Source organism: Setaria italica, chromosome VII (genome assembly GCF_000263155.2).
Source record: "Setaria italica strain Yugu1 chromosome VII, Setaria_italica_v2.0, whole genome shotgun sequence".
NCBI classification, from domain to species: domain Eukaryota; kingdom Viridiplantae; phylum Streptophyta; class Magnoliopsida; order Poales; family Poaceae; genus Setaria; species Setaria italica.
In genome coordinates, this window is record NC_028456.1 from 5,833,331 (window position 1) to 5,899,972 (window position 66,642).

At 44.2% G+C, this 66,642-nt stretch overlaps 7 protein-coding genes across 7 annotated transcripts; 3 read left to right on the top strand and 4 right to left on the bottom strand.

Annotated features, from left to right (window-relative positions):
• Nucleotides 1-2,194: 2,194 nt before the first annotated feature.
• On the top strand, nt 2,195-3,266 carry LOC101756816. The gene is given in 2 exon segments (XM_004975036.3): nt 2,195-2,451; nt 2,453-3,266. Coding segments are annotated over 2 exon segments (702 nt in total). The 3' UTR covers nt 2,898-3,266.
• Nucleotides 3,267-22,019: 18,753 nt separating this feature from the next.
• On the bottom strand, nt 22,020-22,847 carry LOC111257934 (putative nuclease HARBI1). Its single transcript, XM_022828473.1, has 2 exons — nt 22,559-22,847; nt 22,020-22,468 (listed from the first exon to the last, which is right to left on the bottom strand). The coding sequence occupies exons 1-2, from the start codon at nt 22,845-22,847 to the stop codon at nt 22,020-22,022; spliced, it is 738 nt and encodes a 245-aa protein (XP_022684208.1).
• Nucleotides 22,848-23,702: 855 nt separating this feature from the next.
• LOC101757233 lies at nt 23,703-26,883 on the bottom strand. Its single transcript, XM_004975037.3, has 6 exons — nt 26,641-26,883; nt 25,902-25,967; nt 24,997-25,107; nt 24,722-24,829; nt 24,521-24,616; nt 23,703-24,417 (listed from the first exon to the last, which is right to left on the bottom strand). Exons 2-6 carry the CDS (start codon nt 25,950-25,952, stop codon nt 23,866-23,868), a joined length of 918 nt encoding a protein of 305 aa, XP_004975094.2. The 5' UTR covers nt 25,953-25,967; nt 26,641-26,883; the 3' UTR covers nt 23,703-23,865.
• Nucleotides 26,884-29,325: 2,442 nt separating this feature from the next.
• Nucleotides 29,326-29,985, top strand: LOC101757623 (E3 ubiquitin-protein ligase RHA2A). The gene has a single exon (XM_004975038.4). The coding sequence runs from the start codon at nt 29,424-29,426 to the stop codon at nt 29,769-29,771; it is 348 nt and encodes a 115-aa protein (XP_004975095.1). The 5' UTR covers nt 29,326-29,423; the 3' UTR covers nt 29,772-29,985.
• Nucleotides 29,986-46,170: 16,185 nt separating this feature from the next.
• Nucleotides 46,171-47,383, bottom strand: LOC101758026. Its single transcript, XM_004975039.2, has 2 exons — nt 46,633-47,383; nt 46,171-46,481 (listed from the first exon to the last, which is right to left on the bottom strand). The coding sequence occupies exons 1-2, from the start codon at nt 47,270-47,272 to the stop codon at nt 46,402-46,404; spliced, it is 720 nt and encodes a 239-aa protein (XP_004975096.1). The 5' UTR covers nt 47,273-47,383; the 3' UTR covers nt 46,171-46,401.
• A 1,038-nt stretch (nt 47,384-48,421) lies between these two features.
• Nucleotides 48,422-50,556, top strand: LOC111257935. Its single transcript, XM_022828474.1, has 4 exons — nt 48,422-48,530; nt 48,628-48,696; nt 49,026-50,128; nt 50,209-50,556. Exons 1-4 carry the CDS (start codon nt 48,422-48,424, stop codon nt 50,422-50,424), a joined length of 1,497 nt encoding a protein of 498 aa, XP_022684209.1. The 3' UTR covers nt 50,425-50,556.
• An 11,108-nt stretch (nt 50,557-61,664) lies between these two features.
• On the bottom strand, nt 61,665-62,444 carry LOC111258024. The gene is made up of 3 exons (XM_022828733.1): nt 62,423-62,444; nt 61,883-62,221; nt 61,665-61,807 (listed from the first exon to the last, which is right to left on the bottom strand). Exons 1-3 carry the CDS (start codon nt 62,423-62,425, stop codon nt 61,679-61,681), a joined length of 471 nt encoding a protein of 156 aa, XP_022684468.1. The 5' UTR covers nt 62,426-62,444; the 3' UTR covers nt 61,665-61,678.
• Between the last annotated feature and the right edge of the window lie 4,198 nt (nt 62,445-66,642).

The following is a 66,642-nucleotide window of genomic DNA, read 5'->3' on the forward strand; positions in this document are numbered from 1 at the left end:
CAGCCGGATCTGGCGCGGGGCGGTGACGGGGGCGGGTCGAGGCGGCAGCGGGTCATGGCGGCCGGTGGGGGCGTGGCGTGGCGGCCGGATCTGGTGCCCCTCCCTCTCCTTCTTCCTCGGCCGGATCTGGCGCCCTTCTTCTTCCTCGGATCTGGCGCCCTTCTTCCCCGGATCCGGCGGGGAGGCGGGGGGGCGTGGTGGTGGCGAGGGCGGGTCGAGGCGGCCGGCGCGGGCGGGTCGTGCGGCAGCGGGGCGTGGCGGCGGCGGTGTGTGTAGTGTGTGGTGGCGGCGGTGGTGGCAACGGTCGGTGGTGCAGTATGTGGTGGTGGTGGTGATGGCGGCGACCGGTGGTGGTGGTGGCGGCCGGATGTTTTTTTTAATTTTTTTGAAAAATTGGTTGCCGAGTATTTTTTGGCCACTCAGCGAAGGGTTTTCCCGAGTGCCCGACACAAGACACTTGGGGAATCAGCGTTTGCTGACAGATTTTTTTGTCGTGTGTCATATGCCGAGTGTTACCCTCAGCAAACGCTTTGGCGAGTGTTTTTCGGGCTTCGCCGAGTGCCCCTGGCACTCAGCAAAGTCCCTGTGTCCGGTAGTGTTGGATGAAGAAGTTGGCAGGCAGGACATCATGTGTCGCTCGGATTAGCGAGGGAGTAAATGAGTGGCGGTTCTAGCGGGTGGCATGGGGGCCGGAAGAGCCTAGCATGGCGGTGATGCGGCGATGAAGCTCGAGCAAGAGGATGCAGTGGCGGGGCACATGGAAAATATAGGTTGCGTGGAGGCAGGTGGCTGCACCGGCTCCAGGAAAGGTGGTAGCGTGCATGCAGACTGTATTGAATTTTTATGTAATGAAATTTCTTACCAGGAATTCTACTATACGTACGTTTATAGTATTCCTATCAATCTATATTCTACTCTACTCTTGTATATGAAAGGTCGGTCCTCGTTAGAGGTTACTTTTCAGGTCACTCGTTTATTAGTAAGCGATGTTATGCCCATATCTATAATTAAATAGGGAACTGTATGAGTTTGTGGTTGTCTTGACCAAGGGACTTAGGGTGTTTGAATCCTTGGCTAAAGTTTAGCTCTGGTCACATCGAATGTTTGGATACTAATTAGGATTATTGAACATAGGCAAATGACAAAAATAATTGCATAAATGAATCCATTAAGCCTAATTAGTCTATAAACATGTCATGGTACAGTAAACATGTGCTAATCATGGATTAATTAGGCTTAATAGATTCATCTCGCTAATTAGCCCTGATTTATACAATTATTTTTGTCATTAGTTTAATACTCCTAATTAGCATCAAACATCCGATGTGATCCGAGCTAAACTTTTGCTAAGCATCCAAACATCCTCTAACTTGATGGAGAAAAAAATATCATGTACCTAATAGATGGGGAAATGAGGATGGAAAGAAAGAGAATTAGTTGATTTATATGAAATTCAAATGTAGATCCATGTTGCGCCACTTCCAGCTAGTGCAGTCCCCATCGTTAAAAGTTAGGTCTCTCGTAGCCACGTTTATTCATGTTATTAATTGTATGTCCTTTCGGCCCAATTTTAGACGGCAAGTATTTAGGAGGTGTATAAAAATTAAGATCTAGATTAATTCATGATATCTTCTCACAGTTTCGTCACAAAGCAAAATTGTAAAAATAAAACTTGGCTCATTCTGCTTTTGTTGAGTATACAGTGCTTTTCTGTTTCCTCGGACTTGAAGTAGGAGCGAGCATCTGGGAACGAATTATTTAGCATTTTTTCTCTTTTACCCTAAGGCCCCGCTTGGATCATTGGAATTGAATTCCATCCTAATAATCATAATTTAGACACAAATTAATTAAGCTAATATAATTGTATGTGGAATATAGTTGTATATTATAGTTGGTGATATGGGAGAGATACTTGTATGCTGCACTTCTACTATAGAGAAGCGAGTCTAAGAGCGTGCTATAAGAATTGAATTCCATTCTAATAACCATAATCTATAGAATCAATTTCCATCTCCCACCCCATGAATTTAAGATAGGCTTATATCTAAACTTTGGAAAGTTGTGGAATGCCACATTCCAACATAAATTAGCCTACTCCATTAAATAAATTCCAATTCCTTGGACCCAAACGGGGTCTAAGAAGAAAGCAAGAAGATTAGTCAGACAGGTTCGGATCACACAACGAACGGCAGAGATGAGATCATCCCGTGCTTTAAGGAGAGGCACAAGGAATCTTTTGATCGCTGCTGTTGTTCCTGGATCGTACGGCGCAGAGGTAGCCTTCGGTCGGAAGCTTCCGATGATAGCTTCCACGATCGGAAGCGCCGTGATTCTCGGCCGGGCCCACACCAGCTACTTCCAAGGAGGGAATGGCGAGCCGGCGGGCCCCACCTTAGCCGATTTAACAGGTGGGCAAGCAGCGGGCCCACCTCCCTCCGCTCACGTCAGCATCCCCCTCCCCTCTCCCAGAGCTGTATAAAAGCCGAGCCCCATCTCCTGCTCCCGGCACACACCCAATAATCAAATATCTAGCTAGCTCCTGTAGCGAGAAAGAAACCATGTCGGGCGTTTGGGTGTTCGAGGACGGGATCGTGCGGCGCGCGGACAGCGACCCTCCCAGCGGCGCCGGCGCCGGCGGGTCGCGGCCGAACAAGGTGCTGGTGCACGTGCCCAGCGGCGAGGTGGTGACCTCCTACGACGTGCTGGAGCGGCGGCTCCGAGAGCTCGGCTGGGAGCGCTACCTCTACGACCCCTGCCTGCTCCAGTTCCACAAGCGCTCCACCGTGCACCTCATCACCGTGCCCCGCGACTTCGCCCGCCTCAAGCTCGTCCACATGTACGACGTCGTCGTCAAGACCCGCAACGTCTTCGAGGTCCGCGACGCCGCACCAGCCTGACCGTGTCGCCGTCGACGCATACGCCGCTGCCTTGGTCCTTGTCGTCGATCGGACCGGTGCTGCTGACCGCCGGTCTGAGTGCCGCCGCCGTATCAGCGTACGAACACATGTATTGACGTATTGTATGTTGGAATTGTGAGATCGAGTGAGGTAGAAGAGTACGTGTGATATGGCGGCGCCCTGCTCGCGTGGCTGCTTTGCATGGACTACTCCTACGATTGTTTGGCGCCAATTAAACATATAAAGAACACGCTCTGCGGTATGCTTATATTGAGGGCGTGTCTTTCACAAAGGATTGATGTACATGTATTGATCGATTTGTATGGTAATGTTTGGCTTGTGAAATAAAGCTTCTTCTTTTCCATTCAAGGTTGCCAGATATCCGATTTTTTCTGGATCAATTGTTTGTGCATTATATATGGGTTATGAGTGTGAAACGCACAAGCTGAATTTTACTATGGACGGTGCTTCAATTTTTTTATCCCTTCATTGTTTTTGTTTCAATATCATATGTCCTCTTATTCAATTAATTTTGATTTTCGAATATTTTAGTTTATTGTTTACGAAAATAATTACCAATATAGGGACGGGGTAAAATAAGTACAAGTGAATACCCGAATAGATTATATGATATGTAAAACCTTAGATTTATATATATTGAGAAGTCGACTAGGACACGGATGACAACTACCCTCCAGTGCTGGATAGGTTTGCATCTAGTAATAGAACAATTTCACACATCCATACTTTTGCTACCAACAACTTTGTATGATAGTGACATCAATATATAAGAATTCTCTGCCAGGTTGTTGGAAGAACATGATATTTAAATTCTCATAATATGTTCGTGTATATTTAAACCGTACGTGTCATTGCATGGTAAACATTAATCTATAATTCCTCGAAAATGACGGTTATTTGCATGTTCAAGAAGAAGCTATAAAAAGCCACCGAACTGTCAAAGTTGAACATATATATTGCTAGGTGTCATTGTTAGAAAATATGTAGGAAACAAGAACAATGATTCATAAAATAGTTTTATATTGGCTTCATGGCTTCTCGCTATCAATTTTGCTTAAGTTTGCAGTGTTGTTTACATATATGTAGAGCTTGTTACAGAAATATATACATACATACATACATACATATATATATATATATATATATATATATATATATATATATATATGTATGTATATGTACATTGTTTTGCTATATCATTCTTTTGCTGTTATACTACTTTTTCTTCCCACTAACAAAACGTATAATCCATCGCTGTGCCAACAGATCTTAGTTACATTATATTGCTGTTTCAACTTTAACTAGTAACTATAACAATTGAAAGGGGTCAATAATAACAGGTTTAATATGATCATTCTATTCAGACGTGGTTTTCATTTTTAATCTGGATGTACTTTCTCTCCCAGCTAGTACAAGGTTGGAAATCCATAAACATATGGAAGATAGACACATTCATGTAAATCAATATGTGTTGCTCACCGCATCAGATTTCATCTATGTTTTTCACTCAGAGATTCAGTTATAAACTTCATTGAGATTATGCGTATGATCCATTTACGATGAATATAAATGAGTAAAAACTGAAGTACATAAGGAATAGCATTCAATGATACTGTATGCTTCCAAAAAAAATCATATATTTTTTGAAAAGAGCATGTGTGTTGAGGAATATAAATTATACACAAATACACATGTTGTGCAATAAATAAAGCTGCTACATTTTGAGCATAAAATGGGTGTACCAATGATCTCGAACATTCACATGATATTTACAAAGAAATTCCCTTGAAAATCCTAAGAATTAACTAATTATTAAAGGAAACAAACTTTATTCCAAGGAATCATATTGTGCAAAATGTTGGTGAAACCATGAGTGCGGATAGAAGTTGATAAAGAGTCTTAGTGATGGAATTTGGTGCCATTCCCTTTGATATATAGTTACCTACACTACATATAATGGGTGCACTCTGCTTTCTTGCAACCTCTACTCTAATCAAAAGACTAAAGGACTTTTAGAATAGAACGGGCTACAATGCCTAAGTTAGTTAGCTGTGCGCTTTCAGGGCCGGGTCTAGATTATGTACGAATTTTACAGTAGGTGTGGTGCATACATAATTTTCCATTGATGAAACAATTTGAAGTAAGGCTTCAGGAACATGCATATAAATTAATTTAGGGAGCATCTATAATATCTTTTCACCATTGTGAAAAAAGTATTTTTATTTGTAGTTTCTGAACAATGTGGATAATAGGAAGCTTGCATAGCTTGGAATACAAAAATCTTAGAGGAAGTTGTAATTTTTCTCATTACTAAACAAATGGGTGCTTTGCCACAATGTCGGTAGCCAACCAAAGGTGCGCTAAGATTGTTCCACTTAGAGGAAAGTATGGCTCAAGACAGACATATGTAACTTGTAACAACCTTTGTCCCTAAGATGCACGACGTACCCGTAGCTGAGAGGGAGGATGGCAATTCGAACTCTTCCTCTCCTACCAGTTGCGTGTCACTTGTTCATGCATGTACCTGCTGTCTTGGGCTCTGCAATATTACAAGATATAGCCATGTGATTGAGTGCAGGATATTGTCCACACCTGATAGTACCAAATGGTCTTACTTATTTCCCAGCCACAAGGCTATCATTAAAAACATTTCTAGGAATTCATTGGCTCCCAGCACCTTGCATATTGTGATACTACTCTTAACAGACCTTCTACTACCACTAGCTAGGTAGTCTGTCGAGCACACCCCTACATTTTGGCACATGTGGCAGCTGAGCCGTATTATGTTTCATCTAGGACACTTGAACAAAATACGGATATTCGCAATAGGAATTCGTCTTGATATTGGCAAACAAAATGGTGCATGCACCTACCTTCCTCTCCTGCATCCATGCCGTTGAATGCATGCATGATCGCACATATATAAACATCTATATATAGCGAGGTAGGAACATAGCTGGTTGGTCTCCATAACATGACAACCAAGACATCTCAGAACAATGATTATTGTAACTATACGGGAAGAAGAGGATGTGCCTGCAGCAACGTACCCTAGCAAACATTGAAGTGCACCAATAGTCCTTAACACAAAAGAAATATAAGAGGAAATCCAGCACCAGTGGAACAGCGAACACATGTTCGTCCTGAATTTTCCTATCTTGAAACATTAGCTACTGGGATTTATTACTCTGATAAACTAGATAAAATAAATGTATTCTGTTATGATCTGACACACTTTAAGTTCTTGATTTGAATTAAATAAACTTGCAGTTAGATAGCAAAGATTATATTACTATGTTAGTAAACAATGCTAGACTAAGATAATCACTACAAGAAATGATTTCTTTCGTGACGATTTTCTCTGAGTAGCCAGTAATTTTAGTGTTTTTATTATTTCTCTCTCAAGGGGCCAACAAAATCATTATCCACAGTTATTGTGTGTAGTTATATAAATATACTAAAAATGTCAGGAAATATTTGGAACTAAAGATTGATACCAATATAGCGTGGAAGTATAAAATATATAAATAAACTATGAACATATATACATAGATACAGACTAATATCTAAGAATTAAGCTTTAAAATAATTCTTATATATGCACGCAAAATGGAGGAATTACTACTGTAGACATGCTACGATTCATGTAATACATAGTGAGTGCAAGAATAGTGAGTGACCAATGTTCAGGTCGATGCTGAACTGATATGATGGATAGTCATAGTGATGTAGCGATGCACATTTTGTTGTTCACGTGAAAATAGTTCTCTTTTTCTGATTCTTAATAATACGACTATTCACGTGCAACTACAATAGGACCATCCACAAAAACTGTACCATAAAAGATTCCTCAGTTCCTCAATGTAAAAAATGCTTCTCTTTATGTTGACTTTAATTTCAATGGTATTCCCCCCCACCCCGCCCCCGCCCCAAAATCCCAGTTGGGCCAACTACATGCTTTGCATGGGTGTGAATAGATCTTCTTGACCAGTCAATAAATAAGCTAATCAATTCAAAGCAGATCCAAATTAAATGAGATTAGAATATTATACCTCACTTTTATTCAGGTCAACCCATCTATACGACTATACCTACGCCGATGTAACTTATGAAACTTCATTTGTATTTGTTTCAATCATGTTCTCCACTCCCTTTCATATCAACTGTTATATTGCTTACTAGTGGCGCTACCTCGAATATATGCCATATAGACCTATCACTTTTTAGTTGTCACGATATTCATATCGCTTTTGTTGGTCGGTTTGCTTACAAGGTTGTGTCCAAGTGGCACCCCTGTTGCTTACTAGATTGCCAGCTTTAACATGTTCTTCATAGCCTTTTGGAGACGAATAGCGAAATTGTTAAGTGTTAAACAGCAGAACTATTCTAGCACTTACCTGCAAACAGAAGCTGCTGCAGTAGATGCCGACAAATACATACAGCGTATATAAATATAATTCTAGATTGGATCCAACCTCCAAAAGTTGTGTGATTACTTAATTTGATGAGAATAATAGAGAGAGATACCTCTATCAGCCTACTGGTGGGTTTTTCTGCCTTGCTGACAAACCAGAGAAACGAATAAAACCGTTACCGTCCAGCGTAAACCTTTCCCAGCTAGTGGCTGCGGCCGAACGCGGACGACGACGGAGACGACGAGGGGATTGGAGCCGCCAGCTGGCAGCAGAGCGGCACTTGGACGTCCTCCTCCGCACGCGCGGGCGATCCCGTCGTCGCCGTCGCCGCGCACTCGCGTCGCCGTCGGACTCGACGTGCCCCCGCCCGGCCAATCGATGCCTAGAATGGAAATCAACTTTTCCGGCCGTCCCGTGCGCACGCCCACCCACCCGCGCGGCGGCCGGCCGCACGTGAAGGGCCCCGCGGAGGGGCCACGGGAGGCGCCCCCCGCCACGCGCGTGCACGCGCAGGCGACGGCGCCCCCGCGACGGCGACCGCGTGCGTGGTGCTACAGGGCCCTGCGCGGGCAGTGGTGGGGGCCGGCCGGCCGATCCTGTCCCCGGCGACGTGACGAGCGCCCCGCCGCCGTCCACTGGACGGGCCGAGGTAAAATCGACCATTATTGCAAAGTAACCGCTGACTGGGGCCACGAGAACTCGCACGTGCATGCCATGGTAACTAAACCGTGTCAATGGTGGCCCTGGCCGTCGGTGTCGTGGGCAGGACCACGGATCGCCATCCTCTGGATGACTACGGACCCTGCCCTCACAGATGGTCAGTCCTCGCAGTGCAAGAGTCTCGGAGAGAAAATCTGCTATTAATGGGCTCCACAAACATGCACAAACTTTATACAAGATGCAAGGAAATGATATACCATTTCTGCAAAGATGTGGTAGTGATGACAACCCTGACTTTATTTTCTTTTTCTTCCATTTAGGCACAACGCTGGTCTTACCCGAAATCTCAGGATGTATCTTATTGTGCAATTGCATATCTGCAATAATTGTATCATACATATATATAGTATCACTTGCTTACTATATAGTGGCTTATGAACGAACATGGGCAAATTTGAAAACAGTGTTAAAATTTGAAAACAAAAGAGCAATACTCATGTTATTAAAGATAATGTCTCCTCTATGTCAGTAATCACCCAGCCTTACATTTAAATCATAGGAGAATACCATATTGCAACATTGAAACTTCATAAACCCAGTGGGTAGTATCATTCACATTAATTATGTGCCGTGTAGGATTTTTTGCTGCCTTGACACAATAATTAATGAGGGCAAAGACGTAGTACAGTGGAGATATTGTTTAGATACCAAATCCAGCTATTTGAAACCATATAATAGCTGCAAATGGAGTTGTTTCATATAATACTTGTTTTGTGTCCACTAGCATAGACACATCGTACAAAAGGGACCACAGAAGTGATCATACTTGTTTTTGCTGATGAGAGCTTTTTTTTTCTGCCAGAAAGATATCTCAAAGTGCAGACGCCTTAAAAAGTTAAAATCAACTCAGCAATAATTATATTGCGATTGCTCAAGACAGAAAGTGAGCTTCTCAAAGCCTCCAATTTTCTCTGGCCCTAGCTCATTGCCTAAAAATTCAGAATGATGCTCCTAAGTACACCTACCTTGAAATTCCAATAGATGTACGTGGGTTATACTCCCACTAAGACTTTTAAATTCCTAGGGGAGAGAGTGCAGAAACGGATCAACAGCTGGATTAATGAATTATTATCTAGAGGTAGGAAAGGAGATTCTTCTTAAGGCTATGGTTCGATGGATTCCGACCTTTATGTGATGACCTGCTTCCAAATTCCGGGTACAACTTGTGAAAAGATGAGGAAGTCCATTGCTGATCCTTACCTTGGGGAATGTGTGTGTTGGGGGAGGAAAGAAAAAAGATGCATTGGCGTTCTTGAGATTGGCTTTCTTTGCAGAAATTCCTCGGCTGTTTGGGATTTAGATATCTTCAACTTTTCAACCAAACCATGTTAGGAAGATAGGGGTGGTGCCTTCTAGTGGAACCAGATTCTTTGTGCTAGAGTCCTCAAATGTCGCTGTTTTCCTTTCTTTAACTTTTGGCATGCGAGCTATATCCTAGATCAGCTTCGTATACTTGGCGTAGTATTATGCATGGCAAAAATCTCTTACGAGAAGGAATCATGTGAAAAGTTAAAAGTAGAAAATCTATTCAAACGTGCAAATACAGATGGGTCCCTAACGAGAGACGGTTGGTGTTGTCACTCCATTGCCCTGCCAGCCTGCATCATGCTAGAGGACGAGGACACTGCTAATGCTTCTTTTTTTCGCGCCGAATACGGCAATGAAAATAAAACATGCATATAGCCCTTGCTAGAAGATAACAAGTGAAGGACCATGACACCCTAAGAGGGGATGAATTGGCTGTTCTAAAATTTAAGACTCCAAACCACAAATAAAAATCTATTTGAATTTCTATCTAGATGTGCACTAGGTTTTTCTATGTGTTACTATCTCTACCGCAAAAGATTTTTGCATCCTAGGTTCCAATCCTATAAACTCCACATGGCGATTCTAGAAAAGGTAAATGCGGAAATGTAAATGCAATAAAAAATTATGGAAGGTAAATGAGATAAAGAAGGCAAACTCCCAACATGGCGACACGACGATTTTTACCGAGGTATCGGAAAGCAACATTTTCGACTAGTCCTTATTGTTGGAGCCCCTCTCACAGGGAATGCCCGCGCAATGGCATAAACTTCCCAATCAAATAACTCTGTAAGATAGCCGACGGGTTTTCCCGCGGGCAAGTGGGTCTCCACCTAGCCTCTCCTGGATGCTCCTTGCCGCTCTTCACTTAGTAGAGCTTTGGCAAAAATGCCTAGGGCCTCTCCTCCCTATCACAAGCACTAGCGTCCACTCCACAAGAGCAGTTGGAGGGTCTCGCAAGACTTACAAACTCTGAATTTACATCTCTTTGTGCACGCAATCACCGATACAAAGTAGGTGTGCAAATCTCGCCTAACTCTAGTCTAATCCCTAAAGTAATGCGCTAATAGGCCAAAACAAGCACTAATCAAGACCTAAACCTTATGCTAATTGCCTTAATCTTCTCTTTAGCACTTTGGTGGCCAAAGCACTTGTGTGTATGTGAGAATCAAGCCTATAGCTTCTCAAACCTCTAACACCCCTCAAATGGCCAGGCAATAGGGTATATATAGCCCCAACTCCCAGAATTAGCCGTTGCATAGCCGTTGTAACTTTCTGCGTATCACTAACTCATCCACTGCCCTAGTCTTTGTACCCACCATATGAATCGGTGAGGCCCAAATTATACTCCAAACCTTCGAGAGCCGATTTTGAGCCGATGCTGAGCCAAGCCGTCGATCATCGACTTATTCGGTGATGGTCACTGTTCCCACCAAATGAGTTGGTGGTAACACTGCACACGCCTACCTTTACCATGCCACTGTCATGTGGTCACCGATTGAATCGGTGATGGTCACTATTCCCACTAAATGAGTCGGTGGTAACAGTGCTCACACCGATCTTGGCTTAGCCTGTGATCACCGACTGAATCGGTGATGGTTACTGTTTCGACCGTATGAATCGGTGCAATGTGTTGGTGCATATTTCTAGCAGGATTCGCTTCAAGTCTTTTTGTGTCTTTATCCCGGCATATTTTTAGCAAGATTCGCTTCAATATATCTGGATTTTTTGCTATCATTTGGATACCACAGAATTCTTCTAAGTCTTTCTTTTTCTTCTCATTTTGATGATTTTGTAATTCATCTTTGGGACCAATAAAACACCTATAAAGATACATCTCACAAACACATTAGTCCTAATGAGCATGTTGTCATTGTTCACCAAAATGATTATGGCCTAGGGCCATTTCCCTTACATCTCCCCCTTTTTAGTGATTGATGACAACATAATCAAAGCAAGAGATAATATAGAAATTAAGCACAGCTTCTTACTTGGATGTTATGCAAGAGCAAGAATCATGTACTAATTGAAATATGCAATTAACATCAAATTGAAGTAAACTATATGCAATTAATTCCAATGCCACTTTTCTCCCTTTCTTGGACCAAATTCTTGCAATCTCCCCCAAGCTTGAAATGTAGAATCTCCCCTACACTTGAGGTTCTTGCTTTCTTGCATGACCCCCCCCCCCTTAAGAGCGGCTCCCCCTTCAAGTACTACTTGCTTTGGTTGCTAAAATTCTCCCTCTTTGGAATCAAACACCGAAAAAGGAAGACATTAAAAGCACAAGGGAGAGTTTCATAGATCATGATCTTCTGGATGTGGAAGGCAAGAAAGATCATGGACATGAAACTCACATAACATAGACTAAGCTCCCCCTAAGTGTGTGCATACATACAATGGATGTCAAAGCATATGCACAACTAGTCAATAAAGATAAGATGAGGATTTTAATCTATATTATGCATGGAGATAGCTATAAATGAAATGAAATGCATGATATTGATGTAAACAAAGACACCAAGTGATATTTAAGCTCCATTTGAAGGATGATGCTTGCATATCTCCGGGATTGATTTCTTTCAATATGAGACTACACACATGATAAGCTTATAAACAATATTAGTCTCAAAATCACAAACCATAAGATAGCTCCCCCGAAATATGTGCATACAAGTGCTTGAATTACTTGTGAGAGACATGCACTAGTCAATAACGACATTGGAAAGTTACCCTATGTCTTGGACTTGGCCCTTAAGATATGAAATAAGTACTAGTGACATTTTCCTACAACTAATAAACCATGTAGGTTGCTCATTGGCTAGAGAGAAGCACAAGAAACCTACCATATGAAATTGCACACTAGGAAATGCAAAGGAATTTAAATATGCTTATGCAATCCTAGATAAATATAGGAATTAGATGCTATTTGAAAATGCATGAAATTACATCTAGTTACCTAGTTACCTTTGGAGGATTTGGGAATAGGATTCATCAATGATTTGCAACTTGCTTCAAATCTTGATTAACTTGGCACTTGCATGAAATGCTCTTCTCTTATGGCAAAGTCTCCAAAATCCTCCCGAGTCCCGCAGACTCCAAGTCGCCTTTGGAACCCAAACCATTTTGGAGCCCTTCATGGTAGTGATGATTTCCTTGGACACCCAAATAGGTTGGTTCCACCCCTTGCCTTGCTTGTTGATCAAGTGAGCCACCACCTTGTTATCTTTCTTCTTTAGGAGGTAGGGTGTGCTCTTCTTCTTATCAACCTTCAAGTAAGGCTTAGTGTTGGAGTTGACTTTGATATTTTCCTTTTCTTCCCCCTTATTCTTGTTCTTGCACTCATAGGACTTGTGGCCTTCTTGATGGCATGAGTAGCAAGTCACAGTTGCACCCTTCTCAAGCTTCTTCACCATCTTGAGTTGGTTATCTTGAGGAGGTTATTTCTTGCTCTCATTTGCCTTCTCCTTACTGAAGGATCTAGGCCCCAAAGCATTGTGCTATGATAAGTTTTGGTGATTAATGATAACTGGATGTGCAGGACTAACTATTTCCATGAGTTGATATGTTAGGTTGAGTTCCGGCATCAAGATAAGGGTTGATAGTGCATTGGTTGAGAAGCAACAAGTTGAGGTTGTGATTGATGACAACAAGACATTATGTGTCGATGGATACTTGTTGAGAAGGTGTGAACAAATATGAACATCATGAGTTGATGGAGATCAAAAGCATGGGCATGATGATTTTGTGATCAACAAGTATATGGTGTTGAATGAAGTGAATGAGAAAGTGAATACACTAAACATGTGGGATACAAAGTGATTTCATGTGGCCAGATGGTGAAGGGCAAGCAATACTCAGCTGCGATGGACCATGCAAGGGTGAAGGGCAAGCAAGGAGCTTGGCGTCGAAGGACCAAGGCAATGGTGAAGGGCAAGTAAAGGCGTGGGGCTGATGGACCATCAGAGGCCATATGAAGCTATGAGTGATCCATATCAATCATATGAAGAATGCAAGAAGATAATCAGTGAAATCAAATGATATACTTCACATGGTGAAGGACATCACGTGCCTTGAAGAAATGAAAATGAAGGATCATCATGTGTCAATGAGAGTCAAATGATGTGGTGAGGAGTTAGAAAATGGAAATCATGTGTTGAACGACATCAAGTGTATTGATGGGATGAAATGGGTGGAGTCTATATGTTGATGAACATCAAGTGCCATGAAGAAATGATAATGATGGACATAATATGCATATGAGCATCAAGCTAGATCCAAGTCGAATTGCGCAAGGCAAAGGTATGATATGTAGTGCATTTCATTTTGTCAGTCTCGGTGTTTAGTGGAGAAAAGACTGGATTGATAAGATAGAATATTGTACTATTAAGAAGGGTCTTGATTATGCTTGAGTCTTTACTAGGTGTTTAAAAGCTCAATCTTGCATATGCATACTAGCCTTGGCATGGAACTGGTAGTTTGCAAAACTTGCTTAGCAAATGGTTGATGGTAATGGTTTGTGGTGCATCTTGCATTAACATTATGCTTTTATCCAATGTGTTTTGGGTCAAGCATTCCATTGGGATGTGTAGTACTCTTAATGAGCTTTCCATAAAGTCCAAGATCACCTAATTTGGACATCAGAGCTAAAAGTTATAGCCGTTTTATCGAGCCTCGGTTGTGCTGAAAATGGACCCGCGGATGATCCGCCATCGATATCGATTTTAAGGCCAGACACAAACATGTTGATTCTATGTTCATGATAGAAATGAACTGCGGACAGTCTGAACTTTTTAGAGTGGACGGTCCATGGGCATAGATTTTGAGGTTGAGAGCCTAGACATGTCCATGGCACGTCTATGTGTATTGGCACGAGGAATGGCAGACGGTTTGCCCCTGTAAGGGCGGATGGTCCGCCCACTCTGCAACAGTTGACTCCAAGATGCATTTATTGAGAATTTAGCTGTTGGGTCTGAATGGTGGACTATCCGATCCTGTAAGGGCAGGCTGTCCATGGAAACAGAGTGTTTTGGGCTGTTTGAATGTAACTGCTAGTTTTGGAGGGTTGGCTTTGTATACCCAGTTTCCTGCGTGTTTGGCGAGTTCTAGGCATCTATTTGAGCATTCTTGAGCTTGTGCAAGTCTTCCCCATGAGTTTGTGCATTTGTTGCACATAAAAGAGGGTGGGAGGCAAGATTCAAGTGCATTTGCATAAGAGATTGAGCTTTAGGCACTTGGTGGAGGGTCAAGGGTGTCTTAACTTACTACTCTTCGTGTTTGCCAACACCTAGACGGTTTGGTGGTGCTGTGATCCAGTGATCTTCTCAAGTGAACCTTGTGAGAAGTCCCAGTGTGCTTGTGAGAGGCATTGTGCTCACCTCACTGGAGTGGTGAAGAGCAACTCTAGTGAAATTAAGATGTGGAGCGGTTCTTTGATCCAAGCCGGCTAGCTCAACATCAAGCGAAGCCTTAATAGAGGAGCGGTTGGAATATTGAATCCACCTCAACGTGGATTAGGGGTGACTTGCAAGTTGCCAAGACCACAGGAAAAAATTCAGTGTCTCCATTGTGGTTTGTCTACTTGAGCTTATTTACTTTATGCAATTATTTTCAAGCAATTAACCTTAACAGATGAACTTGAATTGCTTGCTTGTCACCCTAGGATTGCAAAACTTGATCTAGATGTAGGGTGTTGTTGCACATAGTTGAGACATTGAATTTTGGAGGTGTAGTCATGTTTTAGTTGATCATTTTAATTCTGTATCGATTCAGTCGTGCTATATTTTTTAGAACTGACTATTCACCCCCCCTCTAGTCAGCTTCCTCAATCCTACACTTACCCTTGAGACTTATCAAGTCCCTCATGAGTCTTTCCACTTCTTGCTTGAGCTTATCATTTTCTTGATCAATGAGATCATCACATGTTTCTACAACAACATTCTTGGCACAAGTCTCATTGCAAGATGGTGAGCAAGATTTATCAATTAAATCAATACAAGAAGTAGAGGCATAATTTTTAGATTTATTTTGAAAAGATGTGGATGCCTTGTTAGAGGTAGTTTTAGCTTGTTCAAGAATATCAATTTTCTTAGTTATCTCATCATTTTGGTCAATGACATCATCAAACCATTCGGCCAATTCTTTATAATTGGTTGATGAGCAAGCCAAATTTTATTTTGAGTTCCTTATTTTTAGTAAGAAGTTTTGTTAGGCAAATATGTGATGACCTTGATGATGATAAGAAGGCGAGTGGCTTGCAGTGGGTTTCTTCATCACTTGATCTTGTCATATCAAACCCACCCGTAGCAATGCTTGTGAAGGCCTTCTTGATCACCTTCTTCTCCTTCCTCCTTTGTTTTCTTTTCTTTGCTTGTGTCTCTTCTCTATCAACGAGCAATACTCAATGTAGTATCCCTACTCACCACAACCAAGATATTTCTTCTTCTTTTTCCTTAGGTTGTGGTGAACCAATGGTTCCATAGGGACACCCTTGGAGTTCAATTTCTTGAGTAGCTTGTTCACTCCTTTCACAAGTTGCTTAATTTTTTCAACATCGGAGTAGTTGCTACTACTTGCTTGATCATCCTCTTCATCTTCTACCTCATCATCACTTTAATTTCTTCTTCATTATGACTTAAACTTGAAGCTTCAATTGAGCGTGAGCTTGAACTTGATGCTTGCTCTTGAGCTTTCTTGCTTGAAGTGGAAGATTCTTGCTTATTTTCACTTTTCTCTTCCTTCTCCTTATCCTTCTCTTCTTTGCTTGATGTACCAACATCTTGACTTGAGAGAGAAGGGTTTTTGGTAATCTTCATAGATAGCTCATGAGCAATAATTTTGTTCAAGACCTTGGTTGGCTTCAAATTGTTCATATTGGTTGGTATATTTAACGATCACAAATAAATTCACAAGTGCACGAATATATCGTTGTAGCATTTCACCCAAGAGTATTCCCAAGGGTATCGTATTTCCAAAAGGAATGCAAGTAGGTCAAAAGAGTTTACTATGCATATGAGTATATCATAAGATGGATAGAGGCAATACTAAAGGTAGGAGTAAGATAATGATAAGAAGGGTAGTGTGACACACACAAGAATCATCTCAAGGTAACTAAGCTAGGGAGAAGGACTATGAGTTAGCTCTAGGTTCATATGTACTTCCTATATACTGCACAGATCATACAAGCATAACATACATACACATTGTATAGGACTCAGGCTAATGCCATGAGGCACACACGGAGAGATAGTACCCGTATCGGTGCTGCCCAGCAAAGTTACTGCTAATTTACTAACTCCTAACGTGTACCCGAACGTGGGGGATTATGAAGGATGGATAGGGCTATCACCACCTGCCGCCTACCCCTAGCAACCCATAGGGTAAACTCATATCCAATGAAGCTAAGCAATCCAAGCACCATGCTTGCATTGTTAACAACACTCCAGCTGTCCTGAGCTATTGTGACCAGGGCTGAAGCCACCATAAATATGGCCATTGAACTGATGCCGTAGCATAGATTATCTAAGCTATACAAGGTATATATGCACATAGAGTATGTACTGAAGCATGGTCTCATGGCATACATGAGAGTATATAAGCCTCTACTATGGTATCAAGGGTATACGGCTAGCATACAAGCATATAAGCCTAGCACATCAACATAGCAAGGGTATATGATTAACTCAGGCATAGAAGAACCAAACACAACACTATATAAGAAAGATGAATACTTTGAATAGAATAAATTCAACCTAGAAATGTAAGCTACAAGGGCTATACCCTAGACTCCAAGAAGACCTGGAACCTTGAATTAGTTGTGGAGCTATTGTCAGGGACAAATTGTAGACCTGGATCACGACCAGTAACTTGAAAAATGTGCCTACCACTATGAAGGATGTTTTGTGGGCCACATTGAAAGAAAAGTTTAGTTTTCGTAAAGGTCAAGAGGATTCCGTAAGAAAATTTGCTAAGGGCCTCCTTGGAAGATGTTTCAAGAATTGAAGGTAAATTCTTAATACAGAATATGTAAAGAAGGGAAAGAATGCTAGGAACGACTTCAGTAGGATTCCTCCACAAATGTGCGAGGAGTTCGTACAACAGAAGAACATGTCAGAAGCAAAAGCCTTAGGCGAAGAAAATACCAGGATGGCTATGAAAGCCACCGAGAACCCCCATCACTTGGGTGTGGGAGGGTGCATGACCAAGATCGCTAAATGGAGGAGAGAGGAAGAAGAACGGAGGATAGCTGGTTTACCGGATTTGTTTGAAGGCTTGGATGAGCACAACAGGAATTAGGTGCTAGCTCGAATTCTGTATTCACACCTGAGGGCAAGGTTACTGTAACAACTCTACCTAAATTAAGTGCTTTTAAATCTAAACAAGTGGTTAGTCACTAAGCAAAGAGGTGAAATGTCCATTTTAGCCCTAAGAAGCTCTTTTTGGAGGTTAAAATAAAACTTGAGATTTTATATGCAAACCTAAATTTTTTCCCAAATAAGAGTTGTAAAACTTTTAATTTCAAACAACTTTTGTTAAAGACACTTTGACTAATTCGGAGTGGGAGGAGGTCAAAAACAGGAATCAAAACCGGAGTATTAAAGAACCCTATAAACCACCTAAGTCCTGGAATTCCAGTTTTCCTCCAACTTTGCAACCTGTTATCTCACGAATTCATATCTAAACTCAAGTCAGGCCCTTAATAAAAGTTGTAGTCCCTTGAGTGTGTTCTAACTTTGTTACACTGACCCAGGTTCAAATCGAATCCGATCCTGTTCAAAATCTTGGTCAAGAAAAACCCTAAATAGAAGTTGAAGTCTTCAGTTTGGAGAGCAACTCCTTTAATAACACTTCGGCCTAATTCAACTCAGAAGCTTCCCTAAAATCGAGTCAAAGATAGCTAAACTCCTGAATTTCCACCTCTCCAGCTAAATTGCGTAAGTCTAAATTTGCAGATTTTTTGCAAACTTTGGCTCGACGTATCTCCAAATCCTTTCAAAATCTGAACAAACACCTTAAACCAAGTTTGAACTACATCCAGAGTTGAACAAGTTTGCTTAAAGGAGTTTTGAAAGTTTAGTTGAAAAATCTGGAGAGGGGAGCTCCCAAAGCCGGTTAGGCTTGCTGCCCGAAGTGGCCTCGACGCCCGCGCGCCGCGTGGCCGCCGGCCACCGGCAGCTTGCCGGCACCCTATCTGCGGCGAGACAGCGACAGGGTGAGAGCCACGGCGTCCAACCCGCACCTGCGACAGCACCGGGCGAGCGCCGGGCCGGCCAACCGCTAGCCGCATGCATCCGTTCCCCTGCCGCGCATCTGCTCTGCCCAAACAGTGCGTCGCCCACTCACCGGAGAAGCCGCTACGCCGTCGACGTCCTGCGCCTCCGCCCACTCGCCCAACCTAGGCCGTGGCCCTCCGCTTCACCCGCCCGACAGACCGGAGGCACACGACACGCTCCGCCCGAGGCCAATCACGGCAGGAGAGCGCCTGGAGCTCTGCCTCCCCAGCCCAATGGCGCCGCTGGCCAATGGCCGCCTCGCCCGCACACCCGCCACTCCCCGGCTTTATCCTCCCGCCACCGGAGCCCCGCCTCGACCCTCCGCTCCACCGCTGCCCTATAAAAGGGTCAAGCTCGCCGTTAGCGCCACCCTTTGCCACCACCCGCACCCGCGCCTCTGCTTTTCCTCTACGTCGCCGCTAGGCTCTCGTGGAGCTCACACCTCCGCACCGCCCCGCACTCTGACAATTTCTCCGCCCGCTTCGCTACCCCGCGCACGTCTCCGAGTAGCCCGTGGCCTCCCCGACGCCGCCGGTGTGCCGGAACGCCACCTGCACCGCCGCCCGCCAAGCTCTGTCGCCGCCGCCATGTTCCGACCCCCGTCGGCCATCTCCGTCGCCCCAACCCCGCCAAATCGAGCTCAGGTGAGCCCCTGAGCCTCTCCGGCAACTTGTTGCCCCATCCGCGCCGGCGAACCGCCGGGGATTTCACCGCCGCCGCCGCGCGCACCCCAGGGACGACATTGCATCTTCCCCATTCTTTTCAGGGGCCTGGGCGCAAAAACTCAGGGACCCTTGCGTGTTTAACCCTTAGACTCAGGGGGTAAAATGCAAGTTTGCCTCGGCTTTTAGTTTAATAATAGGCAGAAATAGAGTTAAACTTTGTAAATGCCCAGTAAATCGTAGAAAAATCAGAAAAATGCCAAACCACTTTTGTTGGAATCCTTGTTCTGTCTAGTTCCTAAGAAAAATAAGTTTGCTAAAGTTACTATTGTAAATAATACCCTATGGTTTTAATCATGGTTTAGGCCTTTTAAATCCTAATAAATAGAAGAAAAGTGAGAAAAATGTAAAACAAACTCTGTGATGCTTGTTTCTATGTGTAGAAGCTTAGAAAAATAATTAGGGCTCTGATCTAGAACTTAAAGTCACTGCTTTAACTTTATTTTGGGAATCTAAGATTAAATCTTCCTTTTTGCATAAGTTTTGATCCAGAGCTCAGAAAAATGTGAAACCAGTTGGGTTAAGTTTGTTTTGCTATATAGTTTGCAGGAAAAATATGAGTTGTGATAAAAATCAGAAAGAATATCAACTTCCTCTTTAAGCATGTTTAATTAGAAGGAAAATAGGGAAAATAGCTATCCTTCTCCAAAAATCATGAAAAATTCACCAAAGCTCCTGTAACACACCCTTAACATACTGGTAAAATTTCACCCTCTGTTGCACTGTAGAAAAATTTAAGCTCCTTTAATAATGAAATGCATGTAATTCCTTTTTGAGTCACCCAATGGCTTCCAAAATTTTACAATAACTTATCGATGGCTCAAGTGAGGTGCTGTAATTTTCTCAATATCTTTAGCTACTATTGGTTATTAAATCATTTTTGGTTAAAATAATCGACCTAAAGGAATAAAAGGAAGCACAAATCCTAATACACTAAATAATCCCGCCAGCACAGAATTCTTTTAGCCGCCAGCATAAATCTTTTGTGGTCTAGTGAGCTCTGCGCCACATTGGCCCTGCTCCAATATCCCTCCACCGATGTATTTATTCCTAGATTCGCAAGGGCCCTGCTGCATACCCGAGCTCGTCGGACTTGATGAAGCTGGGCATTGCACGTACCCCAACCTTTCCACTCCCCCGGCCTGACCCTCACCCCATCGCTGCCACACGAGATGCCGAGTGCTGCTGCACGCCTAGCCGCCCGCGCATCTGCCCGCAGCCACCCACGCTCTCTCCCTGCTGGCTCTTCCCGTCTTCCGCTCGCGGACTTGTTGACGTAGAACGATCCGCAACTACATGGTAAAAGTGGATCGACCCCAACAGCTTGATTTGAAGAAATAGTTCCGACCTGCACCTACACACGGCATATTCTCTATTGGGTCCATGCTACCCACATGGACGCACCCAATCAAATGCTACCTTAATTAATCTGGTCCAACTCGCCGTAACCTATTTCAACTCGCAAATCTTTTTTTTGAGTAACATTTCAACTCCCAAATTAAGCACATCGTAATATCGTACCATAGATGCTCAGATGGGTCGTGTCATGTTCTGGTGTTCACGTATTTTTCTTTATTATTTGAATAGGATTTGCCGATTGTAATATTTATTAAACCATGCTTGAGCATTATTTTTCATGTCTCCTTTTGGACTAAAATGGAACTATATAGGTGGGAAGCTCACGATATCGTTATCCAAGGCCGGAAGCTTACTCCCTCAAAAATGTGGGCCGTCCAAACAAGCAGCCAGATGTTAGCCCATGGTGGCCCAGGTAGGCCGTAATTGCATCATAAAGGTCATGAATAAGGGACCGTTCGGTTGAGCTGGCTGTTGCTGTTAAGCAGCACAGCTGATCAGCCGGCCATGCAGCTGCTACAGCAGCGCATCAGCTAGGCAGTGGCGTATGAGCTAGGCAGCAGCGGCTGCAGGCAGCTATTTTTGTACCCAGCGATCAAGTCGAGTTTTGAAAACAAACAATGTTGTAAACTCAGTTGGAACTGGATTATATAAAAGGCAAAATTCAATGAGCAAACAAAGGTCACTTTAAACAATCATTGAAAGAGCAAGTACAAATATTTTTTGATTGGGGCTTCAGAATATAATTGCAACAAATTACAGTACAGAACCACATTGATAATATTCAGATGACTGACCTATTAAAATAAGATCACAAATGCATACCATATTTCATGATAATGTGACCAGTGAATCATTAATTCATCTAAAAGACACATTTTTTTCAGCTCCTTCAGAAAAAAGAAATACCGTGACAAGCATTGCCGTCTCAGCTCCTTGATTGTCTTTAAAAGTAACGTAGGCAAGCAGACAAACAGAGAAATAGGCCCAAGATATTGACTAAATATATGATACAAGCATAACCAAACATCTGCAGACAGTGATATGAACGAAATCACCAGAAGTGCTATCCATAACTCTCAAACACCTCATTTTAGTTTCCAGGACCTGGGCACCCTGATAACAGTCTAGTCTAGCACAAAATAAATGACATGCATATTGAACTCAAGAGTACACAGGGCATACAATTAGAACATTTCAGCCCTACAATAGTTGATCAGTGCTTTCTCAAGTCACAACAACAACAAATTAGAAAGAAATTGATGGGTTATATTCATAACAACTAATTAGCAAATTGAGAAAATATCTCCGTCATGTCAACCCATAAAGTCCTGCTGCAATCCAATCACGAACTTTACTAATATCATCGTTGGCAGTAGCGGCAAACCAATCTGATGCAGGATCATTTTCATCACTTGTCCTACTCAGGTAGGTCCCATGAGCAAACATGTCAGCACCAACCATTCCCGGTTCGTTGTTGTCCAATGCAAAATTGTGTAGCGCAAAGCACGCAACAATAATCTTTGATTGCTTCTCCATATTATATAACGGTATACCTCTTAGAATCTGCCACTTATTCTTTAGCACTCCAAAAGATCGTTCCACAACATTCCGAAGGCACGAATGATGGTAGTTAAAAATTTCATTCAAATTCTCAGGACCTTTGGCATTAAACTCCGATAAATGGTACCTGCCCTTGCGATATGGCGCCATATAACCCTCACGCAGTGGGTAACCAGAATCCACCAAATAGTACTTTCCTACATATCAACATTGTTATACACATAGCAATTTAGATTGGCACTCCCATATGTTGCATACTATAAAACTTACAAACAACATAAGATCACCTTGGGGTGGGTGAGGGAAATGCTCAGCTTTGTTTAAAGCCTCCCTCAAAACAGCAGTGTCATGCACAACACCCTTCTTCCCCGTAGCGACAAATGTGAACCTCATGCCCATGTCACAAACAGCTAAGACATTCTGGCTGGTGAACCCCTTTCTATTGATAAAATCATCATGTGCGTGCTCAGGGACTGACACCGGAATGTGGGTTCCATCTATAGCTCCTATGCACCCATCAAAATATGGTGAGAATTGATGCAGCTTAGGATGCACATACCTGAACAGTGGATCCATTGGCCTAATAATAGTACGTGCAAAAGAGACCACGGCATCTAACACTTCACCGAACTTCCGACTCACGGTGTCCAGTGACCTATGGAATCTATCCGACATTTGTCTCTGGCATTGTCTTGTGCCACATGCCCATAGGAACATCCCTAATGCCTCAACTGAATCACATTGTCGTGTGGATTTTAGCCCATGGTTGGACACTAAGATTGAATGCAACAACTGGAATGCAGATGGATGGAGACGGAAATTTTTGTAGCACTTCTTACTGTCAGCAAGGTTAATAGCAACCCATTGACGCCCAGTCAACTCCTGCAAGTGCAATGGACCATCTTGCACGCCACATGCACTTGAGGTAGACGATGCATACGCAGCTAACACACCAATGGTTGCACCCATGTCCCACCATGTAGACCACTCATCGTTCAACCTTGCTGGTGAGGTACTGGTGTTGCTCGAATTTTCGGAGCTTGACTTTCCTTTCATTTTCGGACCATAACAGTGATCAATGGTCCCAGCTTCTTTAATCAGCGATCTGGAAAAAATCTGATTCTTTGTTAAGCCTAGATATGCTAGTTTCAAGACGACATATAAAAAGCATGCCATCTTTTCTTGTCTAAGAATCTCTATAACAAAAGAATAGCATATTCAGTACCCATCTTTTAACATGTTGTGCCCCTTTTCTTTTCTTTCAAAAATCCTAAGTACTTAAATATGGAAATATGATTTCATTGCATACCTTTACGATCCATTTGACCTTCACTTGTTGATAGCCACCTCATTCATCATGAAGACCTTCAGGCTGTAAGGTTATAAACAATAATTTCCAAAATGTTAAAAACAACAGTAGCAGCAGCATACTCAAGTGGAACGACACAAATTTATATGGATTAGTAGCATGAATAATCAAGGTCTAACACAACATAATTCACATTACAAACATGCTGCCACACCATGCCATAGTCACATTACAAATACACACATTCCTAGGTAGATGCAAATACACTGTAATCATGGACCGGTATTACTTCCTTTTGACATTATCCCAAGTCCATCGGAGCCATGCAATCCGGTTCTCTGAAGCGGTAATGCTCCTATAAGATGCACGTCGAGCTGGCGATCTAAACAGCTCAGTAGCTATGAAGTACAACTCAGACCCATTCGGTACACCATCTTGTTCTACAAGGTGCAGCATTTCCGTAACCTCCTCTTCCTCACGGCTGATTAGATTTCTTTCATTCATAGTCCTTTGAATCATGCTCTCAGATATACGCTCGCCATAGTACTCCATGCTCTTAGTTCTCTTGGGTGGTGGGCTATTAACAACATGCTCCTTTCCTGACCTTTGCGACACACGACCCACACTAGACCGTCCAACAGTGTCCTCCAACCAGTCAACATTTTCATCCGCCATTGGGTCAGGGGTGTCTTCACTTCCACAGCTTGGTGTTCTATCTCCAATTCCACCAACACACAACATTGGACCGCCTTCAGTGTCCGTTGTCCCGAAAAGAGTGGTTAACTCATCATAGAATGGAAACGCCTTGCCACGGAAATGTTTGTTTGCCTCGTTCTCCTAGAAGTCATAAATAGGAAATATGTAAGCATGAGGAAAATCCGAGGACAAAGCCGAAGGTAAATGATAGAAAGCCGTAATTATTAGGACGAAAAGTAGGTACCTCAATTCGGGCTGCCCACCATTCATCATCACAATCAATGGTGTGGGTATTGTTGTTCCACCCGGTACCACTCTTGTCCTTCAGTTTCCTCCAATCCTTGTATTACCTCTTAAAGGCATTAAATTTGTTCTGAAGCTGTTTGCAGGAATATTTCCTGCCCGTCTGTTGTTTGAAATTTGTATACAGGTTGTGCCAACCTACCTTGGTTAGGCCCCTTTTATTGTAGTTGAGCTTGTTCTTCTCATCAATGCAGAGGTCTAGGAATATTTTTGTAGTGTTATCATCCCAGTTGGCACGACCTGCATCCATCTGTGTGCTACTTTGAATTATATGCCTTCCTAAGTACAAGGTGCTACTTTGAATTATATGCCTTTCTAAGTACAAGGTTTGTATGCCACACACGCAGTAGCAATGACTGCAAGATACGATTCAACATGTATCACAAAGGGAACAAATAAGATGGAATTGATGCTTGCCTCGTTGTGCTTACGTCTTGCAGGAGTTGTACGAAGCAGGTACCGAGGGGCTTCATGTGGAGACCATGACGATGTAGAGGAGTTTGCCAGTGCTGCCGCCTGTGGAAGTTTCTTTTTTTGGCACACAAGGAATGCTCTCCTTAGCTAGAGTCGTATTTACTACTGTAAAAAGACTATATAAAGTGAGAGAAATTTAAAAGCCAGCCTAAACATTGTCATATTTTAATGCAGGCAGTAAATAGTAATGAGAAAAAAAAAAGAAGAAGAATATTTCCTGTCAAAATGGAGGAGGAAATTTACAGTCACCTAATTTTTGCAGGCACTTCACAATTCCCACCCACTGAATGTTGCTGAGTGGATTCAGTGGTTTATATAACTAAAACTAGCCACTAACAAGATGAAAGTAGCAGCAGTGCAGATGCAAAATAGGAAGCCCGTGGTGGTGATGGCCGCATTTGTGGCATTCTAGAGTAGCAGCAGTGCACGTGCACCGTCCAGTTCAGTCAGATAGATGAGCATCAGTTGATTTCCGAGGGCAAGGCAGAGCAAGTAGGCAATGCAACAAGCAGGCAGAGGTAGCCAACAATGCAGCCCTTTCAATTAGAGGTACTGGGCAGTGCAGCTGACAAAAGCACACCAAAATAAGGTTACTTTAGCTAAAGCGACTAAACCTCTAGTCAGAAACTCATAATTTAATAACTGCAGGAGATTCTTTCATAATTTACAGCAGAACCATGTCTACCACAACTATTGCCAAGAAACAAAAAAACCACAATCCCACGTTAGAGATGGTTGTCAAAAATCCAAAGTAGTACTAAACAAGCTCAAAAACAATGAAAAATTTATGTGCTTGCCAATTTCATGAGTTACTTTGCAAACCTCAGCACTTACGAGCGAAATCGTACCTGGAAAACAAGAGGCTTGTTCAGATCAACAGTGAACTCCTGGACAACCATCTTCCCCAACCAGAGCTGCACCACAGAATTCCACATTACATGCCAAACAGAACAGTCAAGAAAAAATAAACAGCTTCGGAAAAATACAGCACATACAGCACAGAGGCACTCCTACGCGCAAGACAGGTGACGACTGAAACCAATTATGAATGACAACGGAGAGAGCCAGTGCCATACCAAACTACTAGTGAGTATCAGGCCTAAACGCAAATGCGGATGCCATGATTGCCACCTTTTCCCCCAGCCCTTGACAAGGTTCCTCTTACCGAGCAATCCTCAGCATGTGGCTCCAGGCACAAAACAGGCAATCTTTATCTCCTTCTCACCCACACTGGATGTTCACACGAATTTGGCAACCAATACTTCAGTGCTATAAGAGTGTGCTACACGATTTTTTTTCTCAGGCAAATGTTTACGCGAATCTGAACAGAATGACAACACCGTCGCAGCAAAATGCGGCCACAGAAATCTCGGCCTAGATCCAAAACTTCGGGTCAAAAAGCGCGCTGCCCTCGAGTCACCATTGCTGAACCACGAAGATCCCGAAAAATCGACGCAATGTCCTACATCTAGGAAACTATACACCAAGCGCCATGCGCGCGAATACAACCAATGCGGCCGCGAGGTCTACGACACAGAACCCGGAACAGCACGATGGGATCGAGATATGGGTTCAGGGGGACCTCACCAGCAGTGGCAGCAATGGCGGCCTCTTCCCCGGAGCCGGAGACGCCTTCCTCCCCGGGCGGCGAGAGAGAGAACAGGCGAACGACGACGAAGAGGAGCAGCGGAGTGGATGACGCGAGAGGGAGCGGCGGGGCGAATCTAGCCGGCGGCGGGGGAGGGGCGGAGCTGGGTGGGCCTTCGACGGTGGGGCGGCGACGGCGGGGGCGGGGCCGGCCAGAGGCGGACTGGGCGGCGAGGTCGAGAGGAGTGCGGGGCGGCGGGGCGCAGTTCGGGAGACGGGAATAAGTGCAGCTGTTCGGCTGCCGTGGTGGGCTGTTGCTGTTGGGCCGCAGCCGAACGGCTGGGCTGAACAGCAACAGCTGCAGCCGCCCAAATAGCTTAAGCGAACAGGCCCTAAATATGTACACATAACACATTAGTAGAGAATTGGCTTTCCATGCGCCCCCTTTTATCCCGGTTTAAAGTTGGCCCGGGACAAAAGGTTCACTAACCGGGACTAAAACTCGGTCACTGGTGGGGGGCTCACCAACCGGGACCTTTTATCCCGGTTGCAAAGGCTAGTGGGAAAAAAAGACTCTGAGAGGCCTTTTGTTCCGGTTTGAAACACCAACCGGGATAAAAGACCCCCCCTTTTATCCCGGTTGGTAACATCAACTGAGATAAAAGGGTCAAGAGCTTTTTATCCCGGTTGGTATTACCAACCGGGATAAAAGGGGGTCATTTATCCCGGTTGGTGTTTCAAACCGGGATAAAAGGGTCCCCAACGAGGTGACTGGAAGGGGATTAAATCCTCGAACCCTTTTATCCCGGTTTGTAATACCAACCGGGATAAAAGGGGGTCTTTTATCCCGGTTGGTGTTTCCAACCGGGATAAAAGGGTCGCCCACGAGTTAATACAAAAGGATAGCATCCCCTAAATACTCAGATGTGGTGTGTAGGTGGGATGGCAAGGAAGCTACGCGCGAGGCTGGAGGTTGTGGGTTGAGTGACCCGGGATAAAAGACTCCCCCTTTTGTCCCGGTTGGTTTATCCCGGATGGATTTTCGGGATCTTTGCACCCTACCAACCGGGACTAAAGTCCAATTCTCTACTAGTGACATAACACCGGATGGTTACAAATTCTTAAAATGACATACAAGAAAAATATTAAACCAAGCCATGATCAGACCTAAAAAGGGAGCTGAGAGGACAACCACACCTGTGTCACAGCTTAAAAAGGAAGAACCACATCTTGTAGAAAACGGGAATTCTTAAGGGAAAATTGGATCCTTACCATCAATGGTAAGAACTCATCTTTGGATATATATCATCAAAAGATTCAGCTATAGATATATACCATTAAAAGATTGGACTTCTTAGCAACTTAGCACTTCGGGGAACTCCATGTTAACTCACCGTGCAAGGAGGAGAAGAGCAGCCCGGACCTCGTCGCCTCCCGCAATCGCCTATGTGCTACCGGCGCCCGTTTGTCGCGGGGGCTGCGCTCACCACCACCCTAGGCCATGGCTGCGGCTTCAATGACGGAGGCGACAACATTCACAGCCGCATGCCCGTGCGACCTCTTCTCATCACTCACAGGCTCTGCATAGTGCTCTAGGCCCACATCGCGCTGGCCGGAACTCGCCAGTGGACGAGCAAGTCGGCGCCGGGAACAGCGAACCAGGCGAGCCATCACGCGGTGGAGACCAAGGCACACCAGAGGTGCCACGCTATCAGGAAGGGAGGGAGGAGGAAGCCACAGCTGCTGGAAACCGCCCCGCCGACGAGACCTCCCAGCCTCCCGGGAGCACGCAGCTGATGAGGCCTCCTGGTAGCGCTGATAGGGACGCCACCGAGCAGATGCGCGAGGAAGAAATTTGCGCCCCTCGTTCCAATCAGGCGACGAGGTTGAGTTTTTTTTGCAGATGGATAAAATTGGAACGGTAAATACTTGATCGGTAAAAAAGGAAAAAAACAAGAAACTAGCGGCCGGTCATACTGATCGGAAGTAAAACGGAATGGTACATATCTGTACTTTACCATCTTTCCATGGTATATATCTATAATTGAATCTTTTAGCGGTATATATCTAAAGATGGGTTCTTTCAATGGTATGGATCCAATTTTCCAAATTCTTAAACCCCAATCTGTACTCCTGCACGCTCCTCACAGTTTTCAATATTACAGACATTTTATTTTGTTGTTACGACGGAGCATCCGATCGGAAATTGTTTTCATAGGACGTTAGAAAATGCTAACTCCCGTCTTCGAATAGTTGTCATTTCAGATCCAAATCACTATTTTGACCATGAATTAATGATACTAAACCTATTCAAATTAAAGAAAATATGTAATATTTCAAAACTACTATTGAAGGACAATCTATCAATACCATTTTCAAAAGTTAATTTGAAATATTCAAAGAGAAGGTCCAATCTGAAATGTATTATATTGACTACACGCATCTTAAAATGATAATTATTTTAATGCCAGATGGAGTATATTAATGACTAATGAGTATCATCAACATATATATATTAGGTAACGGTCTTCCATCTACTTTTTGCAGGTAACGTCTCTCTTTGTGTACATCACCTGCTTTATCCTTGCTTTGTGGAAAAGAAACGTTTGCAGTGTAGGTGCACCAGCTTCCAATGTGGATCTCTCAACGCACTCCAAAATTAGCAACCACTCCTCTTACCGACAAAGCAATTGTACCACCAGACCCCTGACCACGGAACCACAGCCCTGCACCCCATTACATATTCTCATATACTCAGCGCCTGCACCCGCACTATACCAACCATGAGCGACCTCATTTCCTACATCTCCAAGATGTTGTGTATCAAGGCAAGGTCCGAGGCAACACCGGCCGGCGGCGAGGACGGCGGCGGTTGCGCGGCGGAAGAGTGCCGCGTCTGCCTGTCGAGGATCCGCGTCGGCGAGGCCACCCGCCGGCTGCCGTGCCGGCATGTTTTCCACCGGGACTGCGTCGACCGCTGGCTGCTGTCCTGCAAGCGAACCTGCCCGCTCTGCCGGGTTTACGTGGCCGACGAGAACAGGCATCCGGTGGCGGTGAAGCACACTGGCCGTGAAGCACTCGCCGACGACCTGGTGATCTGGTTCTCCACCGTGCTCGTCCCCGGTTTCTGATGACAAAATCTTCTTCATTTTCGCTTGAAGCTGTTTTTTGTTTTTGGCATATACTACAGCTTACGTGTATGTACTTATGTTAGTCTATAGAACAGTTATCAACAAATTTGTGTATGCATGCCCGGATAGATTCTGGTTTCATTTATTGGTGGAATTTTTTCTATTCGATGCTGCTTACTAAACGAGAGTGACTGAAAAATAAGAGCATTCAGAATCGTGGCCTCTCCTATCCAAATTTCTGCTTACGCATCATCAGCCGCCTTAGGGTGCGTTTGGCAGCTTCCAGTACTGATTTTCTGCTGAATCCAGTAGGAGCTCTGCCAAATAGTTTTTGAAAAAGAATTGATTCTTTGTTGATTAAGTGAAGTGATTTTCTGAAATGAACTAAGAGGTTGGGAGCTGCAAGAAGTAGCTTCTCCTGATTCATTGAAGTGATTCTCTATTCTGATTTTAAGAGTTTATGGTAGAGAATTATAAAGAATCACTTTCAGCTACAGAATCACTTCTATAATCAGCTTTTCATATAGAATCAGAATCAGATGGAGGCGTAACCATATGAGTATGGTCCATGCTCTTTGCAGTTACTTCCAGAGTTCCGCCCGTGCACCAAGGTGCTCCTCGCCGATGGTACACTGACATGACCACTGGATTGGGTCTCAGCCACTTGCATTCACCTTCCCGGCGTTGTTCTGGTTCTGCAAGCGCGCCAACATCACTGTCCACAATGCTTGGGCCAACGGACAGTGGAATTTGCAGCTTCTTCCTCAGCTCAGCTCCTCTACGTCGATCGAGAGCTTGGCACCTTGCTCTTGGCTCGGCCTTCTACCATTAGCACATGGCCTCTGCACCAATTGACCCCTTTGCCGCCAACATCGGGTACGATGCGCACTACTAGAGAATTCGGTACTAGTTCCAGTTTGTAGGGTGCATATCTTCCGAAAATGCATCCAGAATTAATCTGTCGAGATAAAAGGGGGTCTTTTGTCACGGGTCCCTCAACCAGGATATAAGACCCCTTTTAATCCCGGTTGATAATACCAACCGGGATAAAACGGTCGCCACGTCAGGGGCTACCTCCCGCCTTTATCCTAGTTGGTATTGGACTAAATGGTTTTGCAAAAAAAATTGCAAAAATAAAAAATCCCTGGGGGTCCCGGGAGGCTCCCCACACGCGCACGTCGCAAGGCACAAGTCACTTGATTTTTCACGCGCATGTGTGGTCCGTGGGATTCAAACCCACATGGGATTCGAACCCATGATCTCAAGCCTCGCGCGTAGCTTCCTTACCATCCCACCTACACACCACATCTATCTATATAGGGGATGCTATCCTTTTGTATTAACTCATGGAGGACCCTTTAATCCGGGTTGGTAACACCAACCGGGATTAAAGACCTCATTTAATCCCAGTTGGTATACCAACCGGGATAAAAAAGGTTCCAGGGATTTAGTCCTTTCCCAGCCACACATGGGGACCCTTTTTATCCCGGTTAAAAACACCAACCAGGATAAAAAGGGTCCAAGGGCTTTATTCTTTTTTCAGCCACCCGTGGGCGACCTTTTATCCCGGTTGGAGTTTCCAACCGGGACTAAAGGACCCCCTTTTATCCCGGTTGCTTTAGTCCCGGGTGGTAATACCAACCAGAACTAAAGGGTGACCTTTTAGTCCCGGTTGATCTTACCAACTGGGATTAAAAGGTCCCCCATGTGTGCCTAAATTTTTCAACCGGGACTAAAGGATCCTCATGGGTGGCTGATTTTTGAACCGGGACTAAAAGGTCCCATTTAGTCCTGATTGCAAATACAAACTGGGAGTAAATTCTAGCCTACCGTGACGTACCCTCTTTTCTCCTGGACCTAAATTAAACCGGGACTAAAGAGGGGGATCGAAAGTCATTTCTCTAGCAGCTCTCCCAAGGTGCAAGCATTTCCTGTGGCTTCTTCACCGCCACCGTCTGCCGCCTTGGTACATCATGGAAACATCATTGAATCCTCGGTCTAGCCTACTGCGGTGAATATGAGAACCAAGACCACCTTGTCCTCCGATGCTCACGCACACGACGTTTTTGGAAGCTCGTCGGCTGGCCTTCTGTCCCATACCTTGACTCTTTTCAGGGACCTTTGGGACTTGCCTGAACTCATGTCGTTGTGTGACACCCGAGTTCGCTCGGCGATTATCACTGCACTGCTCTGGAACATCTGGAAGGCTAGAAATGTCCTGGTGTTCAACCAAACTGTGCAGAGTGCGACAACCACCTTATATGCTGTGGCCGCCGACTTTAGGACTGTGGAAGCATCGGCTGCGCAATGCTGAAGCTGCCAATTCTATCCTGCTGTGGGGCGGATATTTTTATACCAACGTAAACTGTCACCTCTAGTACCCTCCACTCCCAAACTCATGTATGCACCAACTTAGTATATCGATATATTTGTTCAGACCGGCTAGAAGCCTGCCGTAGCCCCTTCAATAAAAATAAGAGTAAATTAAATGGCGTCCAAATTTCTGCTACTCAATCGTTCAGTTCTATGCACGTGCATTATTATGCCTCCTGTACCTGTTTTTTCACATGATTTTTGTTTCTTCTTTCTGATGGAAATGTTCCACAGGCTCGCTTTCCAATGAACCCCTACCTAACGAGATCTCATCAGAACAAGAGTTACACCCACCGAACAACAATTGTCCAACCGTTTGTATGTTGTATATACGATAGGTGCAATTCAATTTATCTCCATAAATCACTGCACCTAGCATACTTGGACCATATATGATCCTACGTACTAACTTTATGCATATGTTTGCATGTTTTGCAACTTTTTGAACTAAACTGATACACGGTAAATTACACCCACCTTACAACAACTTGTCCAATAGTTTGTATGTTTTATGGTGGGTGCAATTTTATCTCCATAAATCACTACACCTAGCATACTTGGACCATATATGATCGTATGTACACTGGTAGACAACTCGGTATTAGTCCCGGTTGGTAGGATGCAAATCTCCTAAAAATCTATCCGGGATAAACCAACCGGGACAAAATAGGTCACCATGCACTAGTAGAGAATTGACTTTCGATGCGCCCCCTTTTGTCCCGGTTTAAAGTTGGCCCGGGACAAAAGCGGGTGCGCCACGGTAGGCAAAAATGGAGGGGAGGGTTAGTCCCGTTTGGTAATTGCAACCGGGACTAAAGGGGCTAGTTCCGGAGCGTTGGTGGCGGCACCCTTTTATCCCGGTTGGAGCCTCTAACCGGGACCAAACTTTCAACCGGGACAAAAGGTGTTCCTTTTTGTCTCGGTTGGAGTTTTTAACTAGGATAAAAACTTATCCCCATTACATACCAAGACAGAGGCCTTTCTTCCTCCTCCAGCCCGAGCCAGTCCAGCAAATAGACAGAGGGCTGAGCTTCACCTACTCTCCGGTGGTGCCGAAGCAAGGGAGGTTCTGCTCGAAGTTTTTTCCCTCATTTTCGTGGGAATTTCACTAACCTACTCTCCGGTTGTGAAGGTTTGCTACTTCATCCTCGTGTTATGCTTTGATTTATGCTTTGGAGATGGAAAGATTAATTGCTAGAATGTGATGAAGTAGAAAATGGAGAGGTATTTTGAGCTAGAATATGAGGGAGATTGATATGTCATATATAGTATGTATTCTTGCAGTGGTTTAAAAATGATGCTACCTTGTCTAGACGGTTTATCTTATCAAATTCAATAAGGTTTTTCAAATCCATACTTGTTGAACTTGCATACCGTATTCATCTCTGCGAGGATGTTCTCTGCCGAGCAGCAACGTATGTCAAGAAGGAGGTTCGATTCTACGAGAAAGAGTGGATACGGACATCGTGACCGTGTCCCCTTTTCCGTAGCATCTAACCTCTTTCATCACGAAGTGCGGTGCCGTCCAGTTGAGAACATGCTCGCGAGATGATCACGGTCTTCAAGTTCAACAACTTCTGCAGTGCTAAGAAAAGAATTTTTGTATATAGATGGCTTCTACTACTTGTTGAACTTATCAAATTCAATATGGTTTTTCAAATCCATACTTGTTTAACTTGCATACCATGGTCATCTCTGCGAGGATGTTCTCCGCCGAGCAGCAACGTATGTCAAGAACGAGGTTCAATTCTACGAGAAAGAGTGGATACGGACATCATGACCGTGTCCCCTTTTCCGTAGAATCGAACCTCTTTCATGATGAAGTGTGGTGCCGCCCAGTTGAGAACATGCTCGCGAGATGATCACGGTCTTCAAGTTCAACAACTTATGCAGTGTTAAGGTAATAATTTTTATACATAGATGGCTTCTGCTACTGGAGGAAGTGGCGATGGTGGGGGCGATCGTGGTTCCTCTTTCGGCAAGGGAAAAATTATAGTTGTCCCTCAGCATAAGCCGAAGAAAATGAGCGTGTTGGAAAAAGCAATGCTTCGTTATTTGCAGCAACGTCATGAAGAAGCGGTTGCCGCGGGTCAGGAACCTCCTTTTGGTGGTCGTTATGCTCCACCTTCAGTCCTGGGTGTTTCACGTCCACTTAGTACTACCGTTTTAGGCGGCACAAATAAACCTAAGGATGAGGCTGGATCAGCGGAACCTTCATCTTCACCGTCCAAGGATGCTTAAAGTCCTCCTAGATAATAACCAGTGGATGGCTTGTTGTAGTGTATCATGTTGTTTGGATCTTTAATTTAAATATGTGTATTTGGATCTTCATGTTGTTGTATTGTACCATATTGTTTGGATCTTTAATCAATTTTCACGCGTAATCCATTGTCAAGTGTAATCCATTTTCATGCGTAATACGATGCAGATGGACCGGCAATGGATGTATAATGCAGACAGGCGGAGCAAGGTGTTTATTGATGGCTTGCATTATTTTCTCGAAGTGGCCAAAGCGAACAAGCCAGAGAATGGGTTCGTATGTTGTCCATGCTTGCAATGCAATAACAAGAAGGAGTATTTAAAGGATTCCTAGGGGACTATTCACAGCCACTTGTTTAAATACGGTTTCATGCCTAACTATTTGGTTTGGACCAAGTACAGTGAACGAGGGGTCATAATGGAAGATGGTGAGGAGGATGAGGAAGATGACACCATTCCGGACTGGGTTGCAGGCCAAGCTTTTGCAGGTACTACAATGGGCGAGGCTGATGAAGATGAGTTTGCAGAAAATGGCCGTACTGATGACCTTGGTCAGGTGATACGAGATGCACATAGAGATTGCGAAACTAAGAAGGAAGCAGCAAAGTTGCAGCGCATGATAGATGATCACCAAAAATTGTTCTACCCAAGTTGCCAGCAGGGCCATAAAAAACTAGGTACGACACTAGAATTTGTGCAATGGAAGGCAAAAAAAGGTGTGTCTGATCAGGCATTTCAGGGGATGTTGAACATTGTCAAGAAGATTCTTACCGAAAATAATGAATTACCGTCCACAACATATGAAGCTAAATAGATTATTTGCCCTCTCAGATTGGATGTTCAGAAGATACACGCATGCCCTAATGACTGTATCCTCTATCGGGGTGATGAATACGAGAAATTGGATGCTTGTCCCGTCTGCGAAGCGCTGCGGTATAAGATCAGGCGAGATGATCCTGGTGATGTCGAGGGGCAGTCTTCCAAGAAGAGAGTTCCCGCGAAGGTGATGTGGTATTTCCCTATAATACCACGCTTGAAGCGGTTGTTTAGGAACAAGTTGAATGCTAAGTTGATGCGATGGCACAAAGAAGAACGTATGGAAGATGAGATGCTGAGACACCCCGCAGATGGGGCCCAGTAGAGATCAATTGATAGAGCATTCCTGGACTTTGAAAGTGAAGCAAGGAACATAAGGTTTGATTTAAGTACTGATGGATTCAATCCATTCGGTGAGTTGAGTAGTGGCCATAGTACTTGGCCTGTGACCCTATGTATGTTCAACCTTCCTCCTTGGCTGTGCATGAAGCGGAAGTTCATTATGATGCCGGTGCTTATCCGTTGGTTGATGACCTTTTACAGCTCTGGAAGGAATAAGGTGTACGTGTGTGGGATGAGGATAGACAAGAGATCTTTAATCTACAAGCATTGTTGTTCGTAATCATCAATGATTGGCCAGCACTAAGTAACCTTTCAGGACAGACAAATAAGGGATATCGGGCATGCACCCACTGTTTAGATGACACAGAAAGCATGTATTTGAAGCACTGTAAGAAGGTCGTCTATATGGGTCATCATCAATTTCTCCCTGCTCACCACCAGCTGAGAAAGAGCGGGATGCATTTCAAAGGGGTGCCGGACCATCATAAAAAACGTGCACACCGTAATGGAAAGCGTGTCTTCGAGATGATGAAGGATGTAAATGTAGTCTTTGGAAAGGGTCTTGGTAGACAACTTGTTCCGAACGACGATAACGGACATGCACCCATGTGGAAGAAAAAGTCAATATTTTGGGAGCTACCTTATTGGGAAATCCTAGAGGTTTGCAACGCAATAGACGTGATGCACCTGATGAAGAATCTTTGCGTGAACGTTCTAGGCTTCATGGGTGTTTATGGGACCTCGAAAGATACATTGGAAGCACGACAGGACCTGAAAGCCATGGGGCAACGAGATGACCTACATCCGAAAAAGCGAGATAATGGACAGCACTACTTACGTCCTGCTAGTTACACTCTCAGCAAGGAAGAGAAGGATAGCATGTTTGAATGCTTGAATAGTATGAAGGTCCCGTCTGGGTACTCCTCGAATATAAAGGGAATAATAAATATGAAACAAAAGAAGTTTACAAATCTCAAGGCCCATGACTGCCACATGTTGATGACCCAGTTGCTTCCGGTTGCACTGAGGGGTCTTCTACCAGAAAATGTCCGATTGCTGCTCGTAAAGCTATGCACGTTTCTCAATGCAATTTCGCAGAAGGCAATTGATCCATCCAAGCTATCAAAGCTACAGAACGATGTGGTGCAATGTCTTGTCAGTTTTGAGTTGTTTTTTCCACCATCCTTCTTCAATATTATGACGCACTTACTGGTTCACCTAGTAAAAGAGATTGGTATTCTCGGACCTGTATAGCTGCACAATATGTGGCCTTTTGAGAGGTTCATGGCAGTTCTAAAAAACTATGTTCTTAATCGTGCCCGTCCAGAAGGAAGCATCGCCAAGGGATATGGAACAAAGGAGGTGATCAAGTTTTGTGTTAATTTTATTGATTCAATTGACTCGATTAGGGTTCCAACTTCACGCCATGAGGGGAAGCTCCGAGGAATGGACACCCTTGGAAGGAAATCAAGTTTCAGCAATGATATTGATTTGTTCGACAAGGCACACTACACTGTTCTTCAACAGTCATCCTTTTGTGTCTCCGTATATCGAGCAGCACAGGCAGATGGTAGTTTACAAAAACCCGACCAAATCCGATGCTTGGCTTACCCGTCATCACATGGAAACTTTTCCCTCCTGGTTGCGCCAACAACTTATGGGTAACTCTGAGATTCACCCACAGCTTGCCTGGTTAGCCAGGGGACCTGCTAGGATAATCGTCAAATTCCAAGGCTATGAGATAAATGATTACACATTTTACACAAGAGCCCAGGACCAGAAAAGCACGAACTAGAATAGTGATGACCGCATAGATGCCATGGACAGAAATAATAGCAAGGAGTCATATTATGGTTTCATACAGGAGATATGGGAACTCGAATACGGACCGTTGTACATCCCTCTATTTCTTTGCAATTGGGTGAAGCTAACTGCCATAACCAAAGATCAGTACGGAATGACAATAGTAGATCTGAGCAAGACTGGATACAGTGATGATCCATTCGTACTTGCCAATGTTGTGCATCAGGTGTTCTATGTGAGAGACATGTGTAGCAAACCCAAGAGAAATCCAGAAGAGACATGAGAGCCAAAGTGCCACATAGTTCTTCCAGGTAAAAGAAAAATCGTGGGAGTCAAGGATAAAACAGACCAATCAGATGATTATGATCACTTTGATGGCATGCCTCCATTCGTAGTTGAAGTTGATCCAAGCATCCTGCTATCCAAAGAAGAGGCTCTGTACTTACGACGCGATCATGATCAAGGAACTTTCGTGAAGAAGAAATTTTACAACGTCGTATTGTAATGTGCTAAATTTACATGACCTTTGTGTAGTACTTGATACAATTTTTAATTTACCCTATGTATGATTTCATGTGTTCTTAAATTTGTTAGGTGAAGATTTATTAGATAAACATGAACAATGTTAACCACATACATACATGGATTTTTTTGCGCGTTGAAATTATTTAATTGAATAATTTCTTGATCACAGCGATGCAGTAAAATAAATATTTTAGAGGCTAAATGAACTGGTATAGAATTAATGACTAAATCACACTTATTGTCAATATACTAACTAATTAAATATATATTTTGCATATACAAAATATGTGAAGGTTTTTGTTTTCCATCCTGAAATGCAGTGAAAATATAAATAAAATCCATTTCCAAAAAACAGGCGGGAGTAGAAAAATAGGAAAAGGACCTTTTGCCCCGGGTGCCAACAGCAACCGGACGAAAGGCACCCCTTGTATCCCAGTTCCAAACTGCAACCGGGATAAAAGGGTAGTTTTCGACTCCTGCCGGGACGTACCCTTTTATCCTGGTTGCAGTTGGCAACCGGGATAAATCCCGGTTGGTGCCCAGCCCCACCTGGTGGACGCACCCTTTTGTCCCCGGTCCCGTCACCAACCGGGATAAAAGGGGGGGCCTTTTATCCCGATTGGTAATGGGACCCGAGACAAAATGTCCGTTAGTCCCGGGTGCCATTACGAACCGAGATAAAAGGGGGGGGGGGGGGTTAAAAGGCACTGTAGCCTCTTCTACCCCCCATGCCAGTTACATTTACCCAAAATTTCGCCAAGATACCGCGCTCTGCTCCATCGCCGCCTGTCCACCTCCCTCGCCGGCTGCCGCCGTCGTCGTCCCCCATTGCCCCGGCCATCGTCATCCCGCCGCCCGACCGCCTTACCCGCGCCCAGACAGCCTCCTCCTCCATCGCCCCGGCCCGCCTCGATCCTCCTCCGTCGCGCCCCGACCCCTCGACCTCGTCGCCGCCGGCCACCTCCATCGCGGTGCCTCGCCGCCCCCATCCTCGTCGCCGCCTCCGTCCTCGTCGCCGCCTCCGCCCTCGTCACCGCCTCTATCGCGCACGCCGCCTCGTCGCCCCTCATCGCCGGCCACCTCCGCCCGGTGTTTGCTTTGCTCCGTCCTCGCCTCCGCCGTCCCGCGGCCCCGGCCGCCGCCGTCCCACTGCCCCGGCCACCTCGTCGCCTCAGCCACCATCGACCGCGCGAGGTCCGCCGGCACTGGTGCCGGGAGTACCGCTCTTGCTGACGTTAGCAAGGGCCCTTTTTTAGTTAGAAAATAAATAGAAATGAGTAGTAATTAGTTAGAAAATCAATAGATATTTGTATATGTGTTAGAAAATCAAATTAGTGGAAATGAGTAGTAATTAGTAGTAATTAGGTTAGTCGCTCCACCTAGATTAGAAATTAATCGTGTTTCGTCGTGGTTCAATCCTTTGCATAGGAGACGGTGGCTAATTCCAGAGACGTCCGTCCTCGCCTCCACCTAGGTTAGAAATTAATCATTGCCGCGACCACCTCGCTCTATCCCCGCCTCCGCCGTCCCGCCGCCCCGGCCGCCACCGTCCCAACCTAGGCACCATCGACCGCGCGAGGTCCGCTGGCACTGGCGCCGGGAACGAATTAGTAATAAAATCAATAGATATTTGTATATTAGTTAGAAAATCAAATTAGTAGTAATTAGTAGTAATTTGCTAGAAATTCCAATAAATATTTATAAATTAGTAGAAATTTGGTAGAAATTCATACAAAGTACTACTAATTTGTTGAAATTTGTAGAAACATTTCGAACTTTGTGGGATTCATGTTATTTTATGATTTCATGTATATACCCTTATGTACATATAACCAAGGCGATTTCTATGACTGTCATGTATGATTCCATGTATGTTTCAATCAATAGTTGAAATGGCAGACGACGAGACCGCAAGGTATCTCATGGAGCAGATAATCACTGGTGATGGTAGTGGCGACAACCTTCCACTATCGTACACTGATGAAGAGGGCACCCAGGCGGACATGTTCCTCAACATGTCTGCCGATGGGAATGAAGAGCATGAGCCCCAGCAACACCTTGCCGTGGCGGAAGGTTCCGGCGAGGTATATATAATGAATCTTGTATTGTTTCACACCACCGTTACTACTACATACTAATTAACAAATCTTGAACTGTTAGCCCTCTGAATCGACGCAAGGGCAGAAGACCCGAGGTCATACAACGGTGATGGAAGGGAGGCTTGTCATCACGGAAGTGACAGAAGAGGGCAGGCCGGTTGCTCCCGAGAAAGTAGCAAAAAATACGTGAGTCAGATCGGGGCAATCGTCCGAGACAACGTGCCTATCAGCATCAGAGAATGGAAGGGCAGAAGCACTAATCCGTACGCCCTCCCGAAGACAGAAAAGAATATGCTGTGGGAAGACGTCAAGAGACATTTCACATTCCCCGAAGGATATATTGAAAAGGATGTGAAAGCGTGGATGCTGAAGAAGATGGCTACACAAATCTAGACATTCAAGAAGATGCTGGATGCCCACTACATTAAGAAGGGCCGAACTCCAGACTTCAACGTGTGGCCAAAGTTGAGGGACCACTGGGAGGCATTTGTTGAATATAAGAGGAGTGAAGACGGTGTGAAAAAGATCCTGACCAACACTACAAATGCTAGTCAAAAGGGCTACCATCATCATCCGGGGCGAGGTGGTTATGACACAGCAATTCCCAAATGGAGGAAGATGGAACAAGATCTGATCGAACGGGGAATCGTACCTGCGACTATTGAATGGCCTGGACGATCAAAAAATTGGTATTACGCTCATGGAGGCTCTCTGAGCCAAGAGGATGGGACGTTGATTTTCAATGACACAATACGTGAGAAGGCCGAATGTCTTATGAAGAACATTGAAGATTCTAAGACTGGGAGGTTGAAGGTGGACCGAGAGAATGATGAGCTCACATTGGCCTCGGTAATCCCGAGCACCCAGAACGTTGCTGAGGGTTCGGGGTCATTCCTTGGAAGTTTTCTTTCCGAGGTGACAGCGCATCGTACAGAAGCCACAAGCGAAGAAAGGAACAGATCGAGGAGAGTTGGCGGCAGATGCTAGAATCCAAAGTGCAGGCACAAGAACAAAGAATGTTGGAGGAAATCAATCGTCGAGTGGCCCACGTAGTTGCGGAGTTGGCCCAATCTGGAGCATTGCCGAATCCAAACTACGCCAGCCCTTCTCAACGCCTCTTGAGCAGTTGTGCTTCTACAGGGGTTCCCGATGCGCAGACGCCCAGGTTACCTGTGGAGGAGCAACGGTTCCCCGTGGATGCCATCACGCAACGCACCACATGTGAGCTGTATGCACCAGTCGGCAACCTCACTATTAAGGTATACTTATACATAATATTTATGCAATCTTGTCAATTGATCCACGCCTCGTGATCAGAGTTTAATAACTTGTTTACTTCTACTATATGTACAGGTAGCGTACGGAAGTACGTTAGCAACCCTAGCGGGGCAGAGCAGTCATGGCATGGAGATTCCACCTGGCTACGCCAGCGTCCGCGTAGAGAAAATTGTTGATAGGCAATATGAAGGCCTAGAGCTCGACCTCCCGGGAGGTGACGGGGAAAAGACACTGGCAGATGCGCTTCATGGGATCATTTTATGGTAAAAATGCTACATCATTATTCCCGACACGGAGCCATCTCCTCAGAGCTCAAGACCGCTCCCCGTAGATCCCCAACAGCGACTTTCTCCTCATAGCTCGAGACCGTCATCTCCTGCACAACCTGCTTCAGGACCGTCCTTTCCTGCTTTATCAAGGTCTCCATCTCCACCACATTCTAGTGGTGGGAGCGACGATGACAATAACAACACCCCTCCCCTATCACCGTCGCCGGCACCAAGAGCCGCCCCCATGAAGAAACCCACAGCACCACTAAAGAAGTCACGAGCACCGCCTCCCAGGCAAAGATACAGAAAGAAGAAAACAAAGGAGCCTGAAGTGACTCGTAAGGAATGCTGGGAGGCAATGACTCATGCGGAACAGTGGGCAGAAATCCAACGAGAGGCTAGTGAGTGGTTCAAGAAACAAGCTGAAGAAAAAAAAGCAAGGGAGATGGAGCCACCGCCAGTAAATCGAAGAGATTTAAACTTTTTTATCAGGATGGAAGAAGGAGCCAAGAAAAGGATACCACTCTTATCAAACTATGAACGGGCTTTAGTAAAGGCTGATGAAAAGGACAAAAGGAAAAGAAAGTCATCTTCCAGTGGTGCTGTCCCCGACCTCAGCCATTTATCAAAAAAAGACGCTCAAAGGGTAGCAGCAATGCCCTTGGATCAACAAGCAGAAGTATTGAAATTCATGCAAGAAACAGGTCTGGGACTTGATGAATTCTTAGGGCAAGTTGAGACGCCAACTGCACCGCCCCCTGAGCCGAGATGGCCTTATGAGCTAGGCAAACCTCTTGTAAGGCCCAATCTAGTATGGAAGCTATCAACAACGATGTATGCATTCCATCAATGGTACATGATGGCATCCACCGACTCGAGGGAGATGCTCGGCCTGAAGGTAAAACCGATAGATTTTTACGATGAAGGTGAGAAAGTGCTGTGGCTAGACTTCAAGAATATATACGAAGTGTACCATCATGATGCCCTAGACGTCTCTCTAATCAGCGCTTGGGTTCTGTAAGTGTCCGTTTATCTCTACATGTAAATTTTGGCGTGCGTCACCGTACTAACTTCGTCTTCCATTTTACGTAGGATGCTAATTCAGATGTGCCGACGAGAGGCGTACCTACATATAGGCTTCATGGATCCATCTGTAGTTAACCAACAACAGATACAATTAGCGCTGAAAAAAACCTTGGTGAAAGTATACGATTTCCTAGACAAACAAACATTCAAGGATTTCATACTACTTCCATACAACTTCAAGTAAGTGTGTGTATACCGTCTACTTTCGATGTCTTTTTCCTTATCTCTACATGTTAGTTAGCTCTAATATGCATGAACATTTTACGTACGCAGCTTCCACTAGATCCTTATTATAATTGAGCCTGAAAGAAGCCACGTCACTGTCTTCGATTCATTGAGGAAAGATCCGGTGGAGTACCAAGACATGCAAGACATGCTAGGCTTGTAATCATTCTAGACCTTTATCTCTATGCAAAAGTTTGTTTCCTAAATTTTATCCCTGTTATACTATATCATTCATTATTCTAACCCACAGCGCATGGAAACAATTCATAAGGACACACAAAGGTCCATTCAAAGAAAAACTAACATGGAACACAGACTTCCCGGTATGTATGAAGTCTGCACATTTATTACATTGTATAACACGAATATTTCATAACTTATTTTTTTCCGCACTGAAGTGCTTAAGATAGGAACCCGGGAATAATCTATGTGGCTACTACATCTGTGAGCACATGCACAGTTTTATGGAACCCAAGGGACTAAAGATGACGCCTCACAACTTTAAAGTACGTAAAATAAAACTATCACTAGTTAATTATTTTCTAGCTCCTTATATTTATTTTTTCGTATAACATTCACAAATTTCCAAATTATAGATGTTAAATATTCTACAATGACTCTTGAATGAAGAAAGAGTAGCAACAATATGTGAAGGTCTCATTGGATTCCTAATGGATGAGGTGCTAAATCCACAAGGAGAATTTTCTTATGATGGACGACAATTAGACACTCCGATCAGCAACACCTCGACGGGAAGATTGTAGATATATACTTTGATTTATTTATATATATAATATGCGCTAATTATGATCGATTTGTACTAGTTGAATTGTGTATATGAATTGTGTATATATATAGTAATTGTATAATTACAAATTTCATTCGTTTAAATACTAGTTGATTTCATTCTATAAAAAATCTCAACTACTAAAGGTTAACAAAAGGGCCGCGGTATTACGTACGTGATGCATGCATGAAAATTTCAGGTGCCAGGCAGGGTGCCATGCAGGGCGCCATTTAGTCCCGGTTGGGTTTCCGGTTGGGAAACCCAACCGGGACTAAGGGTAACCCTTTACTCCCAGTTGCTTTTACCAACCGGGAGTAAAGGGCCTGTCCCGCGCCTGGCGTGGCAGGCCCTTTAGTCCCGATTGGTGACACCAACCGGGACTAAAGGGTGACCTTTACTCCTGGTTGAAAGACCCGGGACTAAAGACCCCCCGTTTTGTCCCGGTTGGTTTATCCCGGATGGATTTTCGGGAGATATGCACCCTACCAACCGGGACTAAAGGCCAATTCTCTACTAGTGATGCCAGGCGCTGCAAAAAAAAAATTCCTGGGAGGGCCCCCCACACGCGATTTTTAACAAGTCACAAGTATAATTCACAAGTCATGCGATTTTTCACGCAAAATATGGGCGTGCGCGCTGCGTGGGATTCGAACCCATAACCTCCAGCCTCGTGCGTAGCTTCCTTGCCATCCCACCTACACAGCACATCTAACTATATAGGGGATGCAATCTTTTTGTATTAACTCGTGGGGACCCTTTTATCCCGGTTGGATTTCCAACCGGGATAAAAGACCCCCACACCAACCGGGATAAAAGGGGGTCTTTTATCCCAGTTGGTGTTTCAATCCGGGATAAAAGGCCTCTCAGTGTCTTTTTTTCCACTAGCCTTTGCAACCAGGATAAAAGGTCCCGGTTGGTGAGCCCCCATCAGTGACCGAGCTTTAGTCCCGGTTGGTGAACCTTTTGTCCGGGGCCAACTTTAAACCGGGACAAAATGGGGTGCATGGAAGGTGAGTTCTCTACTAGTGGTACATGATAACTTTATACATCTGTTTGCAGGTTTTGTAATTTGTTGGACTAAACTGATACAATACAATAAGTTGTGTATGGTGGATGCAATTTACTCTTAGTAAAAAACAATATTTTTTTAAACAAACGACTCTCTAGCCACCGTTTAATCTTGTAGCACTAGTTAGCATCCCTCTCTCTTTTTTTAATATAGGGCAAGATTCAATAAATGCAGCAAATAATAGATATGAAGGATGTGAAGATGCTGACCTAGAGAAATTTATCGTAAGTCATATGATTTGGAATATATTCACTTTTCATATTATATTTGCTTACATGTAACTTTTTATACACAATTTCATATTCTATCGTACAGGATCTTAACGATGGTACCATTGATGATAGCAGCACAATGCCAAACTTTGCAAATAATGTGTACGGACAATCTTCCTCCATGGCAGCTCCATTGACCCAAGAAGGATATGCCAAACTTTACAGTTCCGTATATCCAAGGAGGATATACAAATCTATTACTTGGAGTTGATCAAGTTGCAACATTACAGCCTGCTGTTAAGAAATTAAATTTTGATGGAATGCCAAATCAAGAAAACAAGTGACCTTGTTGTGTTACATAGAATTTTATTTTTCATTTGTGCTGTGTTGGGACCATATATTTGTTATCTATATCAGTCATGTAACTCATTTATATTGTTTGAGAATTATATGTAACAACATTATTTGTTATTTTCATTTGCACTGTGTTCCGGGCTTTCTGCACTTGGGAATTATATGTAACAGCATTATTCGCCTGTACAAATTGGCTCATTGACGTTTGTATCTGCTAATTGTTGTTGTGGAATCACCGAATGAACGAATGAAAGAAACAATGGAGAGAATGGATATGGCAGTGCCGTTGCCGGGGTAGTTGAAGAGCACAACCGATCGCGAGGATCGTGGTGGACGCACGATGAGCGAGCCGAGCTGAGCCGCGGACAGAAAGTACCACGCGGACGGCACACACGTCAACGAGGCAGGGACTATCGAGCCGAGCGAGGGTGCCTCCATCCGATCCCACGCGGAGGGTATCGGGCGACGGACTGCAGGGCGCTCCGTCTGCAGCCCGACTGCATGCAATTTTTTCCACTTTGGAAACTATGGTGCTGGCTTTTTTTACGAGGCGTCGGTTCCTAACAAGATCCGACATGGATTAATTTTGAGCTATCTGTTGCTTTTATTTTGAGCTGGTGTCTGCATCGGTTCAAGTACTTTCTCGCGTTCACAATTTGAATTTTATTATTCTTTTATAAATTTATAAAAAAAATTATATAGATTCAAATGGAAATTTGTACCAAAATTGTAGGTTTCAACAAGATTGTTTTAAAAATTTAAAGTTATTTAGATACTTAAATTGTTAATTAAAGTTTTTGACAACAAGAATCAAAAGAAATAAAATCCCTATTGCATCAATAATAAAGAATCGGCGGAATGGTAGGTAGTTCTCGTGCGAGGGGGAAGATTTTGCCATGAAACTGTCCTTGCAGTCAGGGACGGATCATTGAATATGTATATTTTTGCCAACACGCGTATGCTAAATCTATACACAACAATTTTACCATGGGCATCAGAGGAACCGGCTGGTCACACTCTGTAATGTAGGTATCACTCGGTCACGACTTCTCTCCATCGCCATCGATCTAACGCGGCAATCACTTGTACAAGTAGGTATCGAAGAAGAGTGCATAGCTAGGGCACTGTGACGATCAGCTGGAGTGCTTCACTGAACAAGCCACTACTTGAGCCCAGTGCCTAAGTCTTGTCTTCACAAGCTGAGGGTTGTCACCTGTTGCATCAAAACCATCAAAGGAAAAGAAAAGAATCAATACAATATTACAATTTAATGCCAAGATAGATGATTCCGAATGAACGTCTTAGAGATTGGATTTCACGGTATATAGTAAGAAACTGCAAAAAAAATGAAAATTGCAAATTACCTGGACTGCAAATCTTCCACGAGTCCATGGGGTTAGAGTGCGCGCAAGGGCTACCCGGGCATGGCGTGCCGCACAGGTTGGGTGACGACTTGGTCGCCGATAGAGACGGCGCCGAGCTGGTAGACCACCGCATCTTGGGCTCGGAGAGCTGCCGGTTGACGGCGAAGTAGAGATCGAGGGCGGGGAGAGTGTCGCAGAGGTCCTGGCCGCCCTTCTGCTCGTCGAACCTGAAGCCGAGATCCATGGACCCCTTCAGCTCGTCGAGGTCCTCGTCCGTCAGACGCTTGGCCACCCGCTCCGTGCTCGAGCTTGCCTCGCCGTCGCCGGGACAGGCACCTCCGCCACCGGCGGCCGTGTTATCGTCGGCTTCGTGCAGGCCCATGCTGCTCCTCTGCCGTTGTATCTGCCGCCGCCGCTTCTCCCACTTGACCTCCCGGGTGGTCTCCTTCATGGACAGCTGCTTGGTCAGCTTCTTCTTGTTGGTGTTGCCGGCCGCCGCCGCGGTCGATGTCGGCTGGACCGGCGACGACAGCGTGGGCCTGCTGGCCTTGACGACCTCCTCTTCCTCCCAGTCCCTGTAAAGTGATAATGGCGGCGGGCGTGGGACGCCACGCCTGTGCTCTCGACCGTTGCTGCCCATGGCTTCTATCGCTGTGCTCTCTATTGCGGTCTGACGAGAAATTGTTGGCTTAAACGTGGCGTCGTCTCCTTTCCTCCTCCTCCCCTGAAGAAAATTGTGCTTCACAGCAGCTGTCGTGGTCCGACAGCTGCCGCTGGTGCTGGAGGAAGGAGAGGGAGGGGGAGACGTCGACAAGAAGAGAGGGGAGGTGATGCTCCCCCTAATATCAAGGTGACCAAGGAGAAACAAGAACCCAAAAATAGGGGTGTGTAACCTGTCCCATGGCCTGGCTACACGCCTCTTTTACTACATCCAAATGGTAGCCATGCAGGGACGTTAACCATGACCGTCGGCGGTGCGCGTTCGGGACCATTCATGGCTATGCACTTAAATTAGTTTTTAGCCAAAATCAGCATAGAAGCAATAGATTGTTATTTAATGAAAATCTAATAACACAGGCAAGAACCTTACTCAGAAATCAGAATGCTTGTACAAACAGCGCATTAATTTGGAGGCAGGGAACGAATCTGGAACTGATTAATTATAACAATCAATAAATTAGATGCGGGCTTACTCCCTCCATACCCAAAAAACCTGACGTTTAGGACAGGATTGTGGTAACCAAGGAGTGATTAATTAGGGGTTAGTTTTCCTTCTTTGCCTCTAATAAATATGGTTGCGCTTGCTCTCTGTACGAGAAAGTTAACCAGCTCAATTGGCTAGTGCGCGGAGCCTGCATTGCTGCGCCCCAGGTTCGAATCCCGGCTGCCCCACCTTTTTTGTTGCCCACTTCATTTTGCATGGCGATGGTCCGCTGCGTGGCACTGTTCGCCCTGCGTGGCGCGCGCGGACAGCAGTTTTGCTTGGCGCCTGCATTTTCGCTTGGCGCGGACAGCAGTCTTGCATGCGCGCGGGGCAATTGTTTCATTTTCGTTTGGCACTTGCTTCATTTTCGTTTAATGCCTGCGCACTCGGATAGCTGATGGTTCACGCTCGTTTGGAATAAGAAGACCGATGTTTGAGCTGCCTGTACTCCACGCCACTGGCTTATTTATGCGGCAACTTGCTTTCTCTCTTCTCCACGCCATTTGCTTGCTTGCTTAAACGCCTCTCTTTCCTTCTTTCTCAACCATCTATTCTTGCCATCTTCTCTGCCCACTTAACCGAGCAATGAGTGCTTTTTTCCCTGCCTTTGATCTAAATGTTCGTTTGGAAGAAGATGACAACGGCAACCTTCCCATCGATCTCAACGAGCCAGTTTTGGAAGATGAGAACCACAGTAATGTGTCTTTCTCAGTTTGTTCTTTCTCATTTATATGAACAGCACCCCATGCAAATTATTTTCCTTTCTAAGTGTGGTCTTTCCTTTTCAACAGGAATAGATTTGAACTTACCATTAGATGAATTTGGAGCTGTTGACTTTGATTACGTACAAAACCTCACTGGTACAGTCCTCTCACTTTGTTTTTTTGTTTTACTAGTCATGCCGTGCCTAATTTGGAGCTGGTTTTTTTACTAGTCATGCCGTGCCTAATTTGGAGCTGTTTTTTTTTACTAGTCATGCCGTGCCTACACGGCAACCTTTCTCATTTATATGAACAGCACCCCATGCAAATGATTGTTTTTTTCCCTATAATTACATCATGTCGTGACTACTTTGGACTGTAAATAAGCTTGTTGTTATCATTATTAAAAATGATTGGTTTTTTCCTTTAACTACATCATGCCGTGACTACTTTGCACTATTAAAAAGCTTGTTTTTTCGTTTTGCTAGAACAAGATGGTGATGCTCCCGTTCCACTACACCAACCGAAGAATGACTATTCTGATCGTGTTAGACAACCAGTGTATCAAGCATTGTTGATGAGAAGCAAAAATGGGAAACTAGGCAACCATGATACAACAATTGTATCTAACCAATTTGGAGTAAAAATTAGATCAGTTCAGCGCATATGGAGGCAAGGTAAAAACCAACTTTCTCAAAACATTCCGGTCGTGGTTCCTAATCTAAAGAAAGGTAGAAGTGGCCGCAAAGCAATCCCTCTAGATTTGGAAAAGTTGCGGGATATTCCTCTCAAGCAAAGGATGACCATAGAAGATGTGTCTAGTAAACTTGGTATTAGCAAATCTAGGATACAAAGGTATTTGAAAAGGGGTTTCATTAGGCGCCACTCTAGTAGCATCAAACCTTACCTCACTGATGATAACAAGAAGACTAGGTTGAAGTGGTGCATTGACATGATTGATCAAGGTTTGCTTGATGATCCAAAGTTCAAGGATTTCTTTGACTTTGTGTTTATTGATGAGAAGTGGTTCTACCTCACTCAAAAATCAGAGAGGTACTACTTGCTACCCGAGGAAGATGAACCACACCGCCTTTGCAAGAACAAGAACTACATCCCTAGGATCATGTTCTTATGTGTATGTGCTCGGCCACGATTTAGAAATGGAGTATGTGTGTTTGATGGCAAAATAGGTTGCTTTCCACTAGTCAATTTTGAACAAGCTATTAGAGGAAGCCACAACCGTCTTCGTGGAGAGGAAGTAATCAAACCAATTCAATCAATCACAAGGGATGTGATAAGAGATTTCATGATAAATAGAGTGTTGCCTGCAATTAGAGCAAAGTGGCCAAGAGAAGATGTCAACAAGCCAATATTCATTCAACAAGATAATGCTCCATCTCATTTAAAAGTTGATGATCCTCATTTTTGTGCGGTTGCAAAGCAAGATGGGTTTGACATTAGGCTTATATGTCAACCACCCAATTCTCCAGATTTTAACATTCTAGATTTGGGGTTTTTTCGAGCTATTCAAGCCATTCAATACAAGAAAGATGCTAAGACAATTAAAGATCTAATTCCAGCAGTGCAAGAGGTAAATGATCATCCATTCGATTGATTAAATTGATCTTGAACAACTAAAGTACTCTACTCACTATAATCTGTTTTTTGTAGGCATTTTTGGAGTACTGTCCAAAGAAAGCAAATAGGATCTTTGTCACACTACAAACTGTTTTGAAGGAAGCAATGAAGGTAAAAGGTTGCAACAAAATCAAGATTCCTCACATGAACAAACAAGCACTAGAGAGGGAAAAGAGGCTGCCATTGCAAATCCCTTGTGAAGCTTCATTGCTAGCCGAATCACTTGCTAGTCTTCCTGTAACAAATTAGAAGATGCAAGTTTATGCAAATTATTAGATGAGTGTATCTTAGGTTTGCAATGGCCAAATTGAGAGATGCTGTACTGTACCTTAGTGCTCTTTGTTTGCTGCTTCTTAATATGCTCTTCCACCTTCTTCAAAACGTCATCAGTCAACTTGATTCTAGTACCATCCATTTCAAGTTTGGCCACATCAGGAATATAGAACTCGCAATCGAATTTGTCCATTAGATGGAACCACTTTACTAGCATATCGTAATCTTCGTGTAGAAGTCCACAACGGCCACACCTGCGTGCGTTCCGGCGAGCTTGGTAGCAAGCTTCTCCGAAGACACCGCCAGCGTGGAACGTGCCACAGCGAGGGCATAGAGACTCGACGGAGTCAGGCTTGACGGAGTCGGGCACCATGTCGACTGAGTCTGCAACCATGTCGACGGAGGCCGCGACCTGCTCGACGGAGTCCGGCACCTCTTCGACGTCCGCGAACGTCTCATTCGAGTCCGCGAACACCGACGAGGTCGCGACCTGCTCGACGGAGTCCGGCACCTCTTCGACGTCCGCGAACGTCTCATCCGAGTCCGCGAACACCGACGAGGCCGCGACGGCGAGCACCTCCTCCGCAACGGACTCCGACGAGGCCGCGATGGCGAGCGCGCGGCGAGCAGCGAGCACGCGGCGAGCGCCCTGCGACGAGCGTACAGGCGAGCGAGCGGCGAGCGCGTGGCGCGCTTCCGGCTAGCATGTGGCGAGCGTCATGGCGAGCGTGCGGCGCGAGTGATCCATTCGTGGCGGCAAGGAACAGCAACGAACTCTAATAGCGAGTTGAGCGTGGAGAGGAAGATGAAGGAGCGAGCGTGCTATGGGAGATCGTGCTGAGGCAAATGAAGGAGTGGCGAGCGTGCTGAAGCCAGCTGCCAGCGTGAATCGAGGCGACGCAATTAATGGGGAGTGAAGACGGGCGGACGGCCGGACGGGCAATCGAAGCGAACGGGCGGTGTCGGCTAGGGGCAATCCAGTCCAAAGTTCACCCTGCCATGGCACAACGTCAAGCTTTGTAAAAACGGGCCAAAGACCCAGAACGTCGACTTTTTTGAGTACGGAGGGAGTATGTAACAATCAATAAATTCAAAGAGTTTAAAAGACTATTGAATTGTACCATGGTGTCAAACAGTACGGCTCCAAACTGTCCAAAGGAGTTTTGCCAATGTTTTTAACGTGTTTTCTTCCAAGTTCCAACTTTTGAGATTATGTACGTGTCTTTCTTTTTCGGGAGAGATAATGTATGTACTAGTTGAGACAAACCTTCAACGCCAATGAAATTCGTTGTCTCAATCCACCTACTCCTTACACAAAGAATTGTCTTTTCAGTGGCATCACCAAGAATTATAGGTGGCCAGATAGTTGGGCTTGCAGTAATAAATTCTATAAATAGTACTCCAATAGGCTAGGATTACAGTACCGCTTTCAGAATTTTAATTTGGTGACCGGTTGTCGACATATAGTAATTTTAGGACTTGTTTATTACGAAGCCCTGAAAAATATCTTGACATTTGAAATATCTTTGCAGTGGCACGAACAGGTGAAGAAAGCCTCTTAGACTATCCGCACCCGGAGTCTGCAAAGACGCCTCAACTGGAAAGATAGAGGTGCATGCACTGCACCGCAGCACGCTATCCCCATCTTCACTGGAGCGTTCGCTACAGGAAACCTGGATACCCAGCGTTTGACCCCGCTACGCTACGCTCTCTCTTCGCCTACCACGGGCCCCGCCCACCCCGCCGCTGCCCACTCTCTCTCTCTCCCAGGCGTGATACAGGCAATGCGGCGGCAACATCCATGTCCTCCAGCACCTATGTCCTCCAGCGCCTGTAAAAACCCTTCTGACAAACCCTTCTGACAAGTGAGCCAACCCCTTAACCGACCCTTCTGACAAGTGAGCCAACCCCTTAACCGCGTCCTTTGCAGATCGCCGCGGTGCAGTCAGCCTTAAAACCAGTGACACGCTTAGCAGCCCAAATTTATAGTAGGGGCCGTCGTGTGAGCATATCTCGCAGCTGCCAGCACTAAAATACTAGTGGAGGTCTTGGACATTTAGAAAATCGTGAAATTTTTTAATCAAAAACATCTTGCTAAAGTACTGAATCTGCAAAATTAGATCCTATTTGGTTCCTTTGGTTCATGGATTAAAGTTTAGTCCGTAGACTAAAGTAGCTATTTGGTTCCTTGACTAAAGTGGACTAAAGTACTTAAATGTTGTTAAACAAAGACCCTTTTATCCTTATTCCCAACCCACTTGTTATCCCTACGCTGCCTCCTCCGGTCACCAAGCACCGCCCATCTCCTCCGGCACCTCCCTCACTACCACCCCTCCGCGCCGCCGGCCTCCCTTTCTTCCTTTCCTTACCGTCCATGCGCTGCCCCTTTGCGCACCGCTCGCCATTCCTCCGCGCCACCGCCCTCCCTCTTTCCTCTAGCACCTCCCTCCCTACCACCCCTCCGTGCCACCTCCCGCCGTCCTTCCACGCCACCCTCCCTCCGTCCCTCCCTCTATGCCACCGCCCGGCTAAGATCCCGGGGCTCCACGAGTGCAGAGCGCGGGTTAGCGCCACCTCCGCCTCCCTCGCCGGAACCTCCTCTGCCTCTTCCCCACCGACCCCACCCTTGCCTCACCGATCCTACTCGACCCTACTGCCCCCACCGCTTGGTGGCCCCTTCCCCGCTAGCGCCGCCGCCGCCCCGCTGGGCTTCCCTCTCACGCGGACCCTACCATGATTGTTGTCATCTCGTCGCGGCACCACGCCTCGGCCGCCAAGTACTCGTGGAGCGGCGGCTGCACGGCGGGAGGGGGGGGAGGCCGACGGCGGGGGCAGCGGAGGGAGGCCGACGGCGAGGCGGCTGGTGGGTAGGGGAGCAACCGGCAGCGGGGGTGGGAGGGTTCGGGGAGGGGGGGACCGATAGTAAATGAGGGGTAGGGGTGTCCCCAACCCCCTTTAGTCCAGTTTTGTGGACTAAAGGACTAAAGGCTGTAGTCCTACTTTTAGTCCAAGTGTTTGGGTGTTTAGTCCAACTAAAGTACACATTTCAATCCAAATTTTAGTCCATAGTGGGAACAAACATCCCCTTAGAATCTAGATGAGAATTACACGGTATAAATCTTCCTCAGTCCTTTGGAGCAAGATACTGAGATTTGACTACCAACGGGATATCATTTTGCACCGGTGTTGTCCTTTATATTTGCTAGGTAATTCGCCGTGTTGTTTCGCCATCTCACAAGCAAGGTAGCTGCCCCAAATGAAATCATTGGTCAGCATGCTCATTTTATGTGGGCATTGAAATCTGGTAAATGACGATTGTGATGGTACTTTACCATTTAATTGAGTCCAACAAATTTGTTCTTATTTAGCTGTACAGTAGTCACTAGTACGATTACAACTCGCGCATTATTTGTTCCACTTGCAGAGGTACTATTGCTGTACACTGATTGAAGTTGGTTTGGCATTCCACGCAAGCAAATAAGAAGTTAGGTTGCAATCAAAGCAGCGTGCAAAACTGCTGAACTGCACCTCAAAAGCACGGGCATCCTGTTGGATTTTAGATGGGCTCGACAAATATAATAATCTGAAAGTCCAAAAAATCACAAAGGTCTATTTCTTTAGATAATGGATAGAAATATGACCTCTATGTCCACAAGTGGATATATATATATATATATATATATATGCCTCCGCTATTCGGTCCCCAGGGTACAGAATAAGCTATTCTGTACCCGAGTCCCTCCACGCACCGGCCTCCCGCGCGTCCCGCGCGCTCGACTGACCCTCCGTCCGCGTCTCTTTTTTTTCTCCCGTGCGTTTGACGTTTGCATCTGGAACTGCAGTTTCCAATTCTGCCGCCGTATGCCCAGGGGAGGACGACGCCCACGACGCCCAGGGGAGGACGACGCCGCTGTCCCGCCAGAAGCAACGCCCAGAGGACGGCGACGCCGCGACCCCTGGGGTGGTTCCGCGCAGACGAGCAGCAATGGCCGTGCTGTCCTCGCGTTCTACGAAGAAGACGTAGACGCCCAGGGGCTCCCGCAGATTTCGGAGGTGGGCAGCGGACGGCATCCTCGTCAACGAAGGGCTGCTGTGCATTCAGTTTGGTCAGTCAAACAGCCACTTTCATACAGCCACTTTCCAAACTTTGAGATGTAAATCAAATATAAAAAACCGAATTTGTCTTGACCAAGAGCTACTTTCAATTGTTGACTATGTATCATAGATCCCATTCTGCATGTTGATGCCCATCATTTACATATAGAGTGCATCAAAATCTTGAGCCAACGTCAGACCAATGTTCACTGTCTTGAGAGTCGGACTCCAGGGTTCAGACTACTGAAAGTGAAAGAGATAGCCCATGCATCAGGTTGTAGTTGCAGTTTGAACGTACAAGTTCAGTATGCAACAGTATGCAGGTAGTATTATCCAATGTTCACTGTCTTAATGTACGGTCTTCAGAGTGGGAATGGTCATTGCCATTCAGTTTAGACAATGAACTCTAGACAGTGCAACTTCCAAGCTTTGAGCTACAAACAATTTTTTTTACCAGATGGTTGTTGTGTCATTGAATATTTGTACAAACTCTGAATCAGGTTGTAGTTGCAGTTTGAACGTACAAGTTCAGTATGCAACAGTATGCAGGTAGTATTATCCAATGTTCACTGTCTTAATGTACGGTCTTCAGAGTGGGAATGGTCATTGCCATTCAGTTTAGACAATGAACTCTAGACAGTGCAACTTCCAAGCTTTGAGCTCCAAACAATTTTTTTTTCAGATGGTTGTTGTGTCATTGAATATTTGTATAAACTCGGAATCGGCGAAATACAGTTCTCTAATGGATATGCAATGTGTTGTTACCTTTCAGACCACCTTGCCAGTGATGGGTTGTCGGAGGATATTGTTTGAAGAAGCAGGGCCGTCCGCGCCGAGTAGGGACTCTGCGGATAGCCCTTCACCGAAAAGGCTGGAGATGAACGACATGAGAGTCGCCGTCGACGTGAGAAATACAAAAGTGCCGAAAAGGTCACCGCCACGATTTGAACCGTCCCAGCCGGGAGAACGAGACACTATTGACTCCTGCATCAAAGTTCCGGAGATGTTGGAGAGCTCCAGCACTGGATTTCGAACTCCGCCCACACAGATAGGTTGCCAGCAAGGGAGTAATGAGGATCAAACCATTACAACGGGAAGACAGGGTGTTGTGTTCTTGCCTCCGGATACTTTGAACGCAAACCAGATGATTGCTAGTGAAGAAGAAATTCCACCACAAACACACGTAAGTGATGCATGATAAATCTTTGTTTGAATTGTACAAAGCAGTTATATGCATAGTTAAAAAGCACAAATGCATGAGAGTAGTCAGTGAAAATATATATTATGTCATATCTTTAAGGCTGTGATGATAATTGAATTTTCTACGCAAATATTGATTCATATGACGGTGCATTAGTATATGATGTTAATTGAAATTAATGTTATTTGAAGCAGAATGAAAGCATGGATCCAAATATGATACCCAGAGAAGGGATGTCATTCCACACGGAAGCTGAAGCAAAGGCGTTCTACATAAGATATGCACGACTGGCCAGGTTCGGCGTGAAAATGTGCAACAAGAAAAAATTCTCTAGAGTGATGAGGTGTAGCTGTGAAGGAAAAGGAGATTTTTATAAAGGTGATGAGGCTCTGCGAGTACGGAACAAGACAACAATGAAGATGAAGTGCAAAGCTCATCTGAAGTTTACGAGAGTGTATGACAGTGAAGGCAACGAAGTAGATATGATTATAGAAAATGCAAACCTATTTCACAACCACCTGTTGCATACGCCTTTGAAAACCAAGAAAATGAGGTCACACAAGAGCACGGAACCAGTACTTTATCAAATAATTGATGAATTGCAGGAAGCCGGCGTGAGTACGCAAAGTATAAAGAATGTATTGCAAAATATGCATGGGGGTGCAGAGCTTGTTCCGATAACATCGCGGGACATAGAGAACAGGTAAAAGAACCTCACTCAGTTTGTTATTCCTGAATAGTAAGGTTCATGCCAAGCTAAAGTATATGATCATTGGTGTCGTTAATGAAATGTACTTACAATTTAGAAGGATAAAATGTTGAGTTTTTTTAACCTGTTTTACAGGAAGGCCACTAATGTACGGGAAGAACACGCAGATGACATAAACAAGCTTATTGAATTCTTCAAGGATTGTGAGGCTCAAAACCCGCAGTTCCGATGGGAACCCATGCTGGACTCTGAAGGTGTTATACACAGCTTATTCTGGAGTCATGCAAGCATGCAGGGCGATTATGCAGATTTTGGTGATGCAATGAGCTTTGACACAACTCATAAGACTAACATTTATGAGAAGCCACTAGCAATGTTTGTTGGATCAAACCACCATCTGCAGAATACATTGTTTGGATGTGCATTGGTAGGAGATGAAACAGCTGAAACTTTTGAATGGGTGTTCAAAGCATTCAAAAAGTGCATGGGACAAAGTAGAACAAGGTGTATCCTCACAGGTAATATATTCATCATGGATGTTTATGATAAAAATATTTGATACATGAGCATATACAACAATTTAGAGCAATTAAAGAACTAACAATGATGAATTTGCATCTTGTGGTAGACCAAGACCAGACAATGGGAGTGGCAATTGCCAAAGAGTTCCCAGGGGTTGTTCATAAGATTTGCAGATGGCATGTGGTGAACAAGCACATGCCACATCTAACCAACCTCTTTGGGATGTATGCGAAGAAAAATTTCAAGGACAAATTTTATTCTGTGCTAAACCACCCACTCACCCCTGTGGAGTTTGAGGCCGCTTGGCAGGAGCTTTTGGATGAGTTCGACCTACAAAAGGATAGCACTTTAGATAGCCTTTACTGCCAGCGAGAACTGTATGTGCCGGCATATTTCAAAGACCAATATTGTGGTCGGATGGCATCGACACAGAGAAGCGAGAGCTCAAATTTTGTTATGAAGAAGTGTTTTGTTGACAAGCACACGGCTTTGCACAGGTTCGCCAAAAAAATGCTTGACTTCATGCATTCACGTAAGATGAAGGAGTCTGAAGAGTCGTACCATGGAACGGTAATATAACAAGCGTGTCAATTCATATTTATGGAGTGCGTGTATAAACACCATTTCCCTTAACTAACTGTTGCACTTGTACTGTGACAGAGCAAAAGGCTCACAAGAAGCAAGTGGCCATTTGAAATACAGGTTTCAAGAATTTATACTAGAAATGTGTTCAAAGACTTTGAAAAGAAGATGATCGATTGCACGGCTTTCGATATAGAAGACAATCCAATAGAGGGTGAAACATGCTATCTGGTAACTCACACAAATAGGTCTTCTAAAATATCTTGGGGGCAGCACCAGTTCAAAGTATGTGCAAACAAAGAAAATGGCGAGTTTCATTGCGAGTGCAAGGAGTGGCAGCATACAGGTACATGATAAAACTGTTACAATATTTATAGCGTACATCCCAATTTCTTATTAATAGTACATATACTCTCTTGGTTGTTTAGATTTGTTCTGCGTGCACTTGTTGAGAGCCTTCATGAGAATCCAGCTAAATAGTATACCACAACATTACATTCTCTGTAGATACACAAAATATGCACAGCAAGAGTTGGGATTCAACAGGAATGACAAGCTCCTAGTTGGAGCTGATGGAGTCACACAGTTGTACAGAATCAAAGATCTAACGTCCCTAGCAATGGCTGCAGTCAGGTCTGGGAGCATGTCGCGCGTTGCGCACATTAGAACGAGAGAGGTGTTGGCAAAGCTTGACAAAGATAACAAAGAAATACCCCTTGACATCGGGCCAAGCACAACAAACATGCACCAAGAATCACTTGGAGAGGTAAAAATTCTAAAATGTTGCATGAAGTGTATGTTGCATGGCAAGGCACTTAACCGCATACATCTGGGTTTGATTTTGCAGGAGTTATCAGATTGTAGTGAAAGTGATGTTGGCTATGGTGACAACACAAATGATGAACAATTGGCGAAAAGGGTTACCCGGGTAGGCTTGTATCATGATACAGGTGTATGCGAGTTAACGCACTAGGAAAAAAGATTTGCACAATAACAATGACGCAATGTGAAGCAGGAATTGGGACAAGCGAACGTGGATGGAAATGAAGCCAGAGAGAGTATAAAGGGGAAAATGGTTCTTGCAACAAATCTGGTATGATTTGTAATGGAAGTAGTGTAAATACGGGAAAGACACAAGTTAACTTGCATATCAGCAAGAAATATTAAAAGAGATGTGTTAATTGTATTTCAGGATGCTTTTGGCGGAGATTTTGTGCGCAACGAGGTTGTGCTAACCAACCAAACAGGCATGACAACTAAAGATGCAAGAGTGCATGAAGGATGTGCAACCCACAGTGGCGAGGTTAGAAGAATGAGTTTGGAAATAATTAATGCCATCACCATTGTTGCATTGAATTTAATGTTTGTGCAATAATCCTTGGAGTATCATGCCAATGATGATAGACTGATCAGCCGAGTCCCACCTACGAGAGCCAAGACTAAAGGGCGGAGCATACCACCATCTGAAAAGAATGAAATTACGTTGGGAGCCAAAGGTGTGAAAAAGGGCACAAGGAAATGCAGTATTTGTGGGTACTACGCAACACATAACGCGAGAACATGTCCCAAACTCCAGCAAAACAAAGAGCGCTTGGAAGTATTGAAGAACAGAATGAGAGGCAGGCCACGAGGAGCACAACATAAGAGTAGTGCCAGCCAGCATGATAGTGGAGGAGAAGAGCATAACATAGGGCGACAGCAGGACACAAAGAAGTGCCAAGAAAATAAATATATTGATTACGAGAGCAATGATGAGGAGTCTAAGGACACGGATATGGAAGGGTGAGGACCAGATACGCGTTGTACATAAATTTAAATATTTTTTGTCAACAGTGTATTCCAGTCTTTGTTGTCTACGCATTTAAATAATTCAATGTTATCCGTTTGGGCATCATGACAACTACTAAGCTAGGTAATGTTTGTATGTTTGGTTCGGACAAGGTTTTGTTTTTATTTTTCGGTGTGTTTGTATGTGTGTGATGATTTATGAATGTAACCAGACTAAGGTAGAAAAAAGGAAGCTCCAACCGAATCCTTGAAAAAAAAATATCTGTGTGTCCTTCTCAACGCCCTCACAACCACCAAGTGCGATTGTAAACAGCTTGAATTTTTCTATGTGCAGCTGTTGTGTGTGTGAACGAGAACCAGTCAAATAAGGATGCAAGAGGAAAAAACGGACCGGCGATTTGAGGCCTCAGCCAAACTCTATGCAGCGCAGGTTAAATTGAACCTTCAAGAAACTTGCAAAAGGCTTGGTCTATGATCACCAGTGGATATGCACCATGCAGCACGGAGACTATGGGAAGTTTTTTTCATGCACATGCAATGGAAAGCAATCTTTGAAACCGTGCATGCATGGTGATTAAGGAAAGGCTGGAAAGGGATGGAACAAAAATCCTTGGTATGTCTCCGTGCATGCATGCCTTAATAGAAGAAGCTGTTTGTAGTGAAAAAAAGATTGTGAGGCTAGCCGCATTCATTGCATGCCTAGCATGCCTTAAACCCCACTTAAGTGTTGACCTAGATTAAATAGTTTTTGCGGGATTCGTCCAGTGCTCATTGTATATAAAAGGGCATTGGATGTCTCTGTAATATATAGGGAACATTGCCAGTAGTAGTTCCTCTGAGCACGCCTCCGTGTGCAACGATGCCTAAGTGCAGAGACATGTCTTTTGAAGAATACTGGGATCATTATCAGCAACGAGCGGTCTTGAAGGATGTTCCAGACATTTGTGAAAGTAGTGAAAAACAAAAGAAGAAGGTGGCAAAGGAAAGGTAATCAAGAAGAAAGAGAATAAGGTCAGGTGTATTTACTCGGAATAATGTTTTTGTTCAGTAATTTTATTTACTAGATGTCACATATTTAATTATCAAATGTATCATTGAATAGGAAGTGGCAAAGCCCATAGAAAAACAGACTTCGTTCCAAAAGGAACACGACAAATTTATGAGCGATATAGTATTTGAGTAGATGTGCCTTGTGGAAGGGGAGCTTCCGGACAAACTAGCGAGGAATGGGACAACAGAAGGCGAGATTAGCACGGTGAGTTTTGAGTATTTGAAAAGAATATGAAGGACAATAGAAAAAGATTATTATATTGAAGAATTATCATAGTGTGGTATAATACATTTGCAGAATGGGGAGAACACGGAGGCGGAGGTTTCCGGCAAGCTTGGACGGTGAAAAACAACATCAAGGGAGCCAAGTAGCGATTAAATAATTTACTTAATAATCGAGTACATAAACTGATTTTTGTAATAAGAGTAATATTTTAATAAGGCATTACCCTTGTCATTGTGTACATTCTTGAGTACCGACCCCAGTATGCGAATTCTGATCGTGGCGATAGTCAAGGTGTGAGAATATGTAAGAATTAGTGCAACGGAGAACATCCCTATGCAGTGTTAGGTCCATGATTTCATTTTTGGTTGTTTGAGAATGGATCATGTGATGTTGCAGCGTGAGAAATTCTGCCCCCTGCGATTTTTCAACACACGCTAACAGGAGAAACTGAACATTGGGTAACACTGATATGCAATAGCAGCTTCCTTTCAATGAATCAGTTTTGTTTCTCCGAATATCTGTGCTGCTTAGAGGCGTAGAGATGTTTCTGTCCGTCCCTACCTCCCTCAATGTGCTAAGAGACAAAGTCAGTATTACCTATAATCGAGCTCTTGTTTTACTGTGGAAATCTTTGGCGTAATTTTCTATAGAGTAACAAAGCATCACACACACGGCAAGTAAAAGACGTATATCCACAAATGTGGCACTTCAGATATACGACAAAAAGGATGAAACCTTGTGCTACATTACTGGTGTCCCATTTCCATTGCCGTAGCAACATGAAACAAACGATCAGTTTATAATATACAAAAGACTAGCAATAGCGATAGGAAAGCTAGACGCAGCGGCCTCATAAGAGAGGCATACATGCTTAAAACAGAACAAAGAGATGCGTCGGGACTGTCGCAGCAGCATTAATACACATCAAAAATGAGGTATTCACATGTCAGTCACAAAACTAAGCATTGTTCATATATGAATCATGAGAATGTACAATATGCACAGCTACAAAAGAATAAAAAATTAAATAGTAAAGGGTTGTAATGAACAAAAAAAACTAATAGAAAAAAGGGTGATGATCATCTCGACGGTACTGAAGGATTTCGTCGGGCAGCGCCACAACCTTGTTCTGCTTATGAAAAGTGAGGTAATACAAGGTCTCAGCACGCAACTCTTTTGATCGTTCCTAAAATTAAAGACATATAGCCATGAAAAGTAAGAAACTGCATGCGAAAGGGTAGAGTCTTGGGAAAAGACTTACAGCAGCGATGCTAGTGTGTAGTGAGCCATGGCCATCACCATCATAGAACTCGAGAAACTTCATGGCAAAGAATGCATTGTCCGACATGGCCTTCTGGACGGGAACCTTGACCGGGACATGTCTCCAGTTCTTGAATGATTTAAATTTGAGAGGTGCAGCAATGGAGAGAGCATCACTTAGTCGGTGCATGATTTTTTTCCCAAATTCCAAATGATACTTGTCCCAATTGTTGTCAGACTCAGGGGTGTACAACATTGAGTCAAGCACATCAATCCGTGATTGGCCAAAGTTAACGCAATAAACAGACCAATGGTGCTGATGTAGAACTGGTAGAAGAATCTACACAGTGTGTAAAAAGAAGAATTGACTTATTTTTGCGAAAATATAATAACAATGACTTATCTACTTAACTAAATTCACGAGTACAACATATGCAGAAGCTACTCAAACACATAATTATGAAACCAGCAAAGTCATGGCCAGATTGGAGGACCAGAAAAAAATGGACAAAAGCTAACCAAAAAAAAATAGTAGATGTACCATCTTTGTCTTCTTCAAGTTTGTGAAAGGAAGACAACGTTGGATGGCTGTCACTGCTGCAAACTGGCTATATTTGGGTTCAGAGCTGTCCCTTTTGTGCCACTCAACATTGAGAATTGCCTTCAAGAAAAGAAATGCCATGGAATAACAAAAAGTACGAAAGAATGGAAAAATTTTAATAAATCTAGTGTCAAAGAATGGCAAAATAAAAGCTTACTGAGAGGTCAGCATCAAAAAAAATTCTGTAGCCATGGCACTCGGGCCTGATCCAATAATCATCATAGCTAAGACATTTGACAAATCCTGTGATAAAAGTTGATTCTGGGATTGCACCATCGGCAAATGATTGTGCAATCATGTCACAAGTTAAAGGGGTGCTACCAAACTAGATCACCGGCATGCTGTGGATATTACAATCAGCAAATGGAGAAATAGAAAGTTTGGCTATTATAAGATTTAGAAATGGACAAAAGCTAACCTTTTCAACGTGGAGTCATCAGCGCACATGTGTCCAAAGAGACTCATTGCTGCGTCCACATTGGGTGCAGGACGGGACATAATTCCATACTTGAAGGGTGAAGAATATTTAGCAGGCTTCCGTGTCATGCGTTTCCCTGTTCTCTGTTCTGACACATGTAAAGTACCTGACACCATGTTATTTTGATCCTTTGGAAAGGTCAAAATAACATGTAGTTGGAAAATAATTAGCTAGAAGGATTGCAACTCGAATCGAATGGAGTGGGTGGTAATCGTTTCCAGTTAAACATACAGTTTTGGCCTGGTCTTCAAATTGGGTAGTGCGTGATGAAGGGAGAGTATGCATATGATTTGATTGCTCTTCACAATAGATGGCATCAATGAGATTGTTGATTCTATTCATATCATGGTTGCTGTCAGGCAAACTAGAAGAGGGGGCATATGATCTGAAGAATTAATTTCATGAATACAGCGTTAAGCAAGAACATAAATGACTCCTAAACAATTAAAGGCTGAGCATATGGGTAACAATCCTGACAGCTGCATATTGTAATGTAAGCCTGGATACAACCTGGAAAAGAGATAAAGAGAAAATTCAGACTACATAGTGCTAACCTGAGCAAGTAGTAGTACGTGCATGGTCATCCCTGCAAGCTTCTTGATGAGGTTTGGTGCAAGGTGTAGTGCCACCAGTTTTAGATGTGGCGGGATCTGTGACCAAGATTTCCAAAATAACTGCTGTTAAGCTTTTATGGTAAAGGGTCATTACCGAGCATTTTGCTTGTTGTAGTATGCGATAGGCAGTACCTGTGCTGTATAAGTTTTGGCCGTTGCCATCCCTTAATACGTCATCTCTGTAGCAAGAACTTGAGGTCCTGAAAACACCGCCGTTTCCATGCTCGAATAGTTGATCTACAGAAAGTAATGTACAGAAAAATAAGTTGAAACTTTCAGGAGCAATTTGATTAGGAATTGAAAAAAAGTACATAATCAGAATGGATTGTGGGGATCGATGTGTGCCACCGTTGTGAGGATCGACAAAGTCCTCTTCGATGCCTGAGTTGTTCCTTCGTGAAGTCTCCCCAATATTGTTAGGATCAGAAGCCGACCTCTGGGCAGCAATAAGCTCCTCTATTACCGGTCCGCACTTTTCAGCTAGACGATAAGGAGCTCTAGCAATGTTGCATAGAGAAGCTTGGATGGCACAAGTGTTCTCAGATAAGGTTTGGTCAAACTGGTCGAACAGTTCATTAAATGCTTGCAAGGGGTGACCAGTGAGACAACCCAATGGACGGGATAAGAGATCACGCAAACGTGGAATACGAATCTTAGGGACATTAGTCATGTCATCCAAACCAACATTGAAGTTCCTGGGTCTTGGTGGAGCCTGGCATGTGTAATGATGTGTAAAATTGAGTATATACAAGGAAAAAGGAAATGACACTAAAAGTAAACCATGTAAAAAATAAGGAAACTACATGGAACATATGTCAGGTTTTAGAAGTGAGTAATGTACACAGAGCAACAAGAAGAATAATACAACACTAGGAATTACTGCATATATATGTGCATAGATATTGTGTGTGTATTTGTAACATGACAATTCAATTTAATATTTGGCACATACCTCTGTGCCATCCTGGGCAAGGAAATAATCGGTTAATCGCCTAGAATTATCAGCTGCACTATTCTTTTCCTTTGAAGAGCGGTGAGAGGACCGAAACTTCTTCCTACGGCGATCTACAACCCCGGTGCGATCATCAGAAGCATTCCTCATACGGCGAACAGATTTATTGCACCCCGGATCATGGTCATCCGCAATAAAATCAGCACCAGGATCATCAGGAACATAACTCTGTTGAGGAACATTTCGGTTGGGTAGCTGTTGAAAAGACGATCCAGGGCCACCACCCACTGGATAAGATGATCGCAACTCGGGTCGAAGAAGAACCTCGAACCTGAAGTGAGAAAAATGAAAGTATAAAGTATAGACCATGAATCAATGAAAATGCAGTGGACTACAGGAGAGGCGGTGAAATTATAAACACGCGCATACCTCTCCTGTGTGCTCTCGAATACAGCTAGCTTCGGGTTGATAGGCATCCTATTCACCAACCGCTGACAAGTATCTATCCTGTGAGACAAATCAAATTGAACATACTCTGTGTCAGTAATAATGAATACAATGAGTGGTTAGGATCCAAATATGTTGTAGTTGTTTACATGGAATATTTACAAACTGAAAAGAATAAAATGATGTAAACGTTATGACAGGCTTGGGAAAGCGGAAGAGATGAGAACACAGACAAAAATGAGTCACATAAGACCTTCTAGTTGAGCAGATCCGTGGAGAACCTTGCTGAACACCTTCTGACTGTAAGGGAACCGTATCTACACATGGAAGAAAATAATTAGAGAGAACTACAAAAACTACTCTTTCTTTACTCGTTTTCTAAAGATTTAGCAGATACCTGAAGACTCCATGAGTAGGTATGAAAATGAAGGAAACCACAGCTCGGAGGGATGATGGCGGAGCTGCCTGGCATGGGGGAGGAAAAGAGTTGTTAATAAAGTATAAAAAGAGTTGTTTTTGAGTGCATCATTAATATCATATGAATCCTGTTACCGTGGTGGTTCTAAAATACCTTTCTGTTTTATTCTTCAAAAAGGATTGACTCCAAAATAAGAACAATTGAGCTTGATGGTAGGCGCATAAAGTTGCAGATCTGGGATACTGCTGGGCAAGAACGTTTTCGAACTATTACAACTGGTACGCAATATGCTTCGTTTGCTGTGCGGAACAGGTTCTTTAACTATTTATGTGAAACTGCTTTGAATCTACAAACTTTTGACTATGCAGCCTACTACAGGGGTGGAATGGGCAATTTGCTTGTGTATGATGTTACTGACGAGTCATCATTCAATAGTGCGTATTCTTCAACTTCAATCAACAAACTTTGGCTTCCTAAACTGACCTTGCTGTGGTCATTGGCAGATATAAGAAACTGGATTAGGAACATTGAGCAACATGCTTCTGACAATGTGAACAAAATGTTGATAGGCAACATAGCAGACATGGATGAAAGCAAACGGGTATGTTCTGTTCTTCTTTATTGTCTCTTGTCCATGATATGCTGACATCCTATTTGCGATTGTGCACTTTAATGTTCAGTTTAAAATGAAAACGTAAAATCTTACTGGTTCTTGGAAGTATTGAAGAACTGGCTTCCTCAACTGACCTTGCTGTGGTCATTGGCAGATATAAGAAACTGGATTAGGAACATTGAGCAACATGCTTCTGACAATGTGCTTGCATTAGTTCTGGCATAGAACTTCATGATGTGTTACCTACGGAACAAAGTTACCTACGGAAGATGCGTGAAATCAAAAGCTTAAATCAGATTGTTGAATCTAATGCCCGGCTCGGCCATGGCTCGGCCAGCAGGAACTCGACAGCACTGCATGAAGAAAGGAACGCACAAGAGCAACTAATTAAAGAGAAGAACAAGGATGCGATGGAGTACTAACCGACGAGGACCAGCGGAATCAGCTGCGAAATGGCAAATTGAAGATGACGGCCTGCGAGCGAGGTGCTAACAACTGAATGCGGTGGAGGCCCTACCCGCCAGCAGCTGGGGAGCGGCGGATGCGGGGGATGCCGAGCGGCGGCGGCGGCGAGGGATGACGACTGGCGGTGACGCGAAGATCAGAGGGCGCGATGACGGCGGATGGTGGCGAGCTTA

Excerpts from the sequence above, each read along its gene's own strand:
- LOC111257934 (XM_022828473.1), bottom strand. The coding sequence starts at position 22,847 with ATGGATCCACTGTTCAGGTATGTGCATCCTAAGCTGCATCAATTCTCA. Across the intron at positions 22,469-22,558 it reads TTTCCCTCACCCACCCCAAG|GAAAGTACTATTTGGTGGAT; the intron begins GTGATCTTATGT and ends GTTGATATGTAG.
- LOC111257935 (XM_022828474.1), top strand. The coding sequence starts at position 48,422 with ATGAGTGCTTTTTTCCCTGCCTTTGATCTAAATGTTCGTTTGGAAGAA. Across the intron at positions 48,697-49,025 it reads TTACGTACAAAACCTCACTG|AACAAGATGGTGATGCTCCC; the intron begins GTACAGTCCTCT and ends TCGTTTTGCTAG. Across the intron at positions 50,129-50,208 it reads TAATTCCAGCAGTGCAAGAG|GCATTTTTGGAGTACTGTCC; the intron begins GTAAATGATCAT and ends TGTTTTTTGTAG.
- LOC111258024 (XM_022828733.1), bottom strand. Across the intron at positions 61,808-61,882 it reads TACACACTAGCATCGCTGCT|GAACGATCAAAAGAGTTGCG; the intron begins GTAAGTCTTTTC and ends CTTTAATTTTAG.
- LOC101758026 (XM_004975039.2), bottom strand. The coding sequence starts at position 47,272 with ATGGGCAGCAACGGTCGAGAGCACAGGCGTGGCGTCCCACGCCCGCCG. Across the intron at positions 46,482-46,632 it reads GTGGAAGATTTGCAGTCCAG|GTGACAACCCTCAGCTTGTG; the intron begins GTAATTTGCAAT and ends TTGATGCAACAG.
- LOC101757623 (XM_004975038.4), top strand. The coding sequence starts at position 29,424 with ATGAGCGACCTCATTTCCTACATCTCCAAGATGTTGTGTATCAAGGCA.
- LOC101757233 (XM_004975037.3), bottom strand. The coding sequence starts at position 25,952 with ATGGTTGTCCAGGAGTTCACTGTTGATCTGAACAAGCCTCTTGTTTTC. Across the intron at positions 25,108-25,901 it reads ACAAGCCTCTTGTTTTCCAG|AAACTTCCACAGGCGGCAGC; the intron begins GTACGATTTCGC and ends TGCCAAAAAAAG. Across the intron at positions 24,830-24,996 it reads CAAGACGTAAGCACAACGAG|ATGGATGCAGGTCGTGCCAA; the intron begins GCAAGCATCAAT and ends AGTAGCACACAG.